Source organism: Papaver somniferum, chromosome 7 (assembly GCF_003573695.1).
Source record: "Papaver somniferum cultivar HN1 chromosome 7, ASM357369v1, whole genome shotgun sequence".
NCBI lineage: Eukaryota > Viridiplantae > Streptophyta > Magnoliopsida > Ranunculales > Papaveraceae > Papaver > Papaver somniferum.
Window position 1 is genome coordinate 17627483 of NC_039364.1, and position 72089 is coordinate 17699571.

The 72089-nt window shown below is 37.5% G+C and overlaps 1 protein-coding gene and 1 long non-coding RNA gene across 2 annotated transcripts; both read right to left on the bottom strand.

Moving 5' to 3' along the window:
- Positions 1-14668: 14668 nt before the first annotated feature.
- On the bottom strand, positions 14669-16210 carry LOC113300557. Its single transcript, XR_003335833.1, has 3 exons — positions 15861-16210; positions 15497-15608; positions 14669-15405 (listed from the first exon to the last, which is right to left on the bottom strand). It is a non-coding gene; the product is annotated as an uncharacterized LOC113300557 (long non-coding RNA).
- A 419-nt stretch (positions 16211-16629) lies between these two features.
- Positions 16630-17675, bottom strand: LOC113294243 (growth-regulating factor 1-like). Its single transcript, XM_026542649.1, has 2 exons — positions 17119-17675; positions 16630-17026 (listed from the first exon to the last, which is right to left on the bottom strand). The coding sequence occupies exons 1-2, from the start codon at positions 17673-17675 to the stop codon at positions 16630-16632; spliced, it is 954 nt and encodes a 317-aa protein (XP_026398434.1).
- Positions 17676-72089: the final 54414 nt, after the last annotated feature.

The window sequence follows — 72089 nt, forward strand, 5'->3', positions numbered from 1 at the left end:
CTAAAACTTTTTGAGGCTTGTAGCCGCCCAACGCTGATTTAAAATAAAAATAGGAAAGAAAAAAAAATGATAAAGTCGTTGGTACTGCCAAAACCCGAAAAAGGATCACTGCCAGTTCTACCAACCCCGAGGAGAATCGGTCCGGCGTTCATTGCACACTCTTCCAGCCCGTTTTCCCGGTTTCCAACAGCAATCACATCCTTAGGCTGTAATAAATTATGAGTATCGTTGAGTCGGATCATCGATTATAGAAAACACCGAAATCAAAAAACACAATAATTAAAGTGGTTCGGCACTAATGTCTTAAATCCATTGACAGAACCCCGTAGGATGAATTAGATTGATTTCAAGATACTGGGATAGTTACAATTACACTGAACTCTCTTATTTACAGTGGTAAGGAATATTAAGATAACCAATTGACTAATTACACGATAAGCAATACCTTAACAACTCTGACTCATTCTACACTTATCTTGATCGCAGTCCTGGATAGTTAGAACGTGAGTTTTTTTTCTTTTTTTGATCAGAAGGAAGAAGATTTATTAAGAATGAAGAATGTACAAAGAGAAGTTCTACCAGAGATAGAAACAGAACAAAAGCAAAAAAATTAGAAAAACACTATGTCCCAGTTGCGGACAGTACAAGCCAGATTTAAATGAACTCTATTGCCACCAGCAGCTGCCCAAGCGAGGATTAGCATTTTTGCATTGTCACTGAGCTCCAAATCAGTCTTGAAGGTGTAATTCTCTTCAAACACACGACAATTTCTCTCTTTCCAGATTGTCCAAAAAACTGCTGCTGGGATGAGATCCCAAACCACAGACCCAGACTGCGAAAGGTTATTGGTATTTGGCCAAGAATGAGCCAAAGCTATCACAGAAAATGGAAACACCCATGCCCAATTGTCAGAAGGCGTTACAGCTGACCAGATTTTCCTAGCAATCTTACAATGCAGAAGTAAATGCTCCTGAGATTCAGGATGGTCACCACAAAGAACACATGAACTGTAAAGATTCATACCTTTGCGTTGTAGCATATCTAGGGAATTAAGATTACCATGCACTGAACACCACACTAGAAAATTTATCTTTGAGGGAATACAAGCTTTCCAAACAAACTTCCACGGAAAATCATCGACACCATCAGCTGTGATCATTTTACCATAAAGAGACCTGACCATGAAGGAACCAGTTTTTGTTAACTTCCATCTTCTTGTATCTGCTAACATATCAAGAGCAGGAGGAGTGGAACCAATAATGACCAGGAGGTCAGCAAGTTTGTTTGTTTCTTCATTCGTCAGTGTACGTTTGAAATCGAAATACCAAGATCCCTCTGTTGTGATATGTTGAGCTACACTTGTATGAGGAAATCTGTCCAGTTTACAAAGATCAGAGTACTCTTCTGCCAAAGATCTGTCTCCAGCCCAATTATCAAACCAGAATGAAGTTCGAACGCCTGAATGAATGGTAATCCTTGCATTTTCATCAATTAGACGACCCATTTCTGCAATTGTTCTCCAACAAGAAACCCCATGAGCTGACACAACCTTACTTGGAGTCCAATCTGACAAATGCGGACCATACTTTTCTGCAACTATTTTGTACCACATGTGTGTCTTCTCAATACCCCATCTACAGCACCATTTAGCTAAGAGTGCCTGATTCATTCTTCTAAGATTTAACACCCCTAAACCTCCTTTTGATTTTTCAGCACAAACCATCTTCCACTTTACTAGATGAGAACACTTTCCATCCTTCTCTCTATACTCCCATAAGAAGTCTCTCATTTTCTTTTCCAGATTATTGATCACAGATTGGGGGGCTTGAAAAAGAGAAAAGAAATACATGGGCAACGACGTGAGAATGCACTTTAGTAAAGTAAGTTTACCACCTCTAGATAAGTTACCTCTTCTCCAAGGTGAAAGTCTGGTCTCAAATTTCTCTATGATGGGATCCCAGATGGATATAGAAGAATGTTTCGCACCCAGAGGCATACCAAGGTACTGAAAAGGTAAGGAATCAGTTGCGCACCCAAAATCTGAGGCCCAGCCATTGATGTTAGGGACCTCACCGATTGGAATGAGCCTGGTTTTTGCATTATTCACCTTGAGACTAGAAATATATTCAAAACATTTGAGAGTAGAGAATAAATTTATCAGTTCCTCCTTCTTGTTATCTACAAAAAAGATAGTATCGTCAGCGTAATGTAAGTGATTGATAACAAGACCATCACTATCTCTCTCAGGAATTCTCTGTAGAAAGACCATCTATTGTTACATAAGTTGTCCATCTCGTTCTATATGGACTGGTATTTATAGGAAGATTAGACTCGTGAAGGCCTGGTATCGCCGAGCTGGTGGAGCTATTGTACATCGTCTTCGTTTCTTCGGACGGGTTCTATACTATCCCTCCTGATGGCTTTGCAGGTTGTCCTTCCGAGTCGCCTCGCTCTGCTCTTCATCGTATAGGTCTTCCTCAGAGACTCGTGTTGTATCACCTTTGGGTAGTAGTATCGATCGCCCGAGCCTTCTGTTACGATGTAGATTCGTTCTCATCTCTTCTTATCCTTCATTAAATGTAGTCCTTATTTTTAGACTTGACCGTCTGAGCAGATTAGACTACTCCTTACACGCATCGTTCATGCGACGTTGCTGCAGGTGTCTCTATTTAGACAAACTCAACTTTTTGGAGTATGATTCGATACTCCTATCTCATCATTTTATCATGGATTCACCCCTTAGGATGTTGACACGTGGCCATCGGGTAATTTACCCTCACAGTTCGAAAGAACCGATGGAGAAGCACAAATTTTGAGCTTAAAGGTTCTTTATCATCTACGAATCTAGATCATATTTCAAATCTAACGTTTACTCAAATGTTTCAAATTTGTCTAAACCTTCTTATTCTTCATCATTTGCTCGTCTTTTGGGATCAAAGAGAAGGTTCAATGTTGGTGATGGTCGAGATGTATGAAGATGATGCAGATGAAGACAGAGGTGCATTAATGTTGGGGTGGCACATAATGAATTCAAGTAGGCTTATATGATAAGTTCGTCCTTAAGGTTATGAATTTTCACCGTTCATGATGGATCTGAGCTTGGCAGTGGGAACAACTGCATCTTTTCGCAGGAATAGGTTTTTGGTTGATTCTAGGGTTAGGTTGGGATCAAGATTCAGGTTTGGGTTGGGCTGGAATTTTGGGATCAGGAGGGGTTTAAGTCTTAGATAAGGGTTTGGTTGAGTTATTTTCCATTTCATGTTTTTGTTGGATTTTTCCATTATGAGTTTTCCATTTGGGTCAGAATTTATGAAAGTTTGTCTGTGGGATAATCTTAATCATGGGTTTTATAGAATTATTTTTTACCATAAAAAAAAATCTTAACTTGTTCTGACATGGAAATATTTGCCCACCTAGATAGAAGTATACTAGTGACTCTAAAATCTCTACAAGTTGGAGGTTTTATACAAAAAATTAAAAATATATGCTTAACCACTCCCCCACACTACCTTACATTGTCCTCAGTGTAATTGAATCCTCCTAGTAAAATTAAGGTGGAAAATATTAATATGATATGGAACAAGAAAAATGAATAACAAAATTAAAATAAAATTAAAAGCAAAAGGATAAGAAATATAAAACCAATGGGTATAAAATGTTAGATATGAATAACTAATAGTCTCACAATTTGAATAGTTATTTAGTTTATATAAATTAATTCCTAATTATGATAATTATTACTTAATTTGCTAACCCTTTATAAGGGTTATTATAGTTATAATGGATCATTTGAGTTACCAAAATAAAATTAGTTAGGAATCATATTATTAGGAAAACCTAGATTTGGTGTAGTGTAACAGGATTGCATTTAAGTGGTTTTGTTTACGCGGGTCATTTACAATGAACGTTGAGCAAGGTCCATCAATTACTAGAACGAAGTGACTATTTTTCAACTGTAGTTTCTGTGGTAAGGGTAGGTTCAGAATGCGTGATTTTTTTTTTGAAGCATGAAAAACAAAGAACATAACTAAAACAAAATTACACGTGGGTATCTAGTACCCAATGAGTCATGTAAAATAATTTTGCTGATAAAAGGTGGGATTGCCTGGTCCCATATTGTTGTCGATAAGTTTCCCGCCTGACTTCCATCAGCACCATAATTTGTTTATCCATCTGCCGCCTGATTCCCTTCTCTGTAATTGTGTTGGATCATACATTGTGGAATTTGTAGCATTTTCTATTTTATTTCAAATATCATTTCCGCAATATACCATGGGACTTCTGTGTCGGTTTTTATAAATCGCATCAAGTTTTATGAATCTGTTTCGAAGATAACCCTTTGCCATAGTCTTTCCATGGCCGCCCTTGAATCCAGAAGAGTTTCCCGCGTTTCAGCTACTAGAGTTGTCGCTATTCCCAGAGGTTCTGCTAGAGCCATCACAACTTGAGAATTCAAATCCTTGCGAATAAATCCTACACCTTCCATACCTGGATTCCCCCTCGCGGCCCCATCAGTATTGATCTTTAACAAATCGAGTTTCGGTCTATTCCATCTTGCTAGTATTGTTGTTGTTGATCTGGCATTTACTGTAGTGGATGTAACCGGTGGATCGCCAGGTAAAATTGGGGTCATTACCTTTTTTGCCCATTCGAATTCATGTTGTTTCTTCCAAGTTTGTGCCAGAATGTTATATGGAATTGTATGTCGTTGGTTAAATACTAATTCGTTTCTGGATATCCATAGTATCAAGAAAAGAAAGCAGAAGGTTGATAATAATTGGGTATGGTTATCTTGTTATAAAATATGAGAAATGGTTGATTGGTTGTGTATGGAGATGTGGGAGAATATATTGGTTTGTGATGTTGATAGAGAAGGTAAGAGGTTTTTCCAGGAAGTTGCTGCTAGTGGGAAGTGAATAAACATGTGTTCCGTTGTTTCCGGTGCGGTATTGCAGCGAGGGCATTGGTTGGAGCTGGTGAGATTGATAAGGTGTAGAATGGAATATGTCGGCAGACCTTCATTTATAGCTTTCCACAAGAAAAGCTGAATTTTTGGTGGACAAGGTAATTTCCACAGGAATTTGGTTGGTGGCAAGGGAATTGGGTTTTGATGGTTGTCCTGATGAATTAAACAATTGTAGCCAGTGGAAGTTGTGTATTTTCCAGATTTTGAGTGAGGCCAAAGGATCTTGTACTGAGGCATGCTTGGGGGGATATGAATATTAATAATGTGCTGAACTGCATCTGGTGGTAGGTGAAGTAATTTATCATGATTCCATGTACGGGTAATAGGATCAATGAGATCTTCCACTGATCGGATTGGGTGGCATTGAATGGGATCAAGGTTTTGTACTTGAGGAATCCAATTTGCTTGGATAGGAGTGTCTAAACTGTTTCCTATTTGATGGAATATGAACTGTTTAGTGTAGGGATTAGGGAGGCCATTTGTCTCCATTGTGGGCTAGAAGAGGAAGGAATTGGAGTATTTCCTTGAAAAATTGGTTTATTTTGCAAATATTTCTCATTATATAGTCTGGATAAAATGGAGTTGGGTTGGTAGTGGATATTCCAGATTCTCTTCATGAATAAGGCTTTATTGTGTTAGCTACTTTTCTTGATACCGAGACCTCCTACTTCTATTGGTTTGTTTAGCTTGGACCATCCTAAAGGGTGGAGTTTTCTAACCGAAGAATCATGTCTCCAGAAAAAATTCCTAGCTATCCGATCTATTTTTTTGTGAATATGGGTAGGAAATAGATGTGTTTGCATTAAATGGTTGGAAGTAGGTACTAAGGAGGTTTTTATGAGAACTAACCTTCCCATTGGAGTAAGACATTTAGTACTAACCGTTGAAGGAGAGGTTCAAAAATATGACTTGATATTCTTCCGTGTTTGAATTGTACTCCCAGGTAGATTGGTGGTATTGAAGATGTTGGCATGTCAAAGAATTGTTTGATCTCGTCCATCTGATTTTGTTGCAGTCTTGGATGATGTATGATTGTGGATTTTGTTGTGTTGAATTCCTGACCTGCTGAAGAGCTGTATGATGAGTCCTAAAAAGTGCATATTTCTATATATTTTTTTCTTGGCATTTAACTCATCTTTTGTGCATTAATTCTACATTTTATCCCATATTCTGTATTTTCTTTGTTTTCAAGAATAAATATTTTTATTAATTAATTTTGCATTTTTAGGTACTAAATAAAGCCTGGTTAACTCACGGAGTGAAAAGAGCAAAGAAACGACAAAGACTCCCGCAGAAAGGGAGCGAAGAATGATGTTTGGAAGAGCCGGACCAACTAGAAGTGGGCTTGGAAGGAAGAATTTGTTCTTAAAGAAGAAGTGGACTCAGAATTGTCTAAGCCCAAACTCTAACCCAAGACCAAGCCCAAAGCCTGCCTAAGCTCGTAGCCGTCAGATTGGATCCACAGATGCATCCTACGGTCGCTTCATCGTCGTGCATCGAAGTCTGAAGCTCCTGTCAAACACTACAGCACATAACTCCATCTTGAGCCGTCAGTTTCGTTGTACTTCCGCATCCAACGGTCGCTCCTCGCTTCCTTCTGTTTCGCCGTTAGATCGATCCATCATCTTCGCATCCAACGTCGCATCCTCGCTGTTCATCAACAATTGCTAAACTCGCCAAACACACGAGCACCTAACACCTTCCCCTACCAAACCAAACGCACCCTTCCTTCTTTCACATCGAACCCATCTTCCCCCACCTCACCTCTGCAGAACCACTACTCCACTGTCACCGCCTTCTCCATCATCGCCACCACTCCCTGACGCCACCAAACACCACCAAACCACTCTACCTTTTCCATAAAAGCAAAACCCATCATCACCCCCTCTTTCTAGCCCCCTATTTGATTGATATTTCTTCTCACGGCTCTCTGAAACCCTAGAAGAAAAATCAATCGATTAGGCGAGTCTAGAGTAGCAATTGACACATGGGAATGGAGCAGGAGAGTCAGAGGAAGAATGGGTCGACGCATGGGGGAGAGATTGTGCCATCAAATTAGGTAAAGTCGAACCCTAATTTCAACTGCCAATTTGGGGGAAAATTGTAAACCCTAAAATTTGGGTATAAATAGGATGTATGTTGTGTTGTAGAGGGTATGCCCGGGCTAGCCGGTGCACCAAGCTGTGGTAGTATATTGTGTTCATCATGTTCTAATTACTTTTACTAGGGTTGAGATGAAACCATTAATTTACTGCCAAGTTTGATTCATGTTTCTGATATTGTTCTTGTTATGCTTTACTTGTTTAGGATAAATATAATCTGAGCTCTTCCTCATTTTACTATCACAGTGTATGTCATGCATCCATTGTATTTAGAATACTTCTGTGATGAATGTGCTGCAATTCATGCTTCATTGTCTGTTATTGATCCCTTGACTAATTGTGCCCTGAAAAGACAGTTAGTGCTTTGGAAATATACCCTAATTGCGATTAGAATATCCATCTTAGGAAAGGTTTAATTATCTGAGTTATCAAATTGATCTGTGATTAGTTGTACTGTGAGAAGACAGCTAATACTAGGGATTAGTTAATTGGCTTAGTTGATAATAAACCATCCATTGAGACCCTGGATAAACGGCAGACTTGCATCTTGTCCGGTGTCCATAAAAAGGGACAAGAACATTATTGAAACTGAACTGACTTAGCTGAGATTAGGTGGTGGATTCGACTGCCCTAGTGTCCTTTAATTTGCATTCTTGTTTTCTATTTTGTGTTACATAACCAACATCTAGCCGTATCGGCAAACAAAACCCCTATTTGTGTTACTTCTTGTTCTGAAATCAGTTGTAGTTAAAACCATAGATTCAATCACACACACCAAGTCCCTGAGGACAAACCACTTCTTACTCCACCTATCTACAACAACCCTGTATACTTGCAGGTGTAGTTGTAGGTTCTTTTAAAACCACACCAAGTTTTTGGCGCCGCTGCCGGGGAAAACAAAACTGAATTTTAAGCTCAGATTCCATCAAATGTGACATGTGCAAAACAGTTTAATCTCACAGCAAAATGGAGATGTCAATCTAGCTATGAAAGGAACAATCCTAGCACTGATAACAAAAAAAAGACATGTGATAAGAGTGTAAAGTGTATCTACACATGTGTAAAGAAAGATCTGAAGTTATGACTACTAATCACCAAGAGATAGTTTCTCAGGCTAAGAACCAAGGTCGAAATCTAGCTAGCTGTCCGGACTTTACGAGAATTGTGAATGAGTTGGAGGTATTTCACAATTCCTCGCGTTGTACATCAATGGCATACACCCTCCTTGCTTATTACAATGAAACAACAAAATGACTATTTACATGACTCTTATTTACATTGACTACTCTCTTTTTATTTTTTGGAACAAGAGATGATGGAATTGATAAATACTTGATTTTTTTGTATTTTTCTGATATTTTTTTCTCTTTTTTTTTTTTTTTTTTTTTTTTTTTAGAACAAGGAAACACTTTTGATACATATACAAAAGGAAACAAAAGATTACATGACACTTTGCAAGAGGTAGCCCTTTTTGATGCACCCAGTTAAATTCGATGGTTGTCTTTCTTAATGTAACCTCCACCTTCTATCCCAACCAACCAAAGAACAAGCTAGTCAAGTTTCGTTCAGTATTCTAAAGTGATTGGCAATCGTAACTTCCTATCAAACACCTTGAAGATCGAGGCCATACATGTATTGGTAGATCGTGCGCGTGCAAATTTCTTATCACTATGTGAATTGTGCTAGAATCAGGGTGCCTAAATATCTAGACTAAGACTCCTAATAAAAATACATATTTGCACAAGAGTCAACATTTCAAGGTAAATGAGCTCCATTTTTATGATTTTTCATTTTTTAATTTTTTTGAATTTTTTCGATTTTTTTCAAAAGAAGAAGGAGTTTTGTTTTCAATTATGGCAAATTATCATGGTATCTACTCTATACCCCCAAACCTAAACTAAACATTGTCCTCAATGTTTCAAAATATGGAAAGAATTAAAATGCAACATATGGAAAGGGACATGCTGAGTAGAGTAAAAGGAGAGAGAATACCCGATTTCGGCGAAAGCAGAATTAAAACTCCGTTATTCAAGGCAAAAAAAATCCAACATATTTCAGTCGAGATCATATTGGATTAGCAAAATATATACAAAAGGAACAAAAGGGTTTTTAAGAAATTTTATCTACTGGATTATATACAAAAAATTCACCATACACTAACAATCTAAAGAGTTGAGGATCAACCCAAAAAACAAAGTGTAAAGGTTTCAACAGCTTCACACAATAATAATATGGTAGGCATGCAAGTGAAGCTGTGAAACAAAATGAGCTACCCCCAAACCTGGATTTTTCAACGGATAAAATTTTGGAAACAAAATCTCGCAGTTTTGGGGGTTCATCATGCACAAGGTCTAGCTCAAAATGAACTGTGCTAGGGACGGGCAAACATGCAATTTCCAACTGTGGTTCCTTAAAAGTGTTATATTTTGAAACAAAATAGTCCAAGAGGACTTGGGAAGCATACAGTTCCAATCCTAGATTAGGAATTTTCAGAAAAATTGGTTTTACAATATTGGTACAAACCAAATCTAGGTTGGGTGGAAGGCCAACAGATTGTGACTCGTGTAGGAGAATAGGTGCGTCATTATTAATCAAATCAAAATCTCCTAAATCATCTACACATGTCACATCATGCTCACAATCAATCTGTTTAGCAAGTTCACACTCAGAATCATCAACATCATCAACAAATTTATTCTCATGCATCGGCAAATCAGGAGAAATATCACAATGTGACCTAGGTAGAGAATCAGACACATCACTTATATTTTCATGCATAATAACATTAGTGTCTACAGAAGATTCAACTATTCCTATGTCATGTTCATCTTCACAGAATAACTGTACAAATCCCATATCAATATCAAAATCATATGAATTACAATGAGTATTAGAAAAAACAACATTCATGAAGGTCAAGGGCGAGAAGCCATATGTTATTGAACCAACAGGTTCCACAATATTTTCATGTTCTTCTAACATATCATCATAATCATCATAATCATCATCATGGTAGCATGCATATTGGTCCTCATTAAAAGTAGTGGTGTCATTAGTCGATTCATGTTCCTCTAAATTAGGTTCATTTTCAACATCATTTACATGAATGGTACTAGACACTTCATTAGGGACAACATACATTTCCTCATGAATTTCCTCCTTTTGTAGGTGAAGCAAAATCTGATCTAAATATGCTTGAATTCGTGATGTAGATCTATCGAAGTTTTGCTTACTGAGTCTGAAAGCTTCTGTGGTGGAGTCTAAATTCATGGGAGTACAAAATTCTTCATGTTCAAATTGTGGTGATTGGTACATGTGTGCATGGTCATTAGGGTTTATAAAAGATTGATCGCAACCCTCAAAGGATTGATTATGGTCCCAATGACTACCATTCTCACAATTTATGGGCATTTCATACCTTGGATTTTCTCTAGATTGCCTAAAATTACGCAAAATATGACAATTCTCAACAGGGTGGTCTAAACTACCACATGCGGGACATGCATAGATTTCAGGTTGCCTAAGAAAATTAGATGTGACAGATTCCTCATGTGGTTGCATTTCTAAAGCTGCGATTCGAGCTTCTAATTGATCCACAAGAGATGATTGTGTGAGTGAGGCATTAGCAAAATGTTCATTTTCACGTTGTGGCAAACGATGCATGTGCAAATAGTCAGTAGGGTTCATGTATTGAAGCTCGGGACTTTGAAAATGTCCATAATAATTCCTATAACTATTGGCATTATGGTCTATGGGAGGCTCATGATGTGAAGTATGTCCATACGCAAGTTCTCTAAGGGATTTTTTGTATTCCCCAACTGTAGACCAAGATCTAGACATGATTGGGCTCAAAGGCTAAGTAAAGAGTTTACAAAGCTCAAAATTTGATTTTTAAGGGAATGAAAAACATTTGGTTTTTGATGGGAAACATTTGGTTTTTATGGGGATAAAAGAAAAAAAATTTGGTTGTTAATGTGGGAGCAAAATAAAATTTGGTTTTAAAATCTGGGAGCAAGTAAATTTTTTTTTTTTTTTTTTTTTTTTAAAATTATCCTAGCATAAATTAGCACAACCCATAAAAGAAAATAAAAACAACAATAATAATTACAAACCCATAAAAGAAAGAAAAACAAGAAAAAGAAAAATTATTACAAGCCCAAAATAAAAAATAAAGAAAAACAAAAATTATTACAAGCCCACAAATTAAAAATGGAAGCCCACAGGTTGGGTTCTCTTAATGGGTTTAGGCTTACTTGCTTAAGCACAGCCCAGCTGCTCAGTTAGGTTGCAAAAGCCCAGTTGGGCTTTGGATCATCCTAAGCTTTGGTTTTTCTGAGGCCCAGTTGGGTATTTCAGTTGCAAAGCCCAGTTGGGCTTTGTTCTTTTTCAGCTGCTTGGAATCAGCCCAGTTGGGCTTTGGATCATAGCAACAGCAGGACCAGCAGGGGGTAGCAGCAGCTTTGGCCTGGCACCAGCAGGAGCAGCACCACAGCACAACAACAGCAGCAGTTCAGCTCAGCAGCAAGAGGCTCTCAGGCACAGCAGCAGCTTCTCCAGCACTTGCCTTGGCAACAGCAGCAGCAGGTAGCCGAAATTGTCAGCAGCAGTAGTATTGCAGGTTTGTTTCTCAACTTCACAACTACCTAGTAATGAGAGAATTAGTTCTCACAACAACAAATTTCAGGCATTCAAGATGACACTGCTAACTCAGTACACAACTCAGGCATTCACAGCAGCAAATTTCAGAGTTCAGTTGGTACCAAACCAAGATGACAATGACCCAATGATCAATATGCAGTAGCAGTTAAGATGATGTAGTAGCAGATAAACAAAAGAAATATGCAGCTAACTACAGACAGACAACTGCAGCTAACACAGGGTGCTGAGTTGTAGAAATATGCAGCTAACACAGGGTGCTGAGTTGTAGAAATATGCAGCTAACACAGGGTGATGAAAAAAATATATAGAAATATGCACTTTTTAGGACTCATCAAATACCCCCAAACCTGAATTTTACTTGTCCTCAAGTAAAACAAAACTAAGGAAATCCTACCTATACCACTGTCGCTGGTCTCTCGAATGCATTTAGCGTATGCACTAAGCCTTTTAAACCACTAAGTGTCCCTAGTGGACGAGTTAAGTCTCGTGAAGGTTTGCTTAGAACGTACCTACAAAGTTCTAGGTCAAAATATAAGCTCAGATTCCATCACTGTATGATTGAAGAAGTCTCTGGAGGTAGTGATTATTGTGTCGTGATACCTTATAAGTGATTAACAGGTCGTCCGCATACATCAAATGCAAAATAAATGGAGCTTTTTGTGATATATTTAGGCCTCTTACAAAATTTTGAGCTTCTAAATTTCCCAGATTTGTTGAAAATATTTCTGCATAAATTATGAAAATATAAGATGATAACGGGTCACCCTGTCTGATGCCTCTGGTATGGGTGATGTATCCATGTGGTGTACCATTTATGTTGATTGAGTAAGTAACCGAAGTGATACATAGCATGATCTAATCTACAAAGATGGTTGGAAATCCCATCTTAGTAAAAGTAGTTTTGATGAATCCCCAATCTAAGCTATCATAAGATTTCTTGATATCTAGCTTAAGAGTTATTTTAGGATCTTTGGTAAGAGAAGAAGATTTAATGTGGTGGAAAATTTCTCCCGCAATTGTTATGTTATCATGTATGGATCTGTGTGGGACGAAAGCACTCTGATATGGACTTATCAAGAATGGGAGGAGCGGACGAGTGCGATTTACTAAAATTTTAGATATTACTTTGTAAATTACATTTCACAGGCTGATTGGTCTGAATTGGGAAGGTTTTGATGGGTGATCTATTTTTGGGATGAGAGTTATATTAGTATGGTTCATGAGTGGATGAATAGTTAGGTTGTTAAAGAAGCTGCGAACCATAAATATTAGATGATGATGTGTTGTATCGCAAAAAACTTTGAAAAACTTACTAGTATACCCATCAGGTCCCGGAGCGCATTGTGAATTGATGGAGAATAGAGCATGTTTGATTTCTTTTATAGATACTTCTTGTGTGAGTTGTGAACATTGTCTTGAAGATAATCGAGGTGTGATATATGCAAAAATATCTTCATCTATTGTTGTAGGTGTGCCTGTAAATTGGTGAGTAAAATGATCTAGAATTATAAGAATGATCACATGATTCTTATCGTAGATCCAATTGTTTTGTTTATCCTGCAACTGTGAAAGATGGTAGTATTTTTGTCCCCTGATTGAAGCCACTGGATTCTGGATCTCTGCTGCCAATATGTTGCATGACATTGTAGCAGAGTTAAGTGATGCGCTCGAAGCTGCTTTTCCTGGTTTATCCAATCGTCCAGTTCAGCACCGGTTCGTGTAGCACATTGATGTTGTGCCAATTTGATCTGAGTTGTTGATTTATTGTTCAAAGTTGGAAGATGCCCAAAAATTTGCTTGTTCCAGTCCATAAGGATTTCACCAGTTGTAATCAATTTTAATTGAAGGTTTAAAGCAGGTTCTGAATCGTTATGTTGATTCCAAGCCGTCTCAACTATCTTCTTGATTTGTGAATGAGTTATCTAAAGAAGTTCGAACTTGTAATTTTTTTACCCTGCCAATCGATATCCCTGGTGTGAATCAAAATTGGAGCATGATCTGATGTTATTCTTGGAAGATGAGTAACGCCTGCATGAGGATTGGCCGTACGCCAATGTTGTGTAGTGATGGCTCGATCTAGTCTTTCCATAATATTATCTTGTCCTTGTTGATTGTTTGTCTATGTGTATGTATCCCCTCGGAATCCTAAATCCATAAATCCCATTTGATCTATCATTGTGAGAAACGGTTGTGTCTGAGCATATGTTACCGGCCTTCCTCCTTTCTTTTCTGATTGGTTCATCACCTCGTGGAAATCTCCAATTAATTCCCATGGTGTTGTGTTGGTGATTTTTAGGAATATTATGGGAAAATCCTGTCAAAAATCTTGTCTTGCGCCCGGGTGAGGTGGACCATGTATACCGGTGTAGAGCCATGGTGTATTCTGATCTGGAGGTGTGATAATGACATAATTGTAACTTTGGGATCGAATTAGAACTCGAAAATTTAAATTGTCCTTCCACATAAGACATAATCCGTCTCTTCTACCTATCCTGGATACAATGGTATGGTTTTGGAATTGAAGGGACTGGGCAATTCTAGTCATATGGGCTGCATTTGCTACCGTTTCTGATAGAAAAAGGATGTGGGATTTGTGGAGGGAAATTAGGCCTTTCAGGTGTTCAATAGTTGTTGGATTGTTGATTCCTTGGCAATTCCAAGTAAGGATACTCATGTTGAAGAGAAAATAAAAGGCTTGAAAGAGGTATTATACTACGGTAAGGTCTGAAAAAAATAAGGGAAAAAAAGGGATGAGAATGGGTATGTGGAAGGAGAGTTTTCTGGACAGAGAAATGGACTTAAAATTTGGGAAATACTAGGCTAGAACAGGTTTGAGATTCAATTGGAAAGAAGTTTTTCGAAATTGGGGTGCCATACTTGTGCCAAAAACGAGACTTGGAACATTTAATAATCAATAAGAGTATACTAAACAAGCAAAAGGCTGGATTAGAACAAACAAGAAAACCTTCTAATTAATTACTATTATTATTTTTTTATTTTTTTTCTCCCTAAAAAAGAAAAAAACTTACATTTAATATAAATAAAAATTCCTCGAAAACCTAAAATTCTGGAAATGAAATTCTTACAAAGGGTAAACACTTGACCAGATGGAGCGCCCAAAAGAAAGAGGTCGACAAAACCAGCTGAAAACAAGTGGAACTAACAAAGGAAACACTTGACCAGATGGAGCGCCCAAATGCGTGATGATAAAAGCTTCATGTTATAATAATTACTGAGGCTCTTAATTTCTTCTCGCATAATTAATATATTTTATAGTTCTGATTTTGCATTCATATATTGATAGTTCTGACCTCATTGTGAGAATGACGATCTCTTCCAATCAAAGAGCAGGTGTAGTAAACATGATCTCACATTAGTATATCTTCCCAGCTATGTGGGTTTTTGATTCACTCTAATATATATTTTCATTGATGATTGTCCCAGCAGGTGATGCAGAGTTGCTCTATATGATTGTGTTTTAATATTTTGTGATTTGTTGATTCTCTCTAATTTACAAGTACAAGTGAAGAGTTAGTATTTTTCTTATCGTAGCAGGAAGTGGTAGCTGCTGCTGAGAGAAGCATCTTTCTCTGAAACTGAAAGGTATGTATGAGAATCACCTTTCCCGACTCTTCTTCACTTTCTGAATTCTCACATCCCTATCTTTGTGCTTGCTACCTGTTTGTACAAATAAAACACACTTTTTTTTAGCTAAAATCCAATGAATGAGTGACAACATCCCAGTGGAGCAAGAATTTGAGTTACCCACTTGAGGTGACCTCAGTTGCAGAGAATGTAGGAGCAATGGACCTAGCAACTATGATAATTCAGAGGATTATGACCAATCCTGTCGTAAAATGTCATAGTTCAAGCAAGGTTGACTGGTACACCACAAACAAAAAACCATCCAAACAATTCAATTACCATTCAAAATTAGGGTTTCTGAAAATCCCAAAATTTCAAAATTAGGGTTTGAAAAATTAAAATCAGTAATCAAATAAGGGTAAATCGAACAAACCCTAACACTACAGAGACATGATTGTTCGAATCAAAAGAACCCTGAACCCTAAATCACCAGAAACAATAAAAACCCTAAAAATACAGAATCAAAACAAAGTTGAAGAACTTCTTACCTCATTTTGCTCGAATCACTATCATCACCACTCATCTTGTAGAACTTCTTACTTCAATCACTTCTTCAAAAGTTCTTCATCAACAGACCTTGAACAAAAGAAGAGAGGGAAGAAAAAACTCTGCTAAAATAGAGGCGGCAAATTAGCAGATATCTGCGATTAAACGGGGTTCGCTTTACTTCTATCAGTTCTTCAAGCTCTTCATCAACAGACCTTGAAGAGAAGAAGAGAGGGAAGAAAAATCGCAGAGAAGAAGAGGCGACAAGTGAAGATATGTTCTGATTTTAAGGTTTCATTTTTCTTAATATATCCAAATCCTAGACCGTACGATCACACGTGTCCCTGCTAATAGTCGTTAGATCGTGCTCGAGATGCATCAACTGTTTTGTTAATTAACAGTCGTCAGATCATTCTCGAGATGAATCTTAAATCTGTTTTGAGATTAACTCGAGGTTAATTTGAGAATTTTGACTTTCCAGAGACAAATCGGTAATTCAATATGGGAATTTAATACCTTTCGATGGGACCAGACCGAGTTAAAACGGATTTAACGGAGAGTCAACAAGGTTTGCACGCAAAAACCTTGAAGAGGGACATTTTTCTAATTCTGTTTCAAAGAGCAACACTTCTGTAATAAAAACATATTAGGAGAGGGATACTTTCTTTTAATACCCTTTTTAGAAAGATTGGAGGTGGATTTTAATGGACAGATTGGTGTAAGTCAGGTGTAAGAATAAGTTTTTAGATTTAGTTACTGTTCTGGAGGGTCTTAGAGAAATGGATGAGGAATTGAGATTGAGAGCTGAGTTGATGCTGTTGATGAGGGTAGTTCTCTGTTTCTTAATGGATATTCATCTATGAAATGCAGAAATTGATGACCTGGTTGTTGATCTTGTTCTCGATGTTTCTCAGTTTTAACTGGTTCGAAGAAATCAGTACCCAGAACAAAGCAATGTTTCTTCTGTTGCTGTTGTTCTTGTTCTTGATGATGATTGTTGTGATTGATATGATCAAATTGAGAAAACCCATTTTGTAAAGCAGGGGAAACAGGGGAAGTAGAATTCATTCTTAATGGTGTGTAATTCCATGAATTTGAATTTGAAAGTGATAAATCTGGTTTTTCTGAAAAGAATGATCTTTCATCTCTCCCTCCACCATTCTCAGACCTGATAACATAAGAAAAAACAGAGTACATCAGATAAACAGAGCCAAAAACAGAGGAGTAAACCACAATAACAAAAACAGTAAAATTGGAGACCTGTTATAAGATGGTGATTCAGTAGAATCTTTAGCAAAATGGGGTGTTGAGTTTGATTGAGGATAAGGAAAACCGTATCTTGAAGAAGAAGATGAAGAAGTAGAAGGAGATGGGGAATTGTAGTAAGGACTGAAATTTGAAGAAATCATAGATTTTGATTGATTGGATGTCGATGTTAAGATCTCTTCCACAGGCTTTCTTGAACGATTCCTCCCTCTATGCATATGCTTCTCACAGTATTTAGAATCATGATAAGCTTCTTTAGCACATCTCCATTTCTTCCCATCTGTTCTTCTACATCTCCCTGGTTCTGGATCAATCTTTCTTCCTAATCCCATATGATAGTACGTCCATGGAATTTGAGGATCAGATGGAAGAAAAAGCTTAGAAGAAAGCAAAGATGAAGAAGAAGATGAATGGAATTTGAGTGGAAATAGAAGTTCAGCTGGTATTGGTATTCCTGAAACCATGTGTTTGAAGATTAATGCCTGTGTTTCTAGTTCTTTCCATTGTAATGGTGTAAATGGTGGTTTGTTTCTTCCCCCATTCATCGACATTTTCACTCAAATCAAAACCTCAAAGAACAGAGAGAAATGTTGGATACTTAATGGTTGCAGAATCTCTCCTGCACCCTGAAATCTGTTTCTCTTTACTTTACTATACCACTGCTGCCGCATTTACACTCTGTTCTGTTTGACTGGGGTGTTCTGAGGGTGTTTGTCTTTCTGACATGGTTACAGAAACCTATAAGAAAGATTGATTCAAAGCAAAGCAGAGATAAAGAGGAGATGGTGAGATGTGAATTAAAGCATTATAGTTTATGTTGAGTTTGAAAGAGATTTTCTCAAAGAAAAGCAGAGACTGTGAATTGATTGTGTCATTGCTGCCATTGTTTCACAGACAAAGTTAATTGGAGAGATGATGGATGGATGTGTCTGTGTCTGGGTTTGGTTCTTCTGACTAAGTACCTGAAACTCTGAACAACTATGAGAAAGTCAGAAAAATATCAGCAAGGAAGATTGGTTATTGTACTAGAATTTAATGACTCTGTTTTTGACTTTCTTTAGTTGTTACTGTTTGAGTTTGGACCCCTTGGAATTGAAGTAGAGAATCTTGAATTTGTATTTGCTTTGTTCTTTTAGGTGTTTTGGTAGTGAAATTGAGATTAACTCCCTTGACGGTTAGATTAGACTCCAAATTTTGTTTTTTTTGTGGGTGAATATAAAATCCTTAAAATCGCGATAATAGACTTAACAAATAAGTCATAAGTTGTTGACCATTTTCGGAGTGAGGTTCACCGGAAGAAAATCATGAAATTTGTGAGGAGTCAAAAGAAAAACAATGAGAATGTGACATACCACGGTCATCTTTCGATTCACAACAAGGACTCGACAGCAAACTTAAAATAAATAAATAAATAAATAAAAAGAAGCAAATTTTCACTACTACAAGGACTTGTAACAAATTAAGCTTCTAACAAAATGTTACTGCATTGTCTGTATACTTTGTTTGGTTGCAATTAAATATTCTTGTTTTGTTTGTTGCTTGCATCTATCACCACCACCTCCGAAATCACTAACTAAACCCTCAACCCCAGTCGTCCTCTCTACTGCTTTTGGCAGAGCAGAGATGTGTGCAGGGCAGCAGCAGGTATGTTTTGTCAGCAGAAGTGCAGCACTCTCTCTATTGGGTACTGTTCACTTTCTGTCAAACACATGCATGCCCACTTAACCCTATTCTACTCTCTTTTGTACCCATTACCAACCCAACTACCACCATTCCTCTCCTCATTTAAGTCTCTATCTTTCTGTTTCTACCTCTCTTTGGATATTTTTAACTAGCACAGTCGAATCAATTCATAAATAAGATTTGAATCCTTTTGGAATATTTTGAAGGGAATCGTTAGATTTAAATCGTAAATCGTATGATGTTAAAAACTATGCTAGGAAATTACGAGAGTGGACCGTCCGTTCAAACCAATTTAGAAGCTTAGAACCGTTTCCCCTGGTTTTGATTCTTAAGCCATGCAAAAGATTTATTAATTTTTGATAATTTTGAGCTATAAAAGTGATCCTAGGTTTTTTGTATGAAGAATGACCCTCCTCATCCTCCATGGCTAACACAGTTAATAAAGTTGATTATGGCTAACACAGTCAATAAAGTTGATTATGTTTACTTCACAAGATCAGTAAAATATCCACCCAGGACCTAAGCCTTCATGTGTTTAACACTTCTGTAATGAAGCCCATTACATTTCTATGAAGCCTAAACCACTCCTTAAATTTACCACCTATTTTCAACCCCTACTAGACCAAAAAAGTTAAGCTTACTGTTTTTTGAACACCTTATAGAATAGATCTAGCCAGGTAGCTTGAAAACCTCTGCTTACTAACAGAGAAAGCGAATACAAAGAGATGTAATTTTAAACACGTTACAACAATAGGCTGTAAAACATCCAGGGTAATTGATCAGGTTGGCACCCACATAGTTAATACCATGACTCACGAGTCTTTGTTTCTTTCAATTTTATTGTCTAAAAATAAAGACGATGATCTTGGTCCATGAAAATGGCCTACTTTCATGTGAGAGAGTTGCAGTACCAGAGAAAGCCTTGCCCAATATGCAAATGTTAGATGCTTCTTTTAATTTTTGAAAACTTGTTTTTGCTTCAATTTCATTCACAATATCATGAACCCTACTGTGGACCACAAAAACTTCATTTAAGGCTCTGCCATACTCATATGAACTCTGAAGAATCTTAGTTCAACAACTCTAGTCAAATAAATTTTTTATTACCCGTTCTAAACTAAGCAAAATCTGGTTGGTCGGGATTTCTGTAGGGATAAATCCCCGGTCAATCAAGCATTTTCGATATTGCAACTCACAAGTTCAGTGTTGGATGTTTGGTTTTCATTTTCGTTTCGTGTCTTGGCGATACTAAATAGGCATGTGTCTATCTCCTCTTAGCAGGCCCACCTCACTAAACCTGTCCCTTGAAAATCTCCAGCCTAAACCCCAACTTATCATGTCAACATGGCTCAATGGATCCTCGGTTGCCAAAGTTTCACTAGTGAACTCTTGCCCTCTCACTCATAATTATTCAAAGATTTAAGCAGCAAGTCTAAACACAAGTCACAGATAATACCTTACGCTTGTTGTCCATTTAACGACTCCTGAGCTTCTACTGCTGATCGGGAATCTGATTTTGCCTCAATCAATCGCCTCATAAGCCTGCTTCTTATCTTCATCTGCCGCAGCGATGCAAGAATCTTCCGATAATACTCTTCACAAGCTTCTCTCCTTTCAGCATTCTCTGATAATCACTCATGAATGCCTCCCAAGAACTTTCTCCACCAGCTGCAACAAATTCCCCATAGGCCACGGTCACATCAACGGATTCTGCTAAATCTTGAATCATTTCACTGAATATCTCCAGCCCATGCGGATAATCATAAAAATCTCCAGCTAATGCGGATAATCTAAAGAGTGATGATGATCCGCACACAGAAGAAAATCTTGAAGAGATTTGATTCATTTTTTTTCACTCAGATGAAGGAGAAAGGAAAACCTAATAGGTGGAAGAGGAGTTGTTTTATTAGGATTTGTACTACTGTAAAACCCAGATTTTTGGATTTGCCCTACTCTTTGGATTTCTATCAGTCGTTGTATAGATATGGGTATACACCGGATTCACACCCCGGTTTTTTACAATCCTAATCTTTGGATTTGGCCAAGCTTTTGGCTTGTAAGATGCATCTAGATATTAGTGAAACTACAAAAAGGTTTTTGCAGCCCCTTGCACTACCGTAACGTACTGCTAAAAAAAAAAACATTCGATCATAACATCAGTTTACATAATCTTCTACTGCGGTGTACCCTTCGGCCATGCATGGCACAGATGACCCCTGCCCACTTAACTCTATTCTCTCTGTTTTACTACCAACAACTAACATCATCACGCATTCACGCTGGGTAACAAATCGATCCTCAATAGCGTAACAATGTCAGATTCCCATATAGTTAATATCATGACTCATGATCACGAGTCGTTGTTAATGCTTCGATTTTATTAATGTCTAATAATAAAGATGATGATCTTGGTCCAAAAAACGATGCTAATAACCCCTGTGACCGAGTTGCAGAACAAAGCTTTTTCACAATATGCAAATGTTATAAAAGAGCTAGATAAGCAGATATACCTTGCAAAGAGGGATCTCACTAATAATTGTTCCTGCCCACCAATTAGCAAGTGATGAGACAATATGGCCTTTGCACCAAACCTGACATTGTATTAAACAAACAAAACCAAAGTAAAAATCAGCAAGCAGATTAACAAAACTGGAAAATCACCGGGTACTCCCACTATGGCCATTCTTGCTATTAAATAATACCTTGTGATTGCAACAACCGTCTTCATTGCAGGTGCTATCAAGCCATTGCAATTGCATCGATCGTTTCGTTGGCAAGCTTAACCTGAGAGTGTTCCTCCGATTTCTAAAAATAGTTTCGTCAAAAAAAGAAAACATTGATCCTTAAATGCTAATGACCCAATACCACGGAGGCAGCCCTATGCAAGGGGTTGCAATTGCACCCCCTTGATTTTCGAAATATCCACTAAATGTTAGTTTTTGAAGGCCGAAAAAAAAAACAAATATCATATTTGCACTCCCTCAAAATCCCAAAGGAAAAGCAAATTTGTTCACTTCCTTTCTCGGTTTCTCCCATATAATACTCACAAGACATTTTCTCCTCTTAATTTTCTGTTGCTATCCCTCATGCTTGTTATCTCTTATATTACTTTTGTTTGATTTACATGTCTTAGTGATCACAATTTTCTCCTCGTCTTTATCCCTGCAATTTTTATTAGTTTGTTCACTTCCATTTTTGCAGGAACCATTATGTACCCTTCTCAAGGGTAAGCCTTTTGCTCAAAGTCATTTCTCCAAAGTTCTAGCCAATGTCATGTAACAGTTTTGGAAAACATACAACCAGATATTTCCCTTGGTATACAGTTGGTAAATGTGGAGACTATCTATCCGCGTTGGCGAGAAACCGGACACTGGTACTAATTTGATCTTAGCTTTGGCACGCATTGACAATGAGCTTTAAGGTTTGCATTTCTCATAACCTTCATTCTTTATCCAAATTCTCAATTTTAATCTTTTTATTTTCAGCTCATATTACCTCAATTTCATTTGTATTAAATCTCTCTTGCTATTTCTAGTCAAACCCGTTGATGCTTTAAAATTAACTCTCGCTATCATGCAAATATACATATTTTAGACTATTTTCATAACCCTCATTGCTGCTTTATCCCTTACCGACCTCAAGACCTCACACTCAATTATCTGCAGTTTTATCCTTATATAGCAGTTGTCTAGGTACTGGCCAATGAGATCTTTTTTTGCTAATCTTTATTTTGTGCCGTTTATTTTTTTCTTGCACCCCCTCTGTAGAAATCCTGGCTCCTCCCTTCCACCAAGAATAGTGACGGTAGATAAACAACCATGTTCATCGACGTAATAGAGAGCATTTACTCTGAAGAAATGAAGGATTAGTCGTTGTGAGTCCATCTAAAAGATTCAATTCACACAATAATCATTTGAAGTATAACCCACAATGCAGAACTAAAACAACATTTATGGTGGTCTTTTTAATGTTAATGAAACTTAAAAACTGGAGTTAATATTTAGTATACCGCATTCACGTTTGATGAACAGCTGAATGGGCTTTGTTAACCTTGTTGCACGTCACCATATGCTATTTACCAATCATTCTAAGACCCACTTACATATGAAAACGCTTCAAGCACATCATTGTAGTGGCACTGGCATGGCTGATCTATTAAAGGAATACTTACTTCTCCCTAAGTTGCAGAAGTTTTCATTAATGTACCAAACACATCCACATAGCTTTAACATACACTATGACTCATGTCAAGAATTAGAGGAAGTTGACCACACTAATGAAACCAAATAAGGCCTTCGAGTGAAGGTGTAGAGTTGGCATACTATGAATTTCAAACAACAACTTTTTGTCATGTATTTACATTCATAAATTGAGTGCCCCTGCTATATAAACAAAGTAGTTAGACTACAGTGATGGAAAAACAGTACATTAGAAAAGACGATCTACTAACTACAAAATTCATCAAGTATTATCTCAGCTTATCATGAGTGAAGACTTATACAATGGTCAATTCTGTTCTCTATGGATTTCTTTGATTTATGGCAACTGCAATGGGTGGGAGTCCTGGGGCTTATACAAATACAATGGCCAATTACTGCCCAAGTATTACCTTTCCAATACAATTTTAACCATGGGCCTTGAAATCGTTCTCAAATTTTGTTATTATGGTCCTGATAGGGGTGAGCATTTTACCCGTAGTCCGCGGATTTAACCGGGATCAACCGTATTTTTGCGGATGGATGTTCGGACTGTTCATTAATGGGTTGGACGCGGACGAGATTTTTGAAATCTAATGGATAACGGATTGGGTCCGGATGCAACCTTGAAAATCCGTTGGACATACATATCCGTTAGATTAAACACATTTATATAGTTTCTAGAAAATATACTATAGTTTAGGAATTTTTAGGGTGTTTGCTTGGAGTGTTGTCCATGGCACTTCTATATTTATATACATGTATAAAATGTGTAGGTTCTATCAAAAGTAATCTATTTATCATTTATTTTTTCATTATAAATTTTAACTTACACAAATCCATTGGATTATCCGCACTCAATCCGTTCATCCGTGCATCCATTGGATGCAAATCCGTTGGATGTTGGATTGAATGCGGATGTCAAGTTTGAAATCCATAGTGGATTGGAACGGATGCGGATGAGGTAAAAACCGGTCCATACCGGCCCATGCTCACCCCTATTTATGGAATCTGTAAAAATTGCACGTCTTCACGACGAACTCTAGAAAATGAAGTGAGGCCCAAGTCCAACATGAGCCATTTCATTAGACTCTCTGGGCATAAAATCACTTATTAAAAGTTTAAAGCAAGCAATTCTAAATGACGCTGTTGACTCAGAAATCTGATTTTTCCATAACAACTACTGTTGATTGAAAGTCTGATTCTACCTTAATTAGTCTCCTCATAAGCCTGCTACTTATCTTCATCTTCTGCAGCGATGCAAGAATCTCCTCATATTTTATCATACATCGATAATTACCCCTGAATGGATGCCATCCACGAGATCCACCAGCTGCAACATACTCCCCAAAGGCCACGGTCATATCAACTTGATATTCTAAATCTTCAATCTTTTGTCTATATTTATGCAGGTGCTGCGGATAATCCCCATCATGTTCATCGTCGTCAAGAGTCTCAAGACCCAATTTTTCCATAAATGCATTGAATCTGTCCGCAAGAACCTGGACAGCATCAAGAGGATCTTCAATACCTAATGATACGTCGCTCTGAGCACCTACATATTCTGCTGGAAGACTCCAGATTTCATATTTAACATAATCTTCATCGACAAAGTTAGATCCTCCTGCTCCGTGGTTTCCAGGAATTTGGGAAGGAGAAGGATTACCAATTAATTCCCTCATAAGCCTGCTTCTTATCTTCATTTGCTTCAGTGATGCAACAATGTTATGATAATTTAGCATACACTCATAATTTTCCTCGAAGTGGGACCAACGATTCTCTCCACCAGCTGCAACAAACTCCCCATAGGCCACGGTCATCTCAACGGATTCTACTAATTCTTGAATCTCTTTTCTGAATCTTTGCAGGTGATCCGGATAGTCATTCTCATCTCCAGCTTCTTTTTCGTTGTCATCAAGAGTCGGAAGACCCAATTTTTCCATCAAGGCATTGAATTTGTCGGCCAGAATCTCGACAGCGTGGCCATCCACCGAAGGTCCATAACCTAATTCTATGCTCCACGAAACACTGTATTGTTCATGTTGAAGTTTCAAAATTTCATTCTTCAGATAGTCATCATCTCGAAAGTTACATTCTGATGCTTCTCCACTGAATTTCCTGAAATGGTGGTTTCCAGGGATTTGTGGCGGAGGAGAAGGATAGTTAAAAGTCTGGTGATGGAGTTTTGAGGTAAATACTTTTATTAGGTTTGAAGAAAAAGACGAAGAAGATATGGGTTTTGATGATCTTGTAAATGGGTTTTTTCGTAATAGTGATGATGATCTGCAGCACACAGAAAATCTTGAAGAAATTTGATTCATTTTTTTCTTGGAGAAAAAGAGGAAAGAAGACCTAATTGATAGCGGAGGAGCAGTCGTTCGGTGATTAATATGCGGCATCCATTGAAACCCTAGATGGAAACCAATGGGTTCTAAATTGAATGCCATGGCCCATGGGCAAGTGGAAGACAGATGGATAAATAAATCAGCAGTGCTAGACACAACGGGATTTTCTACCGCAAAATACACCGGGAGAGAGAGCCCCTGGGACCACCGGGAGAATTAGAGTTTCTGTAAATAAATCCGGTATCTGCTAAGCCATTTTCCTTGCGACCGGCAATATATTTAGCCTTAGATGCGGAGAAGAAGACGTAGTAGAAGAAATGGTTATATGGAGTGAAGTTGGTTATGGTAATATTTTCTCGACGAAGTTTGTTATTGAGACTGCTGATGCTACGGATATATGGTTTTCTCTTTCGGGTTTGGTTTCAATTCTTATGATTCATTGCTTGAAAATATGTGTTTTTTTTTTTGAACTTTTAGGTTATGATGTTGAATGAAGACTTTTTTCTCATGTCGTGCAATGGTCTTGAGAGTTCATTAGAGAAATACAGTTTTTGGAACATATATTGTTTATGGAATAAGAGATTCTAGTAAAATGATAACATTAGTTAAGCTTCTACATAATTATCTTTAAGGGCAACGGCGTTTTCTGAATTGATTGACATGTGAATGCTAATCTGAAATCCCATACTCCCACTTATGGATATTCGTCAATGATCTCTTTGAGTTTCCCATTCTCGAAGGAAAGAAACCTTGACATTGACAACTCCTCGAGAAAGTCCTCTCCCATGGGCTGCAAAGCAAAGATCTAAAGAAACATGATGGGACAGAAAGGCAAAGGACAGTAGGCATTCCTTAACGAAGCATGGGGATGCTTGATGCAGGAAGTAAGACCTCTTCTGATAAGTGCACTTTCATTTTAACTGAAGGAAATTCAGCGAATGCTCTTGCTGTAAGTGTAAAAGAAAATTATCCATTTTACCAGAAAGAAGTGAATTTTGTAACTATTGTTTGATATGAAGAAGATTACACATCCAGTTTCGTCCCCAAAAATATTGAGTTATGCAGCCACTTCTGTTATCCTTTTAACAACAGTCCCCTAACTTACTGTTGATTAGGAATCTGATTTTGCCTTAATCAATCGCTTCATAAGCCTGCTTCTTATCTTCAACTGCCGCAGCGATGCAAGAATCTTCAGATAATTTTCATCAGCACTCTCGTCTTCTCCCTCCTCCAGAATATCATACTCTTTATTGCTTTCTCATCTCAGCATTCGCCGATAATGACTCATGAACGGGTACCAATTACAATCTCCACCAGCTGCAACAAACTCCCCATAGGCACTGTCATATCAGCATATTCTTCTATATATGCAATATCTTTTCTGAATTCATCCCGAGCTTTTTTATTGTCGTCAAGACGCAGTTTTTTCATTAAGGGATAGAATAGGTCCGAAAGATCCTTGACAGCATCAGAAGGAGGTATGTCACCTATTTGTACGTTTTCCTGAGCTTCCAATATTTCATCTTTAATTTCCCAAATTTCATCTTTCATATCATCATCGTCGCCGAAGTTATATTCTTCTGCTGCTTTTCCACTGAATTTCCGGATATGGTTTCCATCAGGGATAGACAAGATTTGTGGAGAATGATAATCAAAAGTGAGGTGGTGGAATTTTGAAATCAGTACTGTTATTAGGTATGAAGAAAAAGTTGGATAACTATTCAGTACTAATGAAGAAGAAGATATGGGTTTTAATGATGAAGTCCATCCTGGGTTTTTTCTTAAGAGTGATGATCGGCACAAAGAAAATCTTGAAGAGATTTGATTCATTTTCTTTTTCTGGAAGAGGAAGAAGAAAGGAAAACCTAAGAGTTAGTCGTTCGCAATACGGTTAGGTTTACACCGGATTTATATGCGGAATCCATTAAAACCCTAATCCGTATTTACATGCTTTTGAGTTCTCTTCTTGACCAAACAGAGAAACGAGACTCTCACTTGTATTGTCTATATGGATGGGCTAAAAACTGAGATCCCTCCATTTGGATGATATTGGTTTAGGGAAACCAGGGATAGAACAATGCACCATGTATCCTCGCCAAAACCCCCGAAAAGCTCCAGCCCAAACCCCAATTTATTATGCGGTTGGGTTCCTAAACGCGAAAACGTTAGCAATATATTGACTTACGGGTTCTTGTTGATCTTTCAATTTTGTGGTCTAAAAATAAAGACGATAATCTCTGTCCACGAAATACTTACTTTTAAAGAAGAAACGTTTTTTTTTGGGAATCATGGTTTTTTTGGGGACCATGGTTCTATTTTGGATAAAGACATTGAAGTAATTCTAGGTCACCCCATATCTAGTTATTTATTTAATGCCTAATCTACCCTCCTAATTAATTTAGGTTATGATTAGTAAAATAATTTAGTTAAAAACAATTAGTGAGATTAAATTAAAAGATGAGTTTATTATTAGTTGAGTAAATTATTATGAGTAGAATTTTTGTGAGATTAGAGTTAGAGAAGATGAAGGAGAAAAACATGGAAAATAAAAAAAATTATTTGGGTGAACAGGTATGATGCAAACTTAGATAATGTATGTTTAATTGGTAAAAATTCCCCAAAAATGTAAGATTTGGAACTGGATTTTGAACAGTTCGGTTAGTTTATATGATGAACAAGTAACCGAACTCATCTGAAGGTGTAGTTTGGTTTCCTTGTGAGGATGAACAAGTAACTGAACTCATCTGAAGGTGTTGTTCGGTTTCCTTGTGAGATGAACAAGTAACCGAACTAGTTTGAAGATGTAGTTCGGTTACTTGATCCAAACATGCAGGTCACCGAACTCCATATCAATGGAAGTTCTGGCATGCAGCGTTATGTTTTGTTGATTCGCAACTAACTGACTTTACGTACAATTTAATTTGATATAAGTGTATAAGATTCGGTGGGATCGCAAACCGCATGCTTCTGCGATCCAACCGAACTCAAATTAGTAAGTTCAGTTGTTTCTTAAACTTGAACTTAGAGCATAGCCAACCGAACCTAACAAGCAAAAAAATTCTGAAGTTCCAGTGTCTAGTTCGGTTGTTGCGATAAAATTTACATGTTACCGAACTCTCTTCCTTTTGTTTGTTCGGTTACTTGCCAAATTACTTAACAAACCGAGCGTTTAGCTCGGTTTTCCCGATAAAATTTTCATGTAACCGAACTTATTTGTGATTTCTTGTAGATGGAATCCCCACATATACCAATGCATGATCAACCTTATCCGATTGGTATGTTGTTCGTAGATACATCTCATCACTATGCTAATGAGTTAGAATTTGACTTACCTATTGATGTGAAGAATTCGGCTAGAGAACATGCCAAGAGAGTCAATTGCGTCTTGGTTTGTAATGGGAAAGAAAGCAACACTCGTTTTGTGAGAGAAGTGGAGAAACGGTTATGAGTATAAAGGAAAGACGAAGAGGAAGAACACAACGTGCTCAAAGAAAATCAAATGTCCGTTCAAGCTTGTATTTAGCAAGAGGAAATCAACGAAGAAATGGTTTCTAACTATGGATAAGGTGGTAGGTAGTCATAACCACCCTCGTCCGGATGATATTGAAGGGCATGCAATGGCCGCAAGGCTCACTCCTCGGGAAATGGAAAAAATAGCCGAGTATAGGAAATTGTGTGTTCCACCTTCCACAATGCTTCGCTTATTAAAGCAAGATAACCCGGGAAACGTATCATCTTTGTCCACCATTTACAATGCAATTGAGACAATTAAAAGCAATGAATGGAAGAATAGAAAGGCTACGCGGTTCAAAAGAACGTAGGTTCGGAAGAAGAAATAACTCATCTCTTCATTGCCCATCCAAAGAGTGTTCAATTGGATCAATCCTTCCGTGAAGTTCTTATAATGGATTGCACTTACAAGAAACACAAATACGAGATACTGATAATTGGCTTTTTTGATGGGTTGCAGTAATGAGGTTCAAACTCTCGGACTTGTGAAGATTAAATTTAAAGATTTAATAAAATTATATACAAAATTATTAACAATGGGTGCGAAAGGTAACCAAGACACTAGATTCCACTATAATGCAAAATTGAATGATAAATATTTCAAAACTCTATTCAATTCTTAAGTCCTTTTTTATCTTTAATTCACTATCAATCATACAGATTCTCAAACATTATTTGTAAACCTTAAGCATAGATTATCAAGAGATTAAACCCAGCATAACCTATCAAACTGAATAACAAATAATTAAGACAATCATTCAAACAATTTAAAACTCTGCAAAAGCAGCGATTAGGTGAATTATATAATTAAATGAAATAGTTACCCATTTATATTGCGTGAATAGTTTCCTCCATTGCCTTGGTTACGAGGGAATTAGCTCATCATAGTATAAATACTCTCAAAATAATTATTATGGCTCAAAAATGGTTTACAAATGATGAGAAGAGGAGAAAATGGTGTAAACAGCTAATGTGCGACCCACAAGAGCGTCACACAAGAACGATACATATGAAATGATGTAGTCTTTGGGAAACTACGACCCACACTCCACTGTCGCTGTCACTGTTGAAGAACGACAGTCTGTTACAGTCTATTGTTCTTCATGCAGCAGCAGAAACAGAGTTTTGTTAAATTCTGATTTCGTCTTCTCTAGCTCTCCCTAGCTCCCCAGACTCTCGACAACCTTCGCTAGGATACCTCAGCAACTATTTATAACCCAACAACACCGAAATATCTCGCCATAACTTCATATAATCCTCCATTACTCGGCATTGATGAAGAAAATATTCTCGGATATATTTCTTCCAAATTTCGCTCTTCACGCGTCTGTTGGTTGTAAAACTTCCTAAGATAGAGCAACAATCAAAGACAAGATATTCTCTAACTAATTGGCCACGTAAATTCCAAGTTAGAATCAAACAGAATCGATATTATCTTCTCTTCCCTGTTTAGATTTATCTTCATCCCACGGCTTTGCTGGCCCATTTTGTTCGATCAAATTGACCATAATGATCCTGTCTAGTGTATTCAGGCCCAACCCAATCGTTTCTAGCGATTGAATCTCGCTGAAATCCCTCCAAAAATCAAGAGCGTGCATGTAAGTATTCCCTCTAAAACCAAATTCAAACAAAGAAGATGACCTCCCCCTATCCAGTTCAGGGGTGAGAATAGCAAGTGGTCACCCCTTATCAAGTGGGTTCCCCTTATCCAAAGCAGAGAGTCCGCATAACATGTGTCCTCCGGGTGCCAAAATCAACTTTTCGAGCCGAATTTTTCACAAAAATGTTTTTTTCCCAAAAATGCCTACAAATACATAAAACACCAAAATTAGTACAAAATCGAGAGACAACAATATATAATATTGAGATCAAATTAGACACAAAAATGTGTCTATCAAATACCCCCAAACTTATTATTTGCTAGTCCTCGAGCAAATTTATTCTAGAAAGGAAAATCATTTGAAACCCCTAAGTGGCCCTAGTGGCGGAGTGTTGTCTCCGGAGGGTTTACCAGAGGTGTACCCACAAAACCAATACTCCAGACCCTAGCTATCTACACAGAACCTTGGAAGGCACTAAAGAATCTCCTTGGTTGGCATACAATCATTGACTATAGGAGGAAGTACTCTGATGCGAAATTCCAATTGTTGTACACGAGTTTGCACTCAAGCATACTAAAATTCATATAAAGTGACAGAGCTCTACTCAGATAGTTGCACTATGGACATCATATTCGGAGTCAAACTAATCATATGGATAGAAAAAGGATATGAAAATAGAAAAATGTAGATGGTTTTGATGTTAACCAAATGATTGATGTTTCACATATCTGTCTGAAGGCCACTGCCAGAATGAACCTATCCTAATGGACTGAGATACCGGTCTGACTAATATCAACACAACTGGAATATACAAGGGAACAAGTGGTCAATAACCTAAATCTAGATTAACAAACTGGCAAATACAAGTGCATGCTTATTGTCAGCAGATTACACGATAAATCTTTTTGATCCAAGTGCATGCTTCTTGTCAGCAGATTACACGATAATTCCCACGGGTCCTGCATTCCACGCTTGCTTAGGCGACGGAAACAGGGAGAACACATACATATTGTTATCCAAGTGTTAATACTTATTCCGATTGGTCTAATTGGTCTGGTCCTTTTTTTTTTTTTAGTAACTCGGACACTCTAATTCACCCTAGCAGTGGTAACAACTTGAATCGTTTGCCCCACCTAATCACTTAGAGAAACATAGTTTAAAATGAATAAAATAAAAAAAAGAAATGAAAAGGACTCAACGAGATATGGTGCAACTATCATGTTATTTATAACACCTGAGCTCTGTGCTTTTATGAATAGACTCTATAGATGTTTCCATCTAATCAGATTGGTTCCTCAACTCCTACAACCAAGATGCTTCCATCCACTTAGATTAGTTAGTGCAATCCTTAATAAGCATAAATTTCTAGTCTCTGGAGCTTATTTATTGCAACTAAAAAGTTTCTCGCATACCCCCAAACTTAAATCTAACATTGTCCTCAATGTTCTAAAGATGAAATTAAAAGCATGAACAAGGAGAAACGGTTACTATTTGAAGCAAAAGAGTTAAGGAAGGATATTACCGTGTTGCATGAGATTGGGTTACCTCCCAAGAAGTGCTAAGTTTAAAGTCTTAAGCCAGACTTAGAAAAGGATTGGTCAACTCGAACCATAAAGTAACAGTCGAAATAACCGTGGGTCTTCAAAACCAAATAGAGCTGACCATAGGAAACTGCAGTGAACCAAGAGAATGGACAGGAATAGCATGCCCTTACCTAGTTTCCTGAAAACTATCGCTAATTGCGGTTCAGGTTCTATGAAAGGGACTAAATAGAATATTTTCATTGGCTTCGTTTCTTCATAGATGGGATCCGAATCACTAGGTCTTAGAGTCTGTAAAAACTCAAATACGAAATTAGAATCACGAAGTAATAACCTAATAATTGTGGATCCTCTAAGTCAATCAGATATGACTTACATAGTTGACCATAGTGAGAGTAGTGATCATTCTTAAGAAAATGTGTCGATTCTATTAACCTAAAGAACTTAGGCTTAGTCTCAGAACTTAATATTCGACTCATTTGAAACGTTCCCACAGTTGGAAGAAAACTATTTGGTGGGAAAACAAAGTCAATCTGGGTATCATAGCCTGGGCAAACCACATCAACCAGAGGATGGGTTTCTAATAACTGAACTCCTTCATGTACATCATTAGGCTCGGGAAAATGAGTATGAAGGTAATCTTGTAAAATGGTCGAGGCACAGATATCAAGTCCTAAGTGTGGGGACTTTCTGAGAGTTAAAGGTAAGGCACTAGGGAAGTGATAATCACCCCCAAACTTAGAGTTTTCAGTGTCTTTAGATAGACCTCTAATTATTTCTTGAATTTCCGTATCTTCAGAGTCCTTAAAATATTCAAGAGATTCTTCTAAGTTATTATCAGGTAGTGCATCTTCACTCATCTCTACGGGTCTATCTTCTTCTTCCAAGACTATTTTTTCTAAGTCGCTAGACTCTAAAACAGTATTTTCGAAATGAACCCGTTCTTCTAAACCACTATCGTCTTCGTAATCAAAAGGAAAAACTACATCGTCTAAAATGGTGGTATCCCTAATCAAATCCGCGTCATTTTGAATAGGTGAATAATCATAAAAATTATTTGGATTTGAACTAGAAATAATATAATCACTATACAGCTCAATTGGATTACTAGACTCCTGATCACTATGCCTACATATTTCAGATTCTTCATTACTGCTATCCTCATTATCATAGTACGAAGATGATTGAACCTTATCTAAATAAGTAGTGTCTTTTATTCTAACCTCGTCCTCTAAATTAGGCAAATATTCACTATTGATATCAAGGGTAAAATTGGAAACACTATTTTGGAAATTTAGATTAATTCGAGCAGCATTAGCTAACTGTTCATTTTCTGCCTCTAAACGTGCTTGAATTTCACTAAGCGTAACACTTATACGTTCACAAGTCTCATTGAAATTCTTAGACCGTTGTGTACTCTCTTCTCTTGAACTAACTGCACGTTCATACTCCCTTCGAACTTGTTGATAGGTTTCTTCTAGAGATTGAACAGGTTTAGAAATGTCATAATCAGGACTAGTTTTTAAGTAATTTTCCAAAAACGCATCACTAGTATTATAATATTCCTGATTTTCTTGCTCGTAAGACCAATTTGTGTGTGGATAGTAATTGGGCTCACTATGGTATGAACCATAACCTTGAAAAGGTTGGCGTTCCCAACTACTATTCCCACCATGGTCATAAAACTGATGATGTCCATATTCAAATTCAAGTCGATACTCATTGTATTGGCTTCTATCATACCAGTTCGACATTGGTGTGACAAGCAAAGACACACAAAAGCTTGCAAGTATACAAGGCCAAGTTATGATATAGAAGATAAGCAGGGGGTCAGTCCACAGGGAGTGGGAGCATACAAGAGAAACCTAAGCTAGCAAATGATGTAAAACAAGGCAAAGCAATATGGCATACAGACAAGAACCACAGCAGCAAGGAAAACAGACAAGAACCAAGGCTTGGAAGCCAAGGGCAAGGTGAGGATTGTGCACTGACTTCAGTGCACAAAAGGCTTCAAAGTGCAAGAAAAAAAAGGCAAGAAAATAAACTGAATTGAAAGCACACAGAACTGAAAATGTAAGTGACTGAGAAGGAATTGGTGGGTAAGCCAAGGCTTAGGATCCACCTTGTGTCCTAACCAAATGACATGTTTCTAGGTTGAGTTTGATCCTATGCATACATCTAGAAATAGAAGAATACTAAATTGCTCAATAGTCTGCCCCTAGCATTGGCTGTCTTTTGACAGCACAGCCAATCACAGGCACTATGTGCATTGGTATCTCCCATTTTCTCAATCAAAACATACAAGGAAATAACTATCCTAGCTTCTAGTCACTTGACAGTGCACAAGGCTTCAGCTGAGCCTTGGCCTGATGCTATTTAGCTCATGCTAAACATGGATAAAGCAATAACATTCATCATATGTGATAATTCAGATACAACTAGCAACATTTGAGATAACTAAAAACATATGCAACTTTCAACTGTCAACAGTTATGCAAAAATCAGAAATTGGAATTGCAAAATTAAAATTGTTCTAATTCTCTACTGGCTAGTCCAGAGAGATACACCGTGTCTTTCACACACTCCACACAACACCAATTTATACCCAATTACACATTTAGGGTTTTCCCCCAATTTTCCCCAAAATAGTGAAATCAGGTGAAATTGATTTACCTAATGTTGATGAGATACTCGCTCCATCTCGTCGACCCACTCTTCTTCTGCTTCTTATCGTTCCTCTCATGCTCCAATTGTTGCTTTAACATCACTTATATCCCCAATTTCTCACCTAGGGTTTCAGTGAGCAGAGAGATGAGAAATTGGAGAAATTAGTGATGTTAAAGAGATAGTACGTGATGGTGATGATGGGCTTAGGTAGAGTAGATTTTGGGAGAAGATAGTGGAGTGATTTGGGGGAAGGTAGTGGTGATGGAGACGGACATGGTGGTACTGTTGCAGAGAGGGGGGAAAGATGGTGGAGAGGGGCTCGACTGTTTTGGGAAGAAGGGGGGTGTTTGGCTAATGGGTGTAGGGTTCGGGTACTAGGGTGTTGAGCAGGTGTAGAGGATTTTGATATTTCGCGAAGCGGGACCGATGGATGGGAAGATGGTAGGTGGATCTGACGGCGATGCGGAGGCAGGCGATGAGCGACCGTCGGATGAAGAGATACAACGAAACGAACGGTACTTGATGGAGTTAGGTACTGTAGTGTAAGGCGGAGATATCAAACTTCGATGCACAGCAAGGGAGCGACCGTCGGATGCTGAGAACTGATCTCTACGGCTGAGAATGGAGGCGGGTATGGATATAGAAATGGGTTTGGGAAATGGTTTGGGCTTGGAAAACCTTGAGCCCACTTCTTCTTTAAGAACAACTTTCTTCTTCTTGAGCCCATTTCCAGCTTTTTGGACGTGCGCTCCATTCTTTGCGGCTTCCTTGCGTAATTTCTCCCGGCTTTTCACCACTTTTCTGCTCTTTTTGCTCCGCAATCATCCAACTTTATTTATTACCTAAAAATGCAAAATTAAGTAAGAAAAATTTATTCTTGAAAACAATGAAAATACAGAATATGGGATAAAATGTAGAATTAATGCACAAAAGATGAGTTAAATGCCAACAAAAAGGGATAAATATATACATATTTGGCACTCATCAAATACCCCCAAACCTGAATTTTACTTGTCCTCAAGTAAAACAAAACTAAGGAAATCCTAACTATACCACTGTCGCTGGTCTCTCGAATGCATTTAGCGTATGCACTAAGCCTTTTAAACCACTAAGTGTCCCTAGTGGACGAGTTGAAGTCTCGTGAAGGTTTGCTTAGAACGTACCTACAAAGTTCTAGGTCAAAATATAAGCTCAGATTCCATCAAATGTGACATGTGCAAAACAGTTTAAGCTCACAGCAAAATGGAGATGTCAATCTAGCTATCGAAGGCACAATCCTAGCACTGATAACAAAAAAAGACATGTGATAAGAGTGTAAAGTGTATCTACACATGTGTAAAGAAAGATCTGAAGTTGACTACTAATCACCAAGAGATAGTTTCTCAGGCTAAGAACTGAGGTCGAAATCTAGCTAGCTGTCCGGACTTTACGAGAATTGTGAATGAGTTGGAGGTATTTCACAATTACTCGCGTTGTACATCAATGGCATACACCCTCCTTGCTTATTACAATGAAACAACAAAATGACTATTTACATGACTCTTATTTACATTGACTATTCCTTTTTATTTTTGGAACAAGAGATGATGGAATTGATAAATACTTGATTTTTTTTTTTTTTTTTTTTTTTTTTTTTTTTTTTTTTTTTTTTTTTTTTTTTTTTTTTTGCAAAGGAAACACTTTTGATACATACAAAAGGAAACAAAATTACATGACACTTTGCAAGAGGTAGCCCTTTTTGATGCACCCAGTTAAATTCGATGGTTGTCTTTCTTAATGTAACCTCCACCTTCTATCCCAACCAACCAAAGAACAAGCTAGTCAAGTTTCGTTCAGTATTCTAAAGTGATTGGCAATCGTAACTTCCTATCAAACACCTTGAAGATCGAGGCCATACATGTATTGGTAGATCGTGCGCGTGCAAATTTCTTATCACTATGTGAATTGTGCTAGAATCAGGGTGCCTAAATATCTAGACTAAGACTCCTAATAATTACATATTTGCACAAGAGTCAACATTTCAAGGTAAATGAGCTCCATTTTTATGATTTTTCATTTTTTAATTTTTTTTTGATTTTCAATTTTTTTTTTTTTTTTTTTTTGGAATTTTTCAATTTTTTCAAAAAGAAGGAGTTCGTTTTCAATTATGGCAAATTATCATGGTATCTACTCTATACCCCCAAACCTAAACTAAACATTGTCCTCAATGTTTCAAAATATGGAAAGAATTATAAAACAATATATGAAGAGGAACATGCTGAGTAGAGTAAAAGGAGAGAGAATACCCGATTGTACGGCGGGCTCGATTAAAACTCCGTTATTCAAGGCAAAAATCCATCATATTAGGAGTCACAATGGATGAGCACAAAATATACAAAAGGAAATTTAACTAACACATTATCTACAAGAAAATTTGGTTTTTAATGGGATTGGACTTTTTGGAAAAAAATTTGGTTTTGTTGGGAAACATTTGGTTTTGATGGGAAAACGAAAATTTTGGTTTTTAGGGAAAGATTTGGAAAACTTTTTGGTTATTTAGGGAAAGAGTGGACCAGTTTAGTCCACATAGACTGGGTCCTCCAGGTTGGTTGTTTCAATGTCGGGTGGAAATGGCTCAAGGAATGGCTTTAATCTCTGCCCGTTGACTTTGAAAACGTTCTTGTTGGAGACATCCTCCAGCTCTACAGCTCCATGAGGAAAAACTGTGCGTACTAGGTACGGACCCTTCCATCTGGAACGCAGTTTTCCTGGAAAAAGATGTAATCGGGAGTCATACAGCAAGACTTTCTGACCAGGAGTGAAGGATTTGCGTAGAATACGCTTGTCATGAAATATCTTCATCTTTTGCTTGTACAGCTTGGCACTGTCATAAGCCTCATTTCTCAATTCTTCCAACTCGTTGAGTTGAAGTTTCCTTTGAATTCCAGCTTCGTCCAGAGAAAGTTCAGCTCTTTGATTGCCCAGTAGGCACGATGTTCTAATTCCACAGGTAGATGGCACGGCTTTCCATACACTAGACGATAGGGGGACATGCCAATTGGTGTCTTATAAGCTGTTCTATAGGCCCACAAAGCATCATTCAATCTCAATGACCAATCTTTCCTGGACGGGTTGACCGTCTTCTCCAGAATGTGCTTAATTTCCCTATTAGACACTTCCACTTGTCCACTAGTCTGAGGGTGGTACGGAGTAGCAACCTTGTGAGTTATGCCATACTTGCGTACTAAAGACTCAAAGTACTTGTTACGAAAATGTGAACCGCCGTCACTGATGATAGCTCTAGGGGTACCAAAACGTGCAAATATGTTCTCCTTTAGAAATGAAAGTACCACCTTGTGGTCATTTGTTCTGGTTGCTATGGCTTCTACCCACTTAGAAACGTAATCAACTGCGACTAGGATGTACAACTTGCTGTCAGACATGGGAAATGGACCCATGAAGTCTATCCCCCAAACATCAAAAATCTCCACAATCAAAATGGGGTTCAATGGCATCATGTTTCTCCTCGAAATGCTTCCTAGCTTTTGACAGCGTTCACAAGCAACACAATAATCATGGCAATCCTTGAACAATGATGGCCAATAGAATCCACACTGCAAGATCTTTGCAGCAGTTTTCTTGGCACTGAAATGGCCTCCACATGCTTGGTCATGACAGAAAGATATCACATCTTTCTGTTCAGTGTTGGGGACACATCTCCTAATGATTTGGTCTGGACAGTACTTAAACAAATATGGGTCATCCCAAAGGAAATGTTTGACTTCAGCCAGGAATTTAGAGCGGTCTTGTCTCGACCAACGTGAGGGCATCCTACCTGTAGCGAGGTAGTTAACAATATCAGCAAACCAAGGAAGGTCTGAGATAGACATCAGCTGTTCATCTGGGAATGATTCTCTAATCAGCTCAGATTCATCAATAGACTCTAAAGTTAATCTAGACAAATGATCAGCAACCACATTCTCACAACCTTTCTTATCACGGATTTCGAGATCGAATTCCTGTAATAAGAGTATCCATCGAATAAGGCGAGCTTTAGCATCCTTCTTGGAAAGAAGATACTTCAAAGCCGCATGGTCTGTGTATATGATGATCTTAGACCCTATCAGATAAGATCTAAACTTGTCTAATGCGAAAACGACGGCAAGCAATTCCTTCTCGGTAGTTGAATAATTGAGTTGGGCATCATTAAGGGTTTTGCTAGCATAGTATATCACATATGGTAGTCTATCAACTCGCTGTCCTAAAACAGCACCAACAGCATAATCAGAGGCATCACACATAAGTTCGAACGGAAGCTTCCAATCGGGTGGTCGGACTATAGGAGCGGTGGTGAGAAGGGTTTTTAATTCCTCCCATGCCTTCACACAAGCAGCATCGAAATTGAAGGCAACATCTTTGGAGAGAAGACTGCACAGAGGTCTGGAGATTTTGCTGAAATCTTTGATGAATCGCCGGTAAAAACCAGCATGACCTAGAAATGATCTGATCTCCTTCACAGAGCAAGGTTGTGGTAGATGTTGAATGAGGTCAACTTTAGCTTTATCCACTTCAATTCCTTTTTCTGAGATGATGTGTCCTAGAACTATTCCTGAATTCACCATAAAATGGCATTTTTCCCAATTTAGAACAAGGTTCTTTTCTTTACATCTGGATATCACGAGGGCAAGATGCTTCAAACATTCGTCAAACGAGGAACCAAAAACAGAGAAATCATCCATAAAGATCTCGAGAAAACTATCTATCATGTCAGAAAAAATGCTCATCATGCAACGCTGAAAAGTAGCAGGTGCATTACACAACCCGAAGGGCATACGTCTATAAGCAAACGTCCCAAATGGACACGTGAATGTAGTTTTTTCCTGATCTTCTGGAGCAATGTGAATTTGGTTATAACCGGAAAAGCCATCTAGAAAACAGTAGTGACTGTGTCCAGACACACGTTCTAGCATTTGGTCAATGAAAGGGAGCGGGAAGTGATCCTTCCTTGTTACTGTGTTCAACTTCCTGTAGTCGATGCATACTCGCCATCCTGTGGTTGTACGAGTAGGGACTAATTCATTCTTGTCGTTCTGAACACAGTAATGCCTGACTTCTTAGGCACAACTTGAATGGGACTAACCCATTTGCTATCGGGAATTGGGTATATGATACCCGCATCAAGTAGTTTCAGGATCTCTCCTTTGACTACATCTCTCATGTTAGGATTAAGTCTCCTTTGCATTTCCCTCGATGGTTTGGCATTCTCTTCAAGGTTAATGTGGTGCATGCAAATGGTGGGACTAATTCCTTTGAGATCTGAGATGGTCCATCCTAAGGCCTCTTTGTGTTCCTTAAGTACTTCTAAAAGCTTACTTTCCTGTTCCGTGTCTAAACATGATGAAATAATGACAGGTAAAGTATCAGAAGAACCTAGGAATGCGTACTTCAACGTACTAGGCAATGTTTTCAATTCAAGCTTGGGTGGCTCAACAATGGATGGAATAAGCTTGGAATCAGAGAGTAGGGGTGGTTCCACTTCATATTTCCTTTCAGTGACGTCCATTTGAGGTACAGATTCGAGCAGAGATAGGACGTCACTACAGTATGCATCATCATAGGAATCAGGGTTAAAGTTCTCCATACATGCTTGAAAGGGGTCGACGGATAGAATGTTAGTCAACGAATCTTGCATTAATCCTTCAATCATATTAACTTCATGCACATCATCATCATCAAGATTCACAGGTTGTTGACTAATATCGAACACATTCAATTCTACCGTCATGTTACCAAAAGACAGTTTTCAACACTCCATTCGACAATTATGATCGCGTTGGACGTAGCCAAGAAAGGACGTCCTAAGATGACAGGAATGTGACAGTCTGGGTTTTGTACAGGTTGAGTGTCTAAGACAATGAAGTCTACGGGAAAATAGAATTTGTCAACCTTGATCAAAACATCTTCGACCACTCCACGAGGAATCTTGACAGATCGGTCTGCCAGTTGTAGAGTGATAGATGTTGGTTTCAACTCCCCAAGACCTCTCATAAACAGAATATGGCAGTAGGTTTTTTTTTGCTTTTATTGAATGTTTCTCCACCGTGTGTTCTCCTATAGTGCAAGAAATTGTTGGACATCCTGGATCCCTAAACTTGGGTGGAGTTTTGTTCAGAATGATGGAACTCACCTGCTCAGCTAAGAAAGCACGTTTTTGCACATTGAGCTTGCGCTTTTGAGTGCACAAGTCTTTGAGGAATTTGGCATAAGCAGGGATTTGCTTGATTGCTTCAAGAAAAGGAATGTTGATGTTGACTCTCTTGAACAGATCTAACATCTCATTGTAATGGGTACTTTTCTGTTGATAGATCAATCTTTGAGGAAATGGGGCAACAGGAAGATGAGTTGGCAAAGGGACATTCACAGCAGTAGAATTGTCAGATTTTCCAACTTGCTCAGATTCTTTGGTTTTCTGGGGTTGTGGAGACAGCGTGGAATTTGTATCAGATTCATTAGGTTCGCCCACGTTGTTCTCGATGACTTTACCACTTCGGAGGGTGGTAATGGCATGGATTGATCAGGTGAGGTTTCAGTGCAGGATGTTGTGCCTGTTTGAAATATCCTCTTTGGATTTTGTTGGGGTTGGCTCGGAAGTTTACCCTTTTCTCTCTCACATATTTGATCCATCTTTTGATCTAGATTTTTCTGACTTTGCATCAAACTCTGGAACATTTCCTCTAGGGTGGATAATCTCTTGTCGGTATTGTGTTGAGGATATGATTGTTGTTGAGAGTTTGATTGTTGTTGAGGGTTTCTCGGGTGTTGATAACCTTGATTGTTCTGATATCCCTGATTGTTTTGATAGCTCTGATTGGGTTGAGATGGTCCTCCTTGAGTGGGTCCTTTTGACCATGAAAAGTTAGGGTGGTTTCTCCATCCTGGATTGTAGGTCTGTGAATAAGGGTTATGCTCTGGTTTTTGAAACATGGCATGTGCCTGTTCAAGCCTAGACTCCTGGACTGCAAGCAAATCTGGACAATTTTGGAATTGATGGTTGGGGTCGTTACAAGCAGCACAAACAGACGAAGCGACATGTTCTCGGAGAGTAGTGGTGGAAGGTTTTGAATTTTTATGTAGTTCTAACTCTTCTAATCTCCTAACTATTGATGCCATGTTTGCTCTTCCCTCAAAATCCGCTTCAATCCTAAAAGCCTTTGCTTCGGATGTAGTCTTTCTGGTTTCACGGATGGATTCCCACTGTTGCGTCTTTTCAGCTACTTCAATCAAGAAGTCCCAAGACGCGTCAGCAGTTTTATCTACGAATAGACCATTACACATCGACTCAACCGTTGTTCGGGTGGACACATCTAGACCTTCATACAAAATTTGCACAAGTCTCCATTTTTCAAAACCATGATGGGGACATTGGAGCAATAATTCATTGAATCTCTCCAGGTATCTAGCTAAGGTCTCACCTTCTAATTGCACAAAGCTATTCAGACTTTGACGAATTGTCGCAGTCTTGTGGTTCGGGAAAAACTTTTTGAAAAACTCCTTTATGAGGTCATCCCATGTCATGATGGATTGAGGCTGTAAAGCATAAAGCCAGGCCTTTGCCTTATCTTTCAGGGAGAAAGGAAAAAGCCTTAACTTCAGGGTTTCGTCGGTCATTTGAGTGAAACGCAGAGTTCCACAAATTTCCTCGAATTCTCTCACGTGGTGGTACGGGTTTTCATTCTCAACACCTCTAAAAATAGGAAGCATCTGTATTGTGCTTGATTTCAGCTCATAATGGCCATTAGCCTCGGGTAGCAAAATACAAGAAGGTTGACTGGCTCTAGTTGGGTACATATAATCCTTGAGGGTACGGGGTTCTCCCATTGTTTCTGGTTGATCTGGACTGTCTCCCTCAGAACTTAGAATTTCGATAGGTTCGTCTGGGTTAATTCTAACAAGTCTGTTTGTCTGGTCTCTGTAGGTCACAATCATGTCCTAGTAGGTACCTTAACTAACATGTTGGTCAGACAGAGCAATCGGAAACAATTTGGCCCACAAGGGTTATGAAGATTTGGTTTTGAATGGGTTTTGGTTTAAAGAAGGGGTTTTGTTTTTGGTTTAAAAAATTTGGGCTGTGGAGAAAAAATTTTTGAACTAAACCTAGCATAAATTATCACAACTCATAAAAGAAAATAAAAACAATAATAATAATTAAAACAAACCCATAAAAGAAAAAAGAAAAATAAAAGAAAAATAAAAGAAAACAAAAAAATAATTACAGTCCCAAATAAAAAAGAAAAAGAAAATAAAAATTATTACAATCCCAAATAAATAATTAAATTAATTATTACAAGCCCGAATTTGAATTTAAATGAGGCACAAGTGGGTTAACTCATGGGTTAGGCTTACTTGTTTTTTGGAGGGAAGCCCAAAAATAGGCTTTTAGTCCCCTTTTAGTTGCACAGCCCAGTTGGGCTTTATGATCGTCCTAAGCAGCTCACGTCCAAGCCCAGCAGCAACAGGTGGAGCAGAGCCCAGCAGAATCTGCAGCGAAGCCCAGGAGCAGAAGTTGCAAGCCCAGCGAGATTGAGGTTACTAAGCCCAGCTCAGTTGGTTCAAGCCCAGCTCAGTTGGTTCAGAGCCCAGCAGCAGAGGGTGCACAAGCCCAGTTGACAGCTTCAGTTGGCAGCCCAGCAGGCTTGGCAGCAGCAACAGCAGCAGCAGCAGCTTGGCAGAGGAAGCACCAACAGCAGCAGCAACAGCAGGCTTTGGCTTTGGCTTGGCAGCAGCACCAGCAGCAGCACCAGCAGCAGCAGCAGCTCAGCAGAGAAGGCAACAGCAGCAGCAGGCTTTGCAGCAGCAGCTCAGGTAACAGCAGATGGCAGTACCACTCCCCGGCAGCGGCGCCAAAAACTTGGTGTGACAAGCAAAGACACATAAAAGCTTGCAAGTATACAAGGCCAAGTTATGATATAGAAGATAAGCAGGGGGTCAGTCCACAGGGAGTGGGAGCATACAAGAGAAACCTAAGCTAGCAAATGATGTAAAACAAGGCAAAGCAATATGGCATACAGACAAGAACCACAGCAGCAAGGAAAACAGACAAGAACCAAGGCTTGGAAGCCAAGGGCAAGGTGAGGATTGTGCACTGACTTCAGTGCACAAAAGGCTTCAAAGTGCAAGAAAAAAAAGGCAAGAAAATAAACTGAATTGAAAGCACACAGAACTGAAAATGTAAGTGACTGAGAAGGAATTGGTGGGTAAGCCAAGGCTTAGGATCCACCTTGTGTCCTAACCAAATGACATGTTTCTAGGTTGAGTTTGATCCTATGCATACATCTAGAAATAGAAGAATACTAAATTGCTCAATAGTCTGCCCCTAGCATTGGCTGTCTTTTGACAGCACAGCCAATCACAGGCACTATGTGCATTGGTATCTCCCATTTTCTCAATCAAAACATACAAGGAAATAACTATCCTAGCTTCTAGTCACTTGACAGTGCACAAGGCTTCAGCTGAGCCTTGGCCTGATGCTATTTAGCTCATGCTAAACATGGATAAAGCAATAACATTCATCATATGTGATAATTCAGATACAACTAGCAACATTTGAGATAACTAAAAACATATGCAACTTTCAACTGTCAACAGTTATGCAAAAATCAGAAATTGGAATTGCAAAATTAAAATTGTTCTAATTCTCTACTGGCTAGTCCAGAGAGATACACCGTGTCTTTCACACACTCCACACAACACCAATTTATACCCAATTACACATTTAGGGTTTTCCCCCAATTTTCCCCAAAATAGTGAAATCAGGTGAAATTGATTTACCTAATGTTGATGAGATACTCGCTCCATCTCGTCGACCCACTCTTCTTCTGCTTCTTCTCGTTCCTCTCATGCTCCAATTGTTGCTTTAACATCACTTATATCCCCAATTTCTCACCTAGGGTTTCAGTGAGCAGAGAGATGAGAAATTGGAGAAATTAGTGATGTTAAAGAGATAGTACGTGATGGTGATGATGGGCTTAGGTAGAGTAGATTTGGGGAGAAGATAGTGGAGTGATTTGGGGGAAGGTAGTGGTGATGGAGACGGACATGGTGGTACTGTTGCAGAGAGGGGGGGAAGATGGTGGAGAGGGGCTCGACTGTTTTGGGAAGAAGGGGGTGTTTGGCTAATGGGTGTAGGGTTCGGGTACTAGGGTGTTGAGCAGGTGTAGAGGATTTTGATATTTCGCGAAGCGGGACCGATGGATGGGAAGATGGTAGGTGGATCTGACGGCGATGCGGAGGCAGGCGATGAGCGACCGTCGGATGAAGAGATACAACGAAACGAACGGTACTTGATGGAGTTAGGTACTGTAGTGTAAGGCGGAGATATCAAACTTCGATGCACAGCAAGGGAGCGACCGTTGGATGATGAGATGGATCCAATCTAACGGCTGAGAATGGAGGCGGGTATGGATATAGAAAATGGGTTTGGGCTTGGAAAACCTTGAGCCCACTTCTTCTTTAAGAACAACTTTCTTCTTCTTGAGCCCATTTCCAGCTTTTTGGACGTGCGCTCCATTCTTTGCGGCTTCCTTGCGTAATTTCTCCCGGCTTTTCACCACTTTTCTGCTCTATTCCGCTCCGCAATTCATCCAGACTTTATTTATTACCTAAAAATGCAAAACTAAGTAAGAAAAATATTTATTCTTGAAAACAATGAAAATACAGAATATGGGATAAAATGTAGAATTAATGCACAAAAGATGAGTTAAAATGCCAACAAAAAGGGATAAATATATACATTATTTGGCACTCATCATACATTCTTAATTTCAAGGGAATTCTACACAACCACAAACAAGGCCGACTCAACTCCACCAAAACAAACCTAAAGATTTCTAGCAAACAAAAAGCATGATGGCTCCACTTAGATTGATTCTAGACCAGCTTGTATCTTTCGAAAGGGAATTCGTTGCAATTTGAGCAAACCCCTCTGGAATCAATCCGAGTCAAAGTAAGTTGAATTGAGGCGAGGGAAGCTCAGTGGAGATTTGATACCCAAGGCCTCACCGCTATCACAAGGCGGAGCAGTCACGCATTCAACTCACAGAAACCATCATGAACTTTGGAGTGTGCTTAAAGAGCAACCAATATTTTTCGAACGAGTTTCCTATTAAGCTCGTTACCCTATCGGTCTCGTTCTATTCCAAATTTTAAGCTTGGGTTCGCGTTAGGTTTCGTTTTCCTAAGGCGGGCAAGAAGGGAGCGGTGATGAAATACGAACCCTTATCTTGTATTGGAAAGGCCTTGCCCTTTACTAGGAATTTAAAAACAGTCCAAATTCGTCCTCAATCAATGAATCACCTTAAGGAATACAGTAACTCGCTTACAGGAGATTCACGAGTGTTTCGATGGACTTACCTCCCGTACCATACGGGGGATGAACCGTTGAAGTCGACTCGGGCCACGACTCCTATGTCATGTACGAACCCGAGGGGCCGAGACGATATAGTAATCGTCGTCCTTCCCTGCACACAGTTTATATAACTTTTTTTTTTTTTTGGTAATACCCTTCCGTAGGGTTAAAAAAGGAATAAAGTCCAATTGTCCAGAATAAAGTCCAAATAAAAAGTCCAAAAATTATGAAAAATAAAGCCTATTTACAAATTCTAAAATAAATAAATAAAAGCTATATACAAAAAAAAAATATAATAATAATAAAAATTAAATCCTAAAAAAAAATTATGTCTTTTTTTTCCTTCTCTTTTAGCTTTTAGCTTTAAACTTTTTGTTCCCAAGTCCTTAGTATTCCACTTCGAACCTGTAAATCAAAGACACAAAAAGAAACGTAAAAAGGAACAAATAATAGTAAAAAAAATAATAAAAACCTAAAAATTCTACCTAAGCACAAATCCGCGTCGGCGGCGCCAAAATGATAATTGGCTTTTTTAATGGGTTGTAGTAATGAGGTTCAAACTCTCAGACTTGTGAAGATTAAATTTAAAGATTTAATAAAATTATATACAAAATTATTAACAATGGGTGCGAGAGGTAACCAAGACACTAGATTCCACTATTATGCAAAATTGAATGATAAATATTTCAAAACTCTATTCAATTCTTAAGTCCTCTTTTATCTTTAATTCACTATCAATTATACAGAGATTATCAAGAGATTATCTTCAATTCTCAAACATTATTTGTAAACCTTAAGCATAGATTATCAAGAGATTAAACCAAGCATAACCTATCAAACTGAATAACAAATAATTAAGACAATCATTCAAACAATTTAAAACTCTGCAAAAGCAGCGATTAGGTGAATTATATAATTAAATGAAATAGTTACCTATTTATGTGGCGTGAATAGATTCCTCCATTTCCTTGGTTATGAGGGAATTAGCTCATCATAGTATAAATGCTCTCAAAATAATTTATTATGGCTCAAAAATGGTTTACAAATGATGAGAAGAGGAGAAAATGGTGTAAACAGCTAATGTGCGACCCACAGGAGCGTCACACAAGAACGATACATATGAAATGTTGTAGTCTTTGGGAAACTACGACCCACACTCCACTGTCGCTGTCACTGTTGAAGAACGACAGTTTGTTACAGTCTAATGTTCTTCGTGTTCATCTTCATGCAGCAGCAGAAACAGAGTTTTGTTAAACTCTGATTTGGTCTTCTCTAGCTCTCCCTAGCTCCCCAGACTCTTGAAAACCTTCGCTAGGATACCTCAACAACTATTTATAACCCAACAGCACCGAAATATCTCGCCATAACTTCATATATTCCTCCATTACTCGGCATTGATGAAGAAAATATTCTCGGATATATTTCTTCCAAATTTCGCTCTTCACGCGTCTGTTGGTTGTAAAACTTCCTAAGATAGAGCAACAATCAAAGCCAAGATATTCTTTAACTAATTGGCCACGTAAATTCCAAGTTAGAATCAAACAGAATCGATATTATCTTCTCTTCCCTGTTTAGCTTTATCTTCATCCCACGAATTTGCTGGCCCATTTTGCTCGATCAAATTGACCATACTAATCCTGTCTAGTGTATTCAGGCCCAGCCCAATCGTTTCTAGCGATTGAATCTCGCTGAAATCCCTCCAACAATCCGACCCAAAATCAAGAGCGTGCATGTAAGTATTCCCGCCAAAACCAAATTCAAACAAAGAAGATGACCTCCCCCTATCCAGTTCAGGGGTGCGAATAGCAAGTGGTCACCCCTTATAAAGTGGGTGCCCCTTATCCAAAGCAGAGAGTCCGCATAACATGTGTCCTCCGGGTGCCAAAATCAACTTTTCGAGCCGAATTTTCCAGAAAAATGTTTTATTCCCAAAAATGCCTACAAATACATAAAATACCAAAATTAGTACAAAATCGAGAGACAACAATATATAATATTGAGATCAAATTAGACACAAAAATGTGTCTATCAGATACCATTGTTAAACATTGTTGGTCGTACGTCGACGAAGTCACCGTTTACCGTTGCTTTTTGTTTTCTAAAGGACGTGCAAGAACCAAGTTTCACTTGGGAGTTACGACAAATGAAGACGATCTACCGAGATGATGAGATCCACGAGGTTATCGTGACGTACAATGACGTAGCATTGATGAACGCAATAGAGAAAGCCTTCCCATTAGCACATAATATGCTTTGTACATTTCATATATGGTGCAATGTGATGAATAGGTGAAAGCCTCAATTTTTTCCACCTAAGAGGAAAGGATTGGAAGATATTAGTAAGCTACCGGTTTATAAACAAGAGGAAGCAAAAAAGAAATTCGATAAAGAATACACCATTAATCACGCTAAATGGGTTGCCTTCTCCGGGGAATGGGAGTCATTGACTTGGTCTCTCACCGAAGAAGAGTATTATCTTAATCTTGCCGAATTTAGATAACATTGGTCTAGCCCCGAATATCCGGAGGATATAATAACGTATGTGGTGGAGCAATGGTTGGAACCGCACAAAGAGCGCCTTGTTTATGATTTTACCAAAAACTATAAAAATTTTGGGAATCAAGCGACAAGTTTGGTAGAATCTGCTCACCACCGGTTGAAGAAAAATCTCTTTGGGTGTGTCGATAATTTTGTGGTTGTGTTCAACGCAATGGAGAGTTACTTTAACCGCGATATTAAGAGAATTAAAGAAAAGTTCTAAAAAAGCCGCATATTTAAGTACAAAAGGATTTTAGACAAGGGTGGTAACATCAAGAATATGGCGGACCTTTGATTATTCAAGGGACTCCACTATAATGTTTCACATGCTTGCATCAAGAGGTTAATGATTGAGGTGAATTTGATTGATATATGGGGAACCAAGCCGGACGAGGTGTGTGTTTTCAACATGATGAAGTCTATGGGACTTCCTTGTCGCCACATGATAGCTAAGTATGAACATGGCATAATCCCTTTATGCGATATTGATACACATTGGCAACACTTAAGTTTTTTCCCTCCTCCAAAGGGCGATGTCGGTGAAGAGTTTGGTGACAATGAAATGGGAAGAGCGGTTATCGAAAAATACCGAAACATGAACAAACTCGAAAGGCAAATCTTTTGGGATGACATGCGGCCTATCATTTCCCACACACTTCGGAGAATGTGCAAGAACCGAGTAAAGGCAAGGGAGAAATAGGTAGGCCAAAAACCAAAGAAACAAAAAAACAAGTTAGAGAATATGCAAAGGTGTTGTCTAAGAAGGCAAGTGAAATGACTCCTTTTACTAGAGATCCTTGTGGGCATGAGGATACCGCGGCGAAGTACCAAGAAGATTCGAAGAAAATGGGAAGGAAAATTATTGAAAAAGGAAAGTCAAGTGAACGAGATATGAAGAAAAAAGGACCGATGTTACGCTCTCAACCTACTCCGTCGGAACCGAGACAACCAAGTCAACGAGGCGTGAATCTAAAGGCTCCAATTGATACACCACCTCTTGATGATAAAAGGTACTTGGAAGACCTACCTGATAGACACATTTTTGTGTCTAATTTGTCCTCAATGTCTGTATTGTTGGAACTCTATTTTTGTACTAATATTGTGTTTTTATGTATATTTAGGAAATAAACATTTTTGGAAAATTCGGCTCGAAAAGTGGATTTTGTCAGCCGGAGGACAAGTGTTATTCGGACTCTCTCTTTTGGATAAGGGGTAACCTAATTACTAAGGGGCACCCCCAGGTCACCCCAAGGCAGCGGCTATTCACACCCCAGTTCTGGTTAGGGGGGAGGACATCTTCTTCCAAAATTCAAAAACCAAAATTGGCGGGAAAAATTGTTATCAACTGGCAGATTTAGGGATGGCAGTTTGGACGGGATTAAAGGAGACTCAACGACCCAAATTGATTGGGTTTGTTCCTAGGGCCTAGACAGAGCTTGTATGGGTGTTCAAATCGAGTTAGTTGGGTTGGATAATCGTGGGATGCGAAAACAGGGAAGTTGAGTTATTCTCGGCATTTTCTTGTTTATATGGAAGTTACGTGACCAAATGGGTAAGAAGTTATCCTGTTTGATTTGAATACATCATATGAAAATTTGGAGAGGTTAAAACAAGCCAGCAGACGCGTGCATGGAAAGAAAATTTCTAGGAAATATTTTCATTCACTGCCGAGTAATGGGAAGCTTTTTCGTATTAATGAGAAGTTATTCTTGGTCCAAAGGTGTATAAATATAACTCTTGGGTTAGCATAGAAGGTTGTCGAGATTTTGGGGTCGAGAGGAGGTCCAGAGAAGCAGAAATCAAGAGTTGATGAAACTCTGTTGCTGCTGCTGCTGATGATGAAGAACACCAAGAACACGAAGAATGGACCAGCTACAACAGTCGTTCTTCTACAGTAATAACGACTCACACTTGTGGGTCGTACATCAGGCAGTCTTATTTCCACAGCGTTTGCGACAGAGCAGCAGCAGTCTTATTTTGTCACTGAGGGTCGTAGTTCTCTGGTTTTATTCTATTTCTCATATTCTCATCATTTGTAAACCATTTTTGAGCCATAATAAATTATTCTGAGAGCATTTTTACTATGATGAGTTAAACCCCAACACTAGGAGGACGGAGAAGGCCGAGCTTCATACATGGGTAGTTTTATTAATTCTTTTTAAGACTTTTGCATTAAAAATTAATTGAAATATGATTTTATTAAATTGGGTGTTATTTGATTAGATGGGTCATGCTTAGCTTAGGTGATTTGATGTTCCATGCTTAACATTTACAACCAATGTTTTGAGAATCGACTTTGGCAAAATAAGAGTCCATATATGTTTTGAGCGATTATTGTTGAGAATAAATCATTGAGCCTTATGTTATGAAGATTGGCCGAATCATTAGTCCCAGTACCTCTTGCCCATATTTTTAATATTTTTTGTATATATTTTTATTTTTAAATCTTTACAAGTCCGAGCAAGGAACTTTTACTACCACTTTCAAAACTATAAGAAATGGCGCCGCCGACGCGGACTTGTATATAGATTTATTATTATTTTTTAGGTTTAATTTTTTTTATTATTTGTTCCTTTTTACTTTGTTTTTTTTTTCTTTGATTTACAGGTTCGAAGTGGAGCACTAAGGACTTGGAGAGGAAAAAGCTTAAAGCGAAAAGAGAAGAAAAAAGGACAATTTTAGGATTTAATTTTTAATTTTTAATTTTTTTAGATTGTGAGAGGAAAACTGTAATTTTTTATTTATTTTGGACTTCGGACTTTAAACAATTGGACTTTATTTTTTTAACCCTACGGAAGGGTATTATTAAAAAAAATAAAAAATAAATTATATAAACTGTGTGCAGGGAAGGACGACGATTACTATATCGTCTCGGCCCCTCGGGTTCGTACATGACATAGGAGTCGTGGCCCGAGTCGACTTCAACGGTTCATCCCCCGTCTGGTACGGGAGGTAAGTCCATCGAAACACTCTCGAATCTCCTGTAAGCGAGTTACTGTATTCCTTAAGGTGATTCATTGATTGAGGACGAATTTGGACTGTTTTTAAATTCCTAGTAAAGGGCAAGGCCTGGCCAATACAAGATAAGGGTTCGGATTTTATCACCGATCCCTCTTTGTCCGCCTTAGGAAAACGAAACCTAACGCGAACCCAAGCTTAAAATTTGGAATAGAACGAGACCGATAGGGTAACGAGCTTAATAGGAAACTCGTTCGAAAAATATTGGTTTCTCTTTAAGCACACTCCAAAGTTCATGATGGTTTCTGTGAGTTGAATGTGACTGCGCCGCCTTGTGATAGCGGTGAGGCCTTGGGTATCAAAGCTCCACTGAGCTTCCCTCGCATCAATTCAACTTACTTTGACTCGGATTGATTCCAGAGGGGTTTGCTCAAATTGCAACGAATTACCTTTCGAAAGATAGAAGCTGGTCTAGAAACAATCTAAGTGGAGCCATCATGCTTTTTGTTTGCTAGAAATTTTTAGGTTTGTTTTGGTGGAGTCGAGTCAGCCTTGTTTGTGGTTGTGTAGAATTCCCTTGCAATTAAGAATGTCGAACTGGTATGATAGAAGCCAATACAATGAGTATCGACCTGAATTTGAATATGGACATCATCAATTTTATTACCATGGTGGGAATAGTGGTTGGGAATGCCAAACTTTTCAAGGTTATGGTTCATACCATGGTGATCCCAATCACTATCCTCACAACCATCAGTAATACGAGAAAAATTCTGCTAATTCCTCTTTACTTGAGTCAACACGTAAGTTAGCTGAGATAACATGTAAGTTCACTGAAATGAATAACTTAGTTATGGACGAAAATAATGCAATGAATGAACTTTCTTTACCTGATTTCCTAGATTACGTCAGAAATTCATGTGAGTCGGCCCAAAAGCTTTTGTTAGAGACCTAGAATAGAACTTCTCTAAAAGATCTAAATTTCCAAAATAGTGCTTCCAATTTTAACCTTGATGTAAATACTGAATATTTTCCTAATTTAGAGGACGAGGTTATAATAAAACACACTACTTATTTAAATAAGGTTCAATCATTTTTGTACTATGATGATGAGGATAGCAGTAATGAAGAATCCGAAATATGTAGGCATAGTGATCAGGAGTCTAGTAATCCAATTGAGTTGTATAGTGATTATATTATTTCTAGTTCAAATCCAAATAATTTTTATGATTATTCACCTATTCAAAAGGACGAGGATTTGATTAGGGATACCACCGTTTCAGACGATGTAGTTTTTCCTTTTGATTACGAAGCCGATAGTGGTTTAGAGGAACGGGTTCATTTCGAAAATACTGTTTTAGAGTCTAGCGACTTAGAAACAATAGTCTTGGAAGAAGAAGATAGACCCGTAGAGATGAGTAAAGATGCACTACCTGATAATAACTTTGAAGAATCTCTTGAATATTTTAAGGACTCTGAAGATACGGAAATTCAAGAAATAATTAGAGGTCTATCTAAAGACACTGAAAACTCTAAGTTTGGGGGTAATTATCACTTCCCTAGTGCCTTACCTTTAACTCTCAGAAAGTCCCTACACTTACGACTTGATATCTGTGCCTCGACCATTTTACAAGATTACCTTCATACTCGTTTTCCCGAGCCTAATGATGTCCATGAAGGAGTTCAGTCGTTAGAATCCTATCCTCTGGTTGATATGGTTTGCCCAGGCTATGATCCCCAGATTGACTTTGTTTTCCCACCAAATAGTTTTCTTCCAACTGTGGGAACGTTTATATTCCAAATGTGTCGAATATTAAGTTGTGAGACTAGACCTAAATGCTTTAGGAAATTAGAATCGACACATTTGCTTAAGAATGACCACTACTCTCATTGTGGTCAATTATGTAAGTCAAACCTGATTGACTTAGAGGATCCTCAGTTATTTAGGTTATTATTATTTTGTGATTCTAAGTTCTTATTTGAGTTTTTCCAGACTCTAGGACCTAATAATTTGGATCCAACCTATGAGGAAATGCATCCGAGGAAAATATTTTATTTACACCCTTTCATAGAACCTGAACCTGAACCACAATTAGATATAAATATCTTAATCAGGAAACTAGATAAGGGCATGTTATTCTTGTTCACTTTTTTGGGTTATTGTAGTTTCCTTCGGTCAGCTCTTTTTCGTTTTGAAGACCCACAGTTATTTAAACTGTTACTTTATGGTTCGAGTTGACTAATCCTTTCCTAAGTATGGCTGAAGACTTTAAACTTAGCACTTCTTGGGAGGTAACCCAATATTCTTGTGACACGGTAATATCCTTCCTTATCTCTTTTGCTTCAAGTGGTAACAGTTTCTCCTTGTTCATTCTTTTAGTTTCATCTTTAGAAAATTGAGGACAATGTTAGATTTAAGTTTGGGGGTATGGTAGAAACTTTTTAGTTGCAATAAATAAACTCCAGAGCCTAGAAATTTATGCGTATTTAGTATGACACTAACCAATCTAAGTGGATGGAAGCATTTTGGTTGTATGAGTTGAGGAACCAATCTCACTAGATGGAAACATCTATAGAGTCTATTCATAAAAGCACATAGCTCAGGTGTTAGAATTAACATGATAGTTTCGCCATATCTCGTCGAGTCCTTTTCACTTTCTATTTTTAGTTTTCTTTTATTTCAAGTGATTTGGTGGGGCACACGATTCAAGTTGTTACCTTTGCTAGGGTGAAATAGAGTGACTGAGTTACTTTCTCCAAAAAAAAAAAAAAAAATTAGACCAGACCAGTAGACCAATCGGAATAAATACTAACACTTGGATAGCAATATGTGTGTGTTCTCCCTGTCTTCGTCGCCTAAACAAGCGTGGAATGCAGGATCCACGGGAATCACCATGTAATATGCTGACAAGAAACATGCGCTTCGGTCCACAAGGTCTAATCATGTTGTTAGTTCTTAAATAAATGTGTGTTTAATAAAGTCGACCACTGGTACCCTTGTATATGCCAGTTGTGTTGGCCTTGAGTTAGGATTATTAACCACTGGTTCCCTTGTATATGCAAGTTTGTTAATATTAGTCAGACCGGTATCTCAGTCATTTAGGTTAGGTTCATCTTGGCAGAGGCCTTCAGACAGATATGGGAAACACCGTTCGCTTTTCAACCATCTACATTTTTCTTTTTCCATCTTCTTAATATTTTCTTGTGATTAGTCTGAATCCGAGTATGATGTCCATCGTGAAACTATCTTAGTAGAGATCTGTCACTTATATGAATTTTAGTATGCTTGAGTGCAAACTCGTGTACATCAATTGGAATTTCGCATCAGGGTTCTTCCTCTTAGAGTCAATAATTGTATGCCAACCAAGGAGGTTCTTTAGTGCTTTCCAAGGTTTTGCGTAGATAGCTAGGGTCTAGAGTAATGGTTTTGTGGGCACACCTCTGGTAAACCTTCCCGAGATTAACTAGGTTTTATTTATTTTTTATTAGTTTTGCTCGAGGACTAGCAAATAATAGGTTTGAGGGTATTTGATAGACACATTTTTGTGTCTAATTTGTCCTCAATGTCTGTATTGTTGGAACTCTATTTTTGTACTGATATTATGTTTTTAAGTATTTTTAGGAAATAAACATTTTTGGAAAATTCGGCTCGAAAAGTTGATTTTGTCACCCGGAGGACAAGTGTTATTCGGACTCTCGCTTTTGGATAAGGGGTAACCTAATTACTAAGGGGCACCCCCAGGTCACCCCAAGGTAGATGCTATTCGCACCCCAGTTCGGGTTAGGGGGGAGGACATCTTCTTCCCAAAATTCAAAAACCAAAATTGGCGGGAAAAATTGTTATCAACTGGCAGATTTAGGGTTGGCAGTTTGGACGGGATTAAAGGAGACTCAACGACCCAAATTGATTGGGTTTGTTCCTAGGGCCTAGACAGAGCTGGTATGGGTGTTCAAATCGAGTTAGTTGGGTTGGATAATCGTGGGATGCGAAAACAGGAAAGTTGAGTTATTCTCGGCATTTTCTTGTTTATATGGAAGTTACGTGACCAAATGGGTAAGAAGTTATCCTGTTTGATTTGAATACATCCTATGAATATTTGGAGAGGTTAAAACAAGCCAGCAGACACGTGCATGGAAAGAAAATTTCTTGGGAATATTTTCATTCACTGCCGAGTAATGGGAAGATTTTTTGGATTAATGAGAAGTTATTCTTGGTCCAAAGGTGTATAAATATAACTCTTGGGTTAGCATAGAAGGTTGTCGAGAGTTTGGGGTCGAGAGGAGGTCCAGAGAAGCAGAAATCAAGAGTTGATGAAACTCTGTTGCTGCTGCTGCTGATGATGAAGAACACCAAGAACACGAAGAACGGACCAGCTACATCAGTCGTTCTTATACAGTAATAACGACTCACACTTGTGGGTCGTACATCAGGCAGTCTTATTTCCACAGCGTTTGCGACAGAGCATCAGCAGTCTTATTTTGTCACTGAGGGTCGTAGTTCTCTGGTTTTATTGTATTTCTCATATTCTCATCATTTGTAAACCATTTTTGAGCCATAATAAATTATTCTGAGAGCATTTTTACTATGATGAGTTAAACCCCAACACTGGGACGACGGAGGAGGCCGAGCTTCATACATGGGTAATTTTATTAATTCTTTTTAAGACTTTTGCATTAAAAATTAATTGAAATATGATTTGATTAAATTGGGTGTTATTTGATTAGATGGGTCATGCTTATCTTAGGTGATTTGATGTTCCATGCTTAACATTTAAAACCAATGTTTTGAGAATCGACTTTGGCAAAATAAGAGTCCATATATGTTTTGAGCGATTATTGTTGAGAATAAATCATTGAGCCTTATGTTATGAAGATTGGCTGAATCATTAGTCCTAGTACCTCTTGCCCATATTGTTAATATTTTTTGTATATATTTTTATTTTTAAATCTTTACAAGTCCGAGCAACGAACTTTTACTACCACTTTCAAAACTATAACACTACCTCCTTACATTAGAGATTACGTCATATCCACCCATGACGTTCCTCCGGATGTTAATTACGATTTCCATGTATTCGTACAACACATAGGGCCTTTCACTCAAGGTGCCAAGCTATATAATGATAATCAAATCACTTATGTTCGTCAAAGGTTGTTGATGACACTAAAGGAGAAACCGAAATTTTACAAGAAAATGTTGTTCGATGGCGATGCTAGTTTAGGTGTGCAACTTGTTAGGTTTCACATTCATCTCCATGGGGCCGATCCAATCACAAGGGATCATTGGATGTCAATGCCGATATGTGGGCACTTAATCGCCGAGGATTTCAATTGCGTAGTGCATTATTTTTCAAAAGGTGGTAGTTTCACATACACTCCCAAAAAAACCATATGTGTCGAGAAACTTAGACATAGGAGAGTGGTGATTGCGTTGGTTAACAACAACCATTTTATAGGCCTCCGGTTAAAAAAAATTGTCCATTTCCACCGATATGTGGGTGCTCTTATTGGTCAGAATTTAAATCCGACACAATGTTGGGTTGGTGCATTATGTATGAATATAACATGGAGATGTGGAAAGCTTTGGAGGAATCGGACAAAATCATACACGGACATGCAGTTTCCCTTGGGGATGATTAGGTTTACCCTTGGCTAGAATATATGTATGCTTTTGAATATCATGTGAATGAAAGATTGTGTTTTTTGGCATTTGGTCTTATGTATGCTTTGAACCTCAATATAAGAATGAAACAGTGTGTTTTTTGGTATTTGGTCTTAATTTTGTTTTATTTGCTCATATTTTGTTGTTTTTCGCAATACATTTTATAGAAATGTTAACCATGAGACACATATATATATAGCATTAGGTGTGCAACGGAAAAAAAATAGCCGTTTTTTGAGTCAGATAAAGTACAATGTTGTCTCAAAGCTTTAGTTCGGTTGGTTGAAAAATTAAACTGATAACCGAACTCAACATTTAGAAAAACTCAGAAGTTCAAGGATTGAGTTCGGTTCCTGATAAAATTCTGCAGGTAACCGAACAATCTCATGTTTTTTGGAACACTAGAGTTCGGGTACGTGACATTTTTCTGCAGGTAACCGAACTAAACAGTTCGGTTTCCGACTATTTTTTCTTTGTTAACCGAACCTTCTCCTGGATGTTTTTGCATGTTTTCATTTTTCTTCATTTAACTTGAGTTTGGTTTGTTCTATAACTTTCCCAAACAACCGAACATCTTATGGACAGAGGATTTGGATACTTAAAAGTTCAATAATTAATTAAAGTAACAACACCAAAATAACAAACAAAAGTGCAGGAAATTTCTAAAGCTAAAATTACATAACATTTAATATCCGAAACGCGTTACGAAAAAATACACAAGGATGCGGAAATGATCTTCATACTTGGAATTCTTTCTCTTCCATCTTCGCCATTCATTTTTTGCTGTTAAAAGAATGTCCTTGTATGTTTCACCCCTAAGTCGATACCGCCTTATAATCTGAAACATATATCAAATCGGAGTAACAAAGCTATATGATCACGATTATAAGGGTTTGTTGTGTCGGAGATGAATTGCTCATGAATTTTCCCCCAATAAGTTTGACTCATAATACCATTCATTCTTTGTTCTTCACCCCTCTTTGGATACTATAATATGTAGTTCCTGCAAAGAGAAAGATCTTCTTCTAGAGTATATTTAGGAGTAGTAGCTTCCATTTTTTTTTGGAGATTTTGTAACAAATTGTTAACCATCAAAAACATATATATACCACTTGGGTGTATAACGACTATAAAATTAGCCGTTACTTGATATATAGTAAATAATTTTAAAATTATGTACTATATTTGTGCCAGATAAAGGACAGTTAAAATTTCAAAATTACAAGTTCGGTGAGGAGATAAAAACTTGCGATCAACCAAACCAGGAGTTCGGTTTTCTAATAAATACAAGAGGTAACTGAACCTCATATTTTTAAACAAGAGTTGTTCAGATTTTATGGCCCCAACAGCATATTTCGATGTAGCCATTTTTCTTCACTTGAACAACCTTGTTTACAAGGACGGGTTTCCGCATGTGTCATTCACACGCGTGACTGACTTTTTCAGTGACCTAACAAAATTGGACCTGCCAACCGAATTCTACAGCTCGGTAACTAAGTTCTGAATCACATAGAACCGAAAAATGTGTAGTTTCTGCAGGTAACCGAACAATGTCATGTTTTTTGGAACACTATTGTTCGGTTACCAGACATTTTTCTGTAGATAACCGAACTGAGCAGTTTGGTTACCTGACATTTTTTGTCAGTTAACCGATCCTTCTCCTGTATGTTTTAGCATGTTTTCATTTTTGTTCAACACTTCAATTCGGTTACAATTGACATTTGAAGTGTAACCGAACGCACAGTTCGGTTACACTCCGAAAGTCAACATAAGAATTTTTCACCATACTAAATTGATAACTAAATAATTGTTTTAACATAAGTCATCCCAACATAAGAAACAAACTACGAAATCCAAAATAAAATAGTCTTCAAAACATAAGAAACCAAAGTACTCCAATCACTCATTTACCACGACCACTACGAGAAACTTTTCCCTTCTTGCGTCTTGGAGCTCTAGAAATTCCCTCGTCACTACGAGTATCCTCTCTAATGCTTTGTTGTTCAACTATTTGACTTGTACCTTCACCTTCTTTGCGAGTCCTCTTCGCCGGCATTGGATCAACATTGGGGGGTGCAAAAACATGACTCAGTTCACCGTAGAGGTCTTTCGGTTCATTAGTTTTTATCGGGTCTTTACTCTTGATATTTTCCATAAGTTTCTTCAACATTTTAGCCATAGCCTTTTTCTATTTAGAGAACAAAATCATAAATAAACAACTATTATTTCTATTTTCAATCAAAAGCATAAATAATTGACTAGAAATAAAAGAAGAGAGAAATATCTTACCGCCACATTCCATAACATCAAAGCCTCATCACCACATTTAGGAGTATTCTTCATAATTCTCTGAGCCTCTTTCTCAACCATCTTCGCTTTCGCTTTCTCAGCACGAGCTTGTTGGACATGGTTTATTACCAAAGGATGAGACCATTTTTGATACCATTCAATGTAACCCTCTTCACAAGAATTTGGATCATCAGTGATATCCAGTAAATCTTCATTAGGAACCATATACTGCGCCCCGTTGTTCCAATGGTCCACAGATGGAGTTGGGTCTTATTTGGGAACAAAATTATTTTCGGTGTTATTGGTTCCCCGCTTTGTCACCTTGAAGTTGAATTTGTCCTCATCTGGGATAGTTTGAATGCAAGAAAATTGTCTTAATACTCTCAGAGGATTATACATTGTACAACCTCCAGGATGAAACAACGGTCCGTTGTAAGCTGCGACATGAGAGAAATCAATAAACTCAACATCAATATCTTCTTGATCTTTATCATAAACGTATGGATGGAAAACCACATCTTCAAGCGTCAAATCATCTAATTTATCCCTCAACCTCAACACCTTCTCTTCCTTTTTCTTGTCCTCTGAGTTCAAAAATTCATATTTACCAGCTGTAGGCTTCCCATAAGGCCAAGGATCGTGAAAATGAGACAATTTCAGTTCAGGGAAGTGGTCGTACACCCAAACCTATGAGAAAAATGAAGAAAATATACGATTATGATTAGTAACAATACACATTAATTCAATTATGGAAAGCAAAGGAAAACTTAACGGCGTACCTGAACAAGGGTGTATAACCCTCCAAAGTAGAGACTTTTTAGCCTCGAAGCTTTTCTAAGCTCCGCTTGAACAAATGAAAGAACCACAATGCCCCAACAGTATTTGTTCACCTCACCAAGTGGGTCCAATAGTTGGAGGTAATGGGCGTTTAAAAAAGCACCTGAAGTGTCAGGGAAGAAAATGGTTCCCAGTTGGTATAACAAATAAGCTGTCACATGGTTTGTAAGCTTCTCCTCCTTCATCACCTACTTTCCTCTAAGAACTTCATCTCTAGTCCCTGAGAACTCATCAAACAAGGTGTTCAACTTGATCTTTTTAAACGTCTTCTTGGCCGTGCGGTCTGCATTAAACGGATTAAGCTCATCACTTTTCTTATGCTTCTTTGCAGATTTTCTAAACTCACATTGTGCCTTTGTAGAGTTCCATCCTAGACACTTTTCAACCAACTTTTCAAGAGCTCCAGAGGTCATATTAGGATCTTAGCCAGCTCGAACACTTGTTCCAGTAACTGGTAGGCCTGTGATTCTATAACAATCATCTGGAGTTATTGCCATCTCGCCAAATGGTAGAAGGAAAGTATCCGTCTCTGGATAAGATATCTCGGCAAACGCAGTGACAGTGACATCATCAAATTTATGGTGCGCTTGTTCTATCGCTTTCCAAAGTACACAATCATATACCGCATTCTTGAACTCATCACACTCATGCTCCATACTCCATTTGTTGTTATTTTGACGTTTTAAAACACAGACATCATTATTATGGTCCTACAATAACAAGATCTTATCTTATGTAAAAATATATATAGAAAAATAGAACCAAATTAACAAATCTTCATGGTTAAGATTCAATACCTTGGTCGCAAAAATCTTGGAATCCCATGAGTTTTTGTAGCTAATAAATTTCAGCCCTCCATCTCTAGGAGTACCATAGGTTGGGTTCTTTGGAGGCAAGCACATTTCATTTCCCCTTCCGCTTCCTCTTCTTCTTCTTCATCATCATCTTCCTCATCCTCATTTCCTTCTTCTTCCTCATCCGCATCTTCTTCACCATCATCATCATCATCATCCTCATTTCCTTCTTTTTCTTCAACTGCTTCCTTACCTTCTATTTGATTATGTTCTACGTGTTCCAAAATCTCCTCTTCATGTTCTTGATCACCCGTTTCTTCCATAATCTCCTCTTCATGTCTTGATCACCCGTTTCTTCCATAATCTCCTCATTGACTTGTTGAATGACATTTTCAACATTATCTCTATTGCCATCGTCTGGGTTGACAACATATTTGGTTCCACGCTTATCGGCACCTAAGTGTACCTCCCTCTAGGCGGAGGAGTTATCATATCTTCAGGTAATGGTGGTTGGATTTCTTATCTTTGACACTAATAAAGAAAACAAAATATATTAGGAATAACTCACAAAAAAAATGCCAACTTAAACAAATTATTGGTGATTCAGGGTAAGGTTCGGTTACCAGATCATGTTTTGCGAACAAACCGAACTCATAAGTCAGAGTTCGGTTCTTATAGTACTAAAAATAGTGGGAATAACAGTAAGGTTCGGTTACATAAAAAAAATTCTTTCTATGTTTTTAACCCTACAGTTCGGTTACATGGAGGTTTTTAAATGTTTGCGATCGAACCGAACTCATAGGTCAGTGTTCGGTTCTTACAGTACTAAAAATAATGGGAATAACAGTAAGGTTCGGTTACATAAAAAAAATATTCTTTCTACGTTTTTAACCCTACAGTTCGGTTACATGGAGGTTTTAAAATGTTTGCGATCGAAACGAACTCATAGGTCAGTGTTTGGTTCTTATAATACTAAAAATAATGGGAATAACAGTAAGGTTCGGTTACATAAAAAAATTATTTTTCTGTTTTTAACCCTACATTTCGGTTACATGGGGGTTTTAAAATGTTTGCGATCGAACCGAACTCATAGGCCAAAGTTCGGTTCTTACAGTACTAAAAATAATGGGAATAACAGTAAGGTTCGATTACATAAAAAAAAATTTCTATGTTTTTAACCCTACAGTTCGGTTACATGGAGGTTTTAGAATGTTTGCGATCGAACTAAACTCATAGGTCAGAGTTCGTTTCTTACAGTACTAAAATTAATGGGAATAACAGTAAGGTTCGGTTACATAAAAAAATTCTTTCTATGTTTTTAACCCTACAGTTCGGTTACATGGAGGTTTTAAAATGTTTGCGATCGTTTTTAAGTTCGGTTCTTACAGTACTAAAAATAGTGGGAATAACAGTAAGGTTCGGTTACATAAAAAAAATTCTTTCTATGTTTTTAACCCTACAGTTCGGTTACGTGGAGGTTTTTAAATGTTTGCGATCTAACCGAACTCATAGGTCAGTGTTCGGTTCTTACAGTACTAAAAATAATGGGAATAACAGTAAGGTTCGGTTACATAAAAAAAATTCTTTCTACGTTTTTAACCATATAGTTCGGTTACATGGAGTTTTAAAATTTTTGCGATCGAACCGAACTCATAGGTCAGTGTTCGGTTCTTACAGTACTAAAAATAATGGGAATAACAGTAAAGTTCGGTTACACAAAAAAAATATTCTTTCTACGTTTTTAACCCTACAGTTCGGTTACATGGAGGTTTTAAAATGTTTGCGATCGAACCGAACTCATAGTTCGGAGTTCGGTTTTAAGACTAATAAAACCACTGGGAAAAGTGGTAAGGTTCGGTTACATCCTCAAAATTTCTTTCTATTTTTTTTAACCCTACAGTTCGGTTACATGGAAATTTTACAATTTCTTTGAGAAACAACCGAACTCTACAGTTCGGTAACTAAGTTCTGAATCACATATAACCGAATTGTTCTTCGTGTTCTTCAATTCAGTGAGTTCGGTTAGGAACCTAGGGCAAATAGAAAACACGTTCTAACCAAACTCAACACTGTAACTACTATTTCAAGTCTATTTTGATGATTTTTATTCAACTGAATCGATGAAAAACAAATTAAAATGAATGGGTTTGTCAAGAAATGCCCGCGAATCGGTCACATGGAAGATTCAACGTTGTTCTTGCGGCTGTTACGACGAATTAGTTGTTCCTACGGTTCAAGTTCTTCCTCAATTCATTTGGTTGATTAGCTAAACGTCCTAATGATGGACATGTTCCTGGTTTTCGACTGGTTTGCTTTCGAAGGGGCATTCTTATACTCGATTGATTAATCGATAACGAAAATTTTATGAATCGACGATGAAGACGAGTTTGAAATGAAGAAGAAGAAGAGAGGAAGAGGACGAGTAGGGTGCGGAAATTTTTTTGTTTTTTTGTTTTAGATTACGATTAATGTATCACGGTTAGGGTTAGTATTAGGATTAATGTTAATTAGGTTAAGGATAAATTAATAAACTTTCTAAGTAGGGTTATTGTTAGGACATCCCTTATCATTGTAGGGTAGGTAACCTAATAAGACCATGGTCCCCAAAAAAACCATGGTCCCCATAAAATGGTTCTTAAAGAATATGCTAAGAACCCATGTTACAGAGTTGCAGCAACAGAGAAAGCCTTACCCAGTATGCAAATGTTAATTTTAAAAAACCTCGTCCGATTCTATGCAGAACTTTTGCTTAAATTTCAATCACAATTCCATGAAATTGTGCCTAGAATATGACTTTTATAGAGACCACATCCACAACCTAGTTTTATGAGTTTTATGAACCTATATATGATCCCACCCCATTGTGGACCATATTAACTTCATTTAAGGGTACGATATCAAACAATAGTTACGTTCTGTCCGATATCTTCTTTTTCTCTTACTGAATAAGTGAATATGTATTGATCAAACCCCAATTATTATGTGTCCAACATCCTCTATAATCCCTAATTTGTGAAAGATCCGCTAATAAACTCTCGCCCTCTTTCACACAATGAGAAAGAGAGGATTAACTTCATTACACTAGACTACAATTCGGCTATTTTTTTTTCCAGTATTTCATTCTATATGAGTAATCCAAATCTACTTCCAACATCAAACAATAGTATTTCCTCTCAAGACCATTGTTTTGTATGAGTATGACAAACCAAACCATCAAATTGACTCTAATAATAACTTAACAAAATAAGAAACCTAGTTTCTCTAGTACCCTCAAAAAAATTGAGTTATGCAGCCATTTTTATTGAAAGTTTTAAGCAAGCAATTCTAAATGACAATGTGCTTTTTAACAGCAGCCCCGACCCCTAAGCTATTGTTGATGGAGAATCTGATTGTACCATTTAACAGCAGCCCCGACCCCTAAGCTATTGTTGATGGAGAATCTGATTGTACCATTTAACAGCAGCCCCAACCCCTAGCATGCTTTCTTGGAGGTTTTTATCTGCAAATTGTTGCTTGTATTTTCTTTTTTCCTGGTCCATAAGGCATAAATGTTGGACGCGTGCTCTATCTTTGCTATATAATTATGCTGTTCTCTACAAATTTAACTGGTGCCGCACTACCAGATATAGGGAAAAAAAGATGACCTATATTGTAAAAGGAAAGCTAGGCCAGGCGAAGGGCTTGGTGCCTCGCCTAGCGCCTAATACAACAAAGATCATGACTTTTATAGGTATTTTATTGTCCTTCATGGTTTTGCAGACTTATAACTAAAAAAACAACGAAACAATCGAATGGTTTATTCTTAATGTCAAATTAACAACCCTATCATAAAAAACATGCAAGGAAAAGAAACAAAATGTTATGCAAAAATTAAATCTAACTTTCATGATTTGCTCTAACGAGAGCTTTTAACTAAAGAGTGAAATCATCACTTGAGTGGTGCCAGAGTCTAACATCATTTTGCTAGAATATCAGCCACTTCTATTATTTTTCTTAAGCAAGCAATTCTAAATGACAGCAGCCCCCTAAGCTACCGGTGATTGAGAATCTGATTTTGCCTGAATCAATTCCCTCATAAGCCAGCTTCTTATCTTCAATTTCCGCAGCGATACGAGAATCTTCTGATACTCTTCATCAGCACTCTCATCTTCTCCCGCCTCCAAAATATCATGATTTTCAGAACCTTCTCCATTTAGCATGCGCCGATAATGACTCATGAACGGCTGCCAACAACCTTCCCCACCAGCTGCAACAAACTCCCCAAAATCCACTGTCATATCACCATAATATTCTATATATTCAATCTATTCTCTGAATTTCTCCAGGTGATACGGATAATCATCATTTTCATCGTCGTCAAGAGCCAATTTTTCCATTAAGGGATAGAATTTGTCCTCCAGATCCTTAACAGCATCAAGGGGAGGTGTCTTGGCTCTTTCTACGTCGCCCTGAGCTTTCCCTATTTTGGAATAGATATCCGCAATTTCATTTTTCAGATAATCATAATCGCCAACATTAGGTGCTGCTTCTCCACTAAATTTCCTGAAACAGTTTGTTGGGGTTTGGGGAGGAGGAGAACAATTAAAAGCGTGGTGGTGGAATTCTGAGATAGATGTTGTTATTAGGTTTGAAGAAGAACCTGGATTATTATTAGAGATTAATGACGAAGAAGATATGTGTTTTGATGATCTTGTAAATAGGTTTTTTCCCAAGAGTGATGATGATCTGCACACACAACAAAATCTCGAAGAAATTCGATTCATATTTTCTACTCCAAGAAGGAGAAAGGAAAACCTAATAAATAGTAGAGGAGTCGTTCTGCTGGGGATACGCCGGATTTATACCCCGGTTTTTTCGACCCCATCAGTTAAAACCTAATCTAGAAATGACAAACCTTTTCCAAAGCAATGTAAGAAGTGCATCCTTTATATTAGAAACCTTTATTAGGGCGTCACATTCCAATAGAGGAGCGTCACCTAATAGGACAAAAATGGATTACTCATAATTAATTTCAAAAATCCTTATCTAAAATAATTTTATAATGACTAAACTATCCTTATTTAGTTCATGTAATGTTGGTTAATGATTTTGATTTTAGTTAGAAATAAAATTAGAAGTTAGTGTTTTGGATTTTTGGAGAAAGTAGAAGGAAAAAAGAGAAAAAATTAGTGTTTTGGTTTTGATTTTCTTTTTTTAGGAAAAAAACCCCAGATTTTATTTTACGGTAGAGTTTTTTCTTCGCAACCAACCGTAAGACAAAATTTACGGTTAGGTGACAAAGAACTCCTAATCGTAACTGCAATTTGGGAAAAAAAGTAAAATAGTTACAGTTGGATGATAAAAAGAAAACCAACCGTAAATCTAGTTACGACCAATTTGATTAATATTATCAACCGTAATTATTACACAGTAATGTTGGAAAATAAAAAGAAGGAGTTTATTTTTTGGAAATTTACCTAATTAGTCGGTTCAAAAAGACTATTTTAAGCTAACTTGTCATGAGTTGGTTACATAGGTTATTAAGATTTTAATGTATTTACCTAAAAATCCTACGTGTAATTTTTATTTAAGTCCTTATTTATGGGGTTTTATATATGTGGAAAAAATAACACTGTTTTGCTCATATACCATCTCCAATGGTGCAGGGTCTTATTTTTATGATTAGTTTTTTGGATAAAGAATAAAAGTGATTTCTTTTTTCCTATTGGTTTAGAAAAATTTATTTGGAAATAATAATTAAAAAAGTTGTTAAATCGATGACATGGAGGTCAATCTCAAGATCTAAATAAGACTTTGTATAAGACCTTCTTATTCATTTTGACACCCATCCTTTTTTATAGGATCTACTATTGGAGATGGATTTATGGAAAATGAGGGTTTAAAATCCTACGTGTCATTCAAAATAAACAACTTCACCCTTTATTGGAGATGCTCTAATGAATACATGTTTTATATGGTAACTAAGGTTGGTAATTAAAGATTTTACGAATATTTCTTGGTAATGCATGAACGGAAAGTGAATATGTATCCTTGATTTTCTCTTCCTGAAAAATCTCAAAGATTTCACTTGTCCACTTTCCCTAATTACTTGACCGCATTAATACGCAGATTTTTTACACTAAGTTTAAAAAAAAAGTTCAACCGTAACAGAATACGGTTGGTTTACCCAAACGTAGTTCTTGAAAAGTTGTAGTTTAGTAAGTTTTAGGGTTAGGTTTGGGGTCGAACCTAATCGTATAAACACATATTTTTTTTTCAATTTACGATAATTTATTCTAGGGATTGAGATTGGAAAAAGAAAAGAATTAATGATGAATGAGGGATGAATTAGAATTAGGTTTTGATTTTAGTTTTTTAGGTTTTTAATTTAGATGGAGTACAACTTAGGCATTTGCTATTTGCATCAAAATACCCTATAACCAATATTTTACTTATTAGGAATCCATGTGAAGCCTCTCGATTGGAATATGACACCACAATAATAGCATTTTTTTATTATGTTATTTTCCGATTGAATCGGCTAGTTAACTTTGCGGTTAACAAATAAACTGGTAGAGAGTTTAAGAAAATACTTGAAAACATGGAGTAATTCTTATATTATGTTGTTTATAAGTTTGTTATTAGAAAAGAATATGCTTCAGATAAAAATCAAAGTAAAGGATTGTCTTCATGCTCTTCTTGCTCCCGGTTTAGTATTTTGGTAGAGAACGTCATCTAGTAGAATACTTGAGTACATAACAAATAGCAACAAAGAAAATCCATAACCTTCTCCAAAATAATATTTATAAATTTGTTGAGCACCATTAAAGATATTTTTTAGTTGTGGCAAATACATGCATTGTCACATCAATTATTTCGCAGATAGAAATATTACTGGGGTTACATTGCACTTCATGGATGCCTGATTGTTCTTGTTGTTACAAAATAGATTTTGGCTACCATCCGCTACAGAACCATTCAGTTTTGGTTCCTAAAAGATATACTTTGAGATTTTATTATGTTGTATTCTTTCAGCTACCTCTTACCCAGTTGCGCCTACATGCATTTTGTCTTTGGGAAAATTTGCAGATTCCAAATAGTGTTCCTGTTATACTTTCATTATAAGATCAGGACAGACAGATGGAATAGAAAGGGGGTGGATGGGGAGGAATAACATGATAGTTGAATAAAATGTTACCTCTAGGATGGCACGTACTAAGTTCCCAAATAAGGCAACCAAAAGCATTAGGACACTCCTCAACCTATGCATCCTCAAGATCATTAGTGGTTGCCCCATTGATGTTATGAGAAAGATCAACACCATCGATCATAGATATCCTTCACAATATTATTACATGTGACAATATATGACTTCCCCGACATTTAATCATTAAGCAATTGTACTATGTACCATAATTTCACCAAGCAGTAAACTTTACAGAGAAAGTGCAAAGAGAAAATTATTTTAGCAGTCAACATTTGTCTAGAATCACCTCAAATTTTTGAAGCGTTTGTCAATGTTAGTTGACAAAGGTTGAAATGGAGCCCCGAGACTCAGGATCCTTTCCACGCCAAACTGCTAGTATGAGTGAATGTATACCCTTTTAGAGAGCGGTATACATTATTAAGAATTAATACCAATTAATGGTTAAACTGATAGTAGTTTTGTAGAAGCGATCCCTGCCATTGTCATCCTATTTGCATATTCTATATATTACTCGATTGTTCAGCTTATCACTAAGTTATAATTTGCCTGTCATATATAACTCCACTTCACTATGTGTTCATCCCTGTAATCTTATTCATTGTTTAAATGAATTAACCAACTTTTACTTTTCAGTAAGTTCCCAACAATGTGTATTCGGAAAAAATATTACTGGAACTGACAACAACAAGAAACGCTGACCCATGATTGGTTTTAGAGAAGTACAAACTAACCTATAAAGAAGGAACTAGGTGAAGCTGCTCAAAAGCATCTTTAACCCATATAATTCAATCTTATATTCTCGTCTCAGTTGTCCCATCTACGTCTATAACCAACGATTCTTTATCATAAACTGAGAACTCATAGACACCACAAAGCATATGGTCCGGCATAAGAAACCCTAAAAAAATAATATTGGCATTGAAGGGTATATAGAATTTCAAAAATCCGTCTCATGTTTCAGCCAATATATTTTATTATCCAATAACTAAAAAAAGAGATGAACTTTAAGACCTTTTTTTTTCCAGCAATTTCGTCTAGCGACTAAAAGAAGGTATTACAAACATCCAAAACCAGCGTAGAAAATTTAGAATCCTAAATTGGGGAGCCCGAAATCTGTGTGAGATCAACTTAATAACCCTAAGGATTTGATTCTTTCCCTGATTATAGATACAGATTTCCTGTTTATCCTAATTTTGGATTTGACTACAACAAACACAATGTTAGGTAAACACAAAAGCAATTTAACAAATATATAGGCTTACTTCAAAATAAAAAAGTGTAGAAAATTTGGAATCATCACATGCAGAATCCAAAATTGTGTAACCCAGATCTTGTAATCAAAACTTTTAACCAAAGAAGTAAATCGTGATAATCCCAGAGAACTGTGTTATCACAATCTGTTGTCCATTTAACAGCCATATTGATAGATAAGCTGGTTTTCCCTGTCCGATTCAGCGATTCTGGATCCTCAATTTGATGCCTCATAAGCCTGCTTCTTATCTTCAACTGCCGCAGCGATGCAAGAATCTTCTCATACTTAATATCATACCTTTCGGAACTCTCTCCTGCCAGCATTCGCCGTTAATGACTCATGAATGGTTGCCAAGAACGATCTCCGCCAGCTGCAACAAACTCCCCAAGGCCACTGTCATATCAGCATATTCTTCTATGTATTCAATATCTTTTTTGAATTTGTCCAGGTGATGCGGATAATCATCATTTTCACCATCTATTTCAATGTCGTCAAGACCCAATTTTTCCATTAAAGCATAGAATTTGTCCGCCAGATCCTTGAGCTTCCAATATTTCATCTTTAATTTCCCAAATTTCATCTTCCAGATTATCATCGTCGCCATAGTTACATTCTTTAATTAATTAATAATATGATTTCAGGTGAATTTTCTCTACATTCGACGGACAAAATTTGGAATAACAAGAAACATGTCGTCCCTTCAAGATATTTAATCCCTTATTATTATTTATTTTATTTTTTTTCGCCGGCTGATTTACTTTTTTTTTTCCTGCTAAACCCTAATTATTTTTCTTATTTCGCTCATTAGCCAATTACGATATTGCTTGCCCTAATACAAACTATATACCTCAACGCTCTCATTCTGTGTAACACAAAAGATGAATTATCTTTAACAGCATCGCAAGTGATTTGCGCATCGCATAACGGATTGCATTACAGCCAGTCGTAATTGACTATCTGTATTGCAGCATATCAGGTAATGGGTTAAGGCATCTCCTAATGAAAGTTTTTTTTTCTTTTCGCACAGGTGATAACAACTTAACACCAATAGGTAATGTGGTTAAGGCATCTCTTAATGAAAGTTTTTTTTTTATTTTCGCACAGGTGATAACAACTTAATACCAATATCAGGTTCGCTCGAGATTATATGTCTTCATACTAATTGCAGGTGATTAGAGTTTTTTATTTGTTCCTTCTATGTTTTGGGTATTCTTAAGATTTTCTAAATTCGTTGGTGTTTAGAGTTTTTCTTTTGATTCTGTATTTTGATTTTTCGTTTCTTATAATTGTTTGATGAATGTACCACTGCCGTTAACGTTAAATGGAGATTTTATGCAGCTATTCGTGATTATCTATTTGTGAAATCTTAGGATTTTGCCGGTAAGCTTTGTATTAGGGTGAGCTTTCAAAATCCCGATTCACACCGAGCCAACTATGATAAAAAACCAACTCAAGTGCATGTGCAGCCTAGACCCAGAATTTTAAGGTTGATGATGGTTTGAAAGCAAGAGGTAAAGTGTGGGAAGCTAGCTATCTGTTTTTTGAAACCTTAATTTACTGTTGCCTCTTTTTCTTTCCTTATTTTCACGATTTTTTTTATCTTACGATTAATGTTTGGGTTCAGAATAATTTTTGAGATACCATTTTATTCAATTTTTATTTTTTGATTTCCAAATTTTCTCTAATCATTAAAGGTCTCAGGGGATTTGCGGTATAGGCATCAAGAAGGTAAAGGTAATGGGTTTAAGCAACAACCCCTTTCTTTTTCTAAATTTTTGATTTAGCTGAATCAAAAATGATTTTGAACTAAGAACTACAACACTGACACATATTGGTTAGTTAGCATGTACATATATGCACAACATTAGAAGAGAGAACAGACGATAATAAAACTAAATATGAAAAGGTATGCACTGAGTAGATTCAACCATTACTGCATGATGGAGTAATGATGCTCCTACTAATGGGAAAACAGTTCTTTCTTTTTTTTGATCGGTAATGGGAAAACAGTTCTCAAACGAGATTTTTTAAAGAGTTACAGGTAATAGTTTTTAGTTTTTAAGTTTTTGAAAAGGTGATATTAGTTCCAAGTACAAATAATTCTAGGAAGAATAAAAACTATGATTTTTCAATTACACAATCTTACAAGTAATCTTTGTTTTGCAGAAAAATTTGTTTATGCATAAGTTGTATGCAAGCCGGATCAGTAATCGGTAAAAATAGATACTATTATCTATTTTACTAAACTCTTTCCTGTTTCGTCGTCTGTTTATTATCTATTTGCGGGTGTGTGTATTTTCACCACCGCGGTTACATAGATTAAATTTACCAAGTTGATTCCTGAAACTGGGTTCTAGAATTCACTTTCAGAGATAATTATGTCAGTACCTAAAGACCAATTGGTTCATCGAGTCTCTTTAGGTTTTGTAACTGGTGTTGCTCTCCATAGATTCGAGGAGATTAGATTAAATAACCAAACTGTTTGCGGATGAGTTAGTAAGAGAACTAGCTGCCGGAGAAATA

Coding starts and splice junctions, on each gene's coding strand:
- LOC113294243 (XM_026542649.1), bottom strand. CDS start 17,675: ATGTCGATGAATGGGGGAAGAAACAAACCACCATTTACACCATTACAA. Junction 17,027..17,118: donor GAATCACCATCTTATAACAG/GTCTCCAATTTT, acceptor TTATGTTATCAG/GTCTGAGAATGGTGGAGGGA.